Genomic DNA, 68176 nt, shown 5'->3' with positions numbered 1-68176 from the left:
AAGAGAGAAAGGTTTGTCTTTCCAAGTTCTTTGTGTTTGTCCCAGGGACTCGGGGGACATCCTGTCTTGTGTGTTTGAACTTCCAGCAGTTTTAATCAGCCTCCCAGGTGTCGAGCTCACAGGACAAAACTACCCATCTTTATGCTGGAGCAGACTGCCGCTGCAGCACAGCACCTGCTGAGCTGAGAGACATGCAGAGTAAACAAAAAAAAAAGAAAAAAAAAAAAAGAGACAACAGTCTCAAAAGTGAGAAGAAAACTAAGTTTGAAAATGGAAGGGCTGTCAGCACACCTTTAGTAGGTTTTATTTCCCTTGGTTTGTCCTTGTGCTCTTTATTGGGCAGCTGCTGTCCTTTCATGTTACCATTATGGTTGTTTGTGCGTGTGTGTGTGTGTGTGTGTGTGTGTGTGTGCGTGTGTGTGTGCGTGTGCGGGTGTGTGTGTGTATGCACACTCAAGGTGTTACTTGTGCTGTGGGGAAACAAACATCCAAAAACCAAGATCTCACAACAGAAATCATTTTATGATTTTAAGGTGCAGGCGTCTTTGTGGTTTGTGTATGACATATATATATATATATATATATATGTATATATATTATATACACACACACACACACACACACACACACACACACACACACACACACACACACACACACACACACACACACACACACACAGCTTCTGATTTTTAATAACAGTCATCACCTAGTACGCGCCTTACTATTTTTCAGTATACACTTGAGCCCCCGAAGCTAAACAACTTCAAAAGCTCTTGAAGTTTTAGCATAAACCACATAGGTTTTGTAGTTGCACAAAAATGGAGGCTTCTGAATGATTCAGTGTTTTTCAACAAGCTGTTGTGAAAACCATACAGAGGCATGGATAGATATTCCAGCTGTAAAAGCAGATTTATGCTGTGGAAAATGATTGTGGACATGTCTCAGGCTCTATGAAACATGATTATAGATGGATGGATGACTGAAGAGAGGGTTATTCATTCTCTGGAGGACAGAAATAAGTCTCCAGTGGACAGCCTTTCCCGTCACGTTACTGTGCGTACATCCTGCTGCTGGTCGCCTGAGAACTCTAAAAAATAACTAAGAAATATGCTGTTAGGGCTTTGGTGGAGTTTAAATTGTCAGCAGTGTACTGTGAAACCCATTTACCTTGGTGTACCATTACCGTTTATGTAGCTCAACTGTGCATGTTAAATGACCGAGTGTGTTACTTGTCTTCCCCACTCAGTGCAATATTGTCAAAGTTTAGTGGCAAAACTCATTTTCAACAAGAATTCCACCTGGGGCTCAAAATACCAGGATGGAGCCAAACAATTAGTAACGGATCCATTGGCCATGTATGTGAAAACATCACTTATGATGAAGACTCCAGAGAGAATGCTGTGCTGCATTTAAACATCTTTCAGATCATTGTTTTGGTCTTGGTAGCTTTATTTGTTAGATTAACTTTTACCACTTGTTTGCTTCCAACACCAGAAAGCAGCACTGACAAAGAATCATGTATGTTAACACCACCTATTAGCTTGGACACAGTCACATCTAACACTTTGTTTATTTTTAGCCTTGACTGATTCTGCCTTGTCACAACATGTGAACGTTAAGAAAATGGATGGATGGATAATTGTTTTGGGTTTTTTTTGTCCTCCACTTGTTCACTTTCCTCAAATATTTTGAAGGACACACTGCACACCATGTGCTATTGTCCGGGTGAGTCACGGTATGTTCTTGAGCAGCAGCTCTCCTCCTCTGGGTGGAGACGGGTTGCTCCTCCCTGGCTGGCCACTTGTGGGCAATTACTCCAGCAGTATATGAGATCTACGCGCTCAAGTAGTCCTCGCCAGAGTATCTGCTAACTAATGTTAGTCTGTGGCCTCACGTCTTTTTGATTAGGCTACAGTGTGAATACTTACCTATCTCTCTCTTTTCATAGCCTGTTCCTGGAGTTGACTTCTCATCACTGCCAAATTTGCTTACCTGGATCTTGGTCTTGGCTTCTTTTCAATCACTTTCATTCCCTGCACCTCAAAGTCACAGTGACTCCATAGCACCCATGATTGCCTAGTTTTTTCCAGTTTTAATTTCCTAGTTATCATCTCATGCTATCTAAGTTCAAAAGTCATAATTTAAATTCGAGTTTTGTATCCACCTTGTTGGAAAATAAACTTCTTTATTAAACTCGCTACACACCTCCGGTTTTGGAGTCTGCGTCTGTCTCCACCTCCTCCAAGCGCCTAAAGATACAATTTAAAATTAGGTCTGATATTTGTAGACACAACACTGCAACAACACAACACTTTACATCAGCTCTAAAATCTGTATCAATTTTAGAGCTGCTGCTGATGTAGGTCTCCCCTGTATCAACTTGAATTTCATTATCAGGATGCAGGAAAGTTTTGTGGTGGCACATGTCGCAGCAGGGACAAGTTTTGAGTGAAGATGTTGGTGTAGCCAAAAACTGCAGGCTCCTGGGAGCATTTTCATTTGTACCATGGATTAGTACAATTTACTGGAAAGAAGTTTGTAAATTGAACGACTCCATTTCTTACCATGGAGAAGCCACATACAGGAACCCTGGTTAAGATAATCGGCCGTGTGAAGTCTACAACTACAAGTCAAATGTCAGCTGTAAAACACCTGTTGGCACATTTTGGCACTAAGGCCATAACTGTTTCACTTTACAGCACCTTCCTTCCTTGATCATATACTCAGCAAAAGAATAAGCTATATTCTGTTATTATTCACAAGGGGTCACCACCATGGGTAGCTTTGCATTTTTGATTTTTACAGCAGATGCCTTTCCCGACACAACCTGAAAGAGATAAGTCTCCTCCCACGTGTTGGAACTATGGAACTATGGAACCGCTAAGCAACTGATCATTTCTCTTCAACTGGCTATTTTACATGACTTTACTTAACCTATTTTAACTTACAGTAATTTACCACCAACTAATTATAGTCAGTCAGGGATTGGGAAGATGAAGGTACTCCAGAAAATGAATCAGTGACACCAGAAAAATAGCGAGTGGGAGAACAGAGGGGGTATACACTTCCTTTCCCTTCATTACAAGAGAGCCATACTCATGTATTTACTATTAATAGCCTTCATGGTAATATATACAGATACAGATGTGTCAGTATTCACGTTGTGTGTGTTTCCTGGGCAGCTCTGTAAACACAGATGCAGCTCTGGCAGATATGGCAGAAAAGAACTGAAGTCACAATCAGAGACACGGTGTCATTGAGCACAGTGGTATCCAGTCATACATACCACATAAAAAACCCAAACAAGTAAAAAAGCAAGGAAACATCAACACCACACTTTACAGTTAGTGGTTTGGTCTATACATGAAGTTTTAATTTTCCATATTTTAAGATAAGAATTCTACACACTTCCATTACACTCTGAGTTAAGAGGTAGTATAAATGTTTTGGCCTCTTCATTGCCTGCAAACTCTTCTTTGATCTTTTGCTTTTTCACCACCGCATGCTCCTGCCTTGATTAAGAAACATTTGTACTTTTTTTTTTTTTTTTGGAAGTGACATCAGAAACAGCAGCATGTGACATCACGTGATGGCGGAGCTTCAGTTCATCCTTTGTCATCCTTTTTTTTTTTTTTTTTTTTTAATAGGACAGGGGGAAAGAATGAAAGAAAGAGGGGGAGAGGAAGAAAGAAAACCAAAGGGGAGAAGAGACGGTGAGAAGGGGGGGAAGAGAGAAAAAAACAAACAAAAAAAAAAACAACTCCTGGGTCACCTGTATGGAGAGAAAGAAAAACAAAAAAAACAGGGGAGACAGCAAACAACAAAGAGCAACATAATAATAATAAAAAAAAAGCACCATCACAATAAACTAGCTAGTCATAGATATCAATAGTTACTAAATAATAAACGATATTGTGCAGCACGCAAGATAGACAGCGCACAGTGTGCTTTGAGGCAGCAGCCAAGAAAGCTGTAGTCCGCATCTGTGAATACCCATGTGTACACCTGTGTGCATACCTGTGTGGATCAGCATGCTTGCATTCCAAAGGTTTCTCCATGTAATGATCTGCTAGAGAGTGTGGGGAGCCACAGCCCTGTCCTCTATGGTATCAAGCAGGTATGGAGGAGATCAAAACTCCAGACATCCAGAGGCCCCCAGAACACAAGACATTTGTACTTTTACTGTGTACCATGTGCATCGAGTACAGCATGCCATGACTTGTGGTTTGTGGACTTTCTGACTGCGCCCTTTCTGAAGCCCAGCTGACTCTATAAATACTGCTTGGAGCTTTACATAAGTGTGGCTGTCATTAATGTGGCAGGCTTTCCTTCTTTGCAGCACCAACACACACTCGACATTACTTACAAATAGCTGCTTCTCAGGTTACGGCCCATAGACCCAGCCCATCACTGTTACTAATCAGCAAGATTTTTTAGTTAAAGAAGCTCACTTACCTAAAATAAAATGCAGATAATATATGCAGACACACATGGCTGTGTTTAAGAGGCTAGAACATTTGCCACCAGTAATTCAGACCCATAAATTCATTTTTGTGCACTGTAGTACACATTTAGTTTTTGTTTGTATCTCTCATACGCTACATGCCACTGTGCTGAGTCCTGACGACTCAGTGTCCATATATACCTCTGCACGGAGGTAGCAGCCACTGCTCCAAACAAGGCCATTGTTAAAGCACGGGCTCTCTGTTTTCTCAGTGTCCTTCTTTCTCTAATTAATTTGTCAAAATTCTGTCGGTTATGACTGTGCAGAAATTGATAGACTGCTGCAACAACACCTACTAGCTCTGTAGCCGCCATTTTTACTTCAGTAAACAGAGCATGTTGTTTGTGACGTCTTCTTTTGCGCATGCGGGCCACTTTGAGGGCCATGAACCGTTCACACTAGAGTGCATTTGCTGTCACATTTTATTTGTAGTATGAACAACCAGACAAAAAAAATCGGATTTGATTAAAAAATCGGAATTGAGCATTAAGACCTGCAGTGTGAACGTAGCCTTTGAGAGGACAACAGTACCTTTAAAATGATGTCACATGTGTGGGGGTGTGGCCTTGCCAACGGTCTTTTTTCCACCTTTTCAAGCACATTTTATGGAGGAAAGAAAGGTAAGCATGATATTTACATTTAAAATGTTTTTTAAACTCAGATTTTGATTAATTTTCAAAAATCAACATCTAGTAAGTAATTTGAAGGGGTTTTCAGAACGAAGCTTATTTAGTTTCACAGAGGAAATGACTAATTTTTTAATGTGTACTCTAGTGGACGTCTGGACTTTGAACTTAAATTTATTTTGACAGAGGCAGAGAGAATTCTTAACAGAATCACTGAAGGAGATTCAGACATAGATCTTTCAGAAGATGAGAGTCATGCGAGCCAGATAGGAGAGGGTGAGAACCAAGGAGTCAGACGAAGAATATCAAGATGCAGGGGCAGATGTAATGGAGAAAGACACAGGGTCAGCTGAAATGTGCCGTCGTCCTATCTGGTCCAGAACCAACATGTAGGAGAATCTGGAATTTTTGATTTTGAGTAATAAAAAGTATGGGTAAATGTTTTCCAGTAAATTTCCAGTAAATTGATTTAACTTATAAAGATGGTGTAAAAGTGTTCAACATGAACTATATTGGATATTTGAGTATAGATCATTTTTCTGAATTTTGATTTGCTAAATAATTTTCCATTATCTTAGGTTCATGCCTTTGTTGAAAGAATGCAGAATTGGAGATGAAGGTACCCTAATGACACTTAATGATTGGAGCCTACAGCAGTATTTCCAGCAGTACATTGACTAAAAACTAATTCAGGACTTGTCCTTCTTCACCAACCAGCATATGGCGTATAGCGAGGTCATGAAACGAGCTGAAAAGAACTCCCAGTACCTGGAGTTCAAGCTCCTCTTGGCCGAGTAACTGATAAACAAGGGACAAACATGTGAACAAGACCTGAATAATACCAGTGATGAAGAGTTCTCTCCAGAAGTCAAGAAACGGATGCCCCAACTGGATGAGAGTGTAAGAAAATATGGTGCACTCCACTTGCCTGAAATGATTAATAGTCCAAAGCCTTTCAGTTGCAGAATGCTTGGGTGCAACAGTAAAACATATGTGAGATGTGTGAATTGGCAAATGTTAGCCTGTGTCTCCAGAAAAATCACAGTGCTTTCTCAGATATCATAAATGAATGGACTTTTGTGAAATAGAAAGCCCAGTGCAATCACTTGTTCCTAAACCAATGGCTTACAGCTAGTGAAATGTCAATGACTTGACCATTAATCTACTTTTTTATGATATTGTTATGTAAACATGTTTTAATATCCTGCTTACACAGAGTTCAGTGGATCATTTAATATTCTTAAATAGCGCTTGAATATTGTTAGCTTCACATTCGTGATCAATGAACTCCTCTTGTGCACTGAAGTGGACATGTTGTAAAATTTTAATTTTTAATTTAAATTTTTAATTGTTTTTGCAATGTGTTTTTTTTTTTTTTTTTTTTTTTTTTTTACCAACCCAATACTTGAAATACATACTTATATGAAAAAATCAAACTTTTTTTCCTGGGTCTCAGGAGGTTAAATAAATACGTATATTTAACATAAAAAATGGGACTCGAGTCTCTTACTCAAAAGTGTTTCCACCCAAATGTAGACTCAACAGGCCATTGTATTGCCTCAGAAGAGGTGCTAGTGTTGTAAGTGTGAAGACATTCATGTTATTTCTGCAAACAGCATCCTTTGAATTGAAGGTTGCCAATAATCAATTAATCATTTCATCTTGCGATTGTGCTTCTAAACATCTCACGTGATTTTATGTTTCCCACTCTTCAAAGGACACAACATCTGCTATTATTATAAAAAATAAATCCAAGTTAAGAGAAAAAATCCAGAAACTAAAAACAGAAAACTTTCTCTTCTTTCATTTTATTTCAGATGCATCAGCTGTCCTTGCTTGGAGAGATGTATATAAAGTAATTCCAAGTACTTCCACTTCTAGCAGTGGGACCAAACCAGCACTTTTACTGTGGTACTTGACTATGTCCTGCCAGTAACACTCATCTACTTTTACAATGTTCCTTTTTTCATTAAGCATGGAGTATTGGAGTAATTTTATATGCATTAGCATTAGCTTTATTGTTAATAAAAAAATAGGCTTGGTCAAACACAGCTTTAGGTCCAAATACTTAATCCCTGCTGAGTTCACAGTTCACCTTAAAAGACAGAAAGAAAGAAGAAGAAGAAGAAAGATCATGCAGGCCCCAGAGCAATATATGTTGTATACACATCATTTATACATATCATCTTACCATTGGCTACGGGCTGTCATGCACACATTCTCGATATGATTCATTTGGAAAAGACCAAAAATAAAAGAGAAAAGGGACAGCGTGGAGCACAGCAGGCAGGGAAGAGAAAATAGGAAGAAGAGAGGAAAGGCAAAGGGAAAAAGAAACGAGGAACATCAAAAGAAGAAGCAGACATGATGGAGCTGGCCTGGGGGAGAGCCAGTCAAACAACTCTCTCATACACACAAAGCCTGTGTGTCACTCATATGTCAGAGAGGAGGGCAAACCCCTGCTGGAGATTAATTACCCAGTGCCATTCACAGAGGGAATTTGGGGATTTTTTCCCCTCTTGTCCCATTTAACAGACACACACCTCTGCCTCAGGGATGCTCGACTTGGTAGGTGCAGCACTACCTAGAACCCTGCCTATACTTTTCACGATGGCTGTGGGCAAACGCTCACCATGTCTTTTTAAGTATCAATGTGAAGAGGTGAAAACAACAGGCTCAACCCTGCTGCTTTTCTCTTGTTTTTTTTTCTTCTTTTTTCTTCAGCTAATGTGAGGTCCATGAATAAAACTTGTTTTTTACTCAGTGAGGAGAGAAACAGGTCAAACAATAGACGTTTTTTAATACTTTGCAGTTATGCCAGAATTATTTAGTTCTTTTTTTTGTTTGATTTTTTTCATTCAGCATGACAAGAAGTTTTCAAACAGGGATTTCAGTTGTTTTGGAGATCACAGTGCTTTCAAAGTTCTTCTTGGCCAGAATCTGCCACACAGCAAGCCATAATAATGCTGTATAGAGCTAGTTCAGACGCTGATTCCTACTGCCACTGTCTGTTCTGACAATACAAAGGCACACAGGGAAAGAAAAAAATGGGCATTCTAAATATCACGCTAACCTTGAATTTCAGGCCAAATAAGATCCAACTTTCATAAAATATTTCTTATCTTAAAAACCATGATTACATTTCTGCTACTTTTGTTTGTATTGGCAGCATTTAGGAATGACACTGGCATAAGGAGGTGCAAAATATCACATTATAGTTTACCTACAAATATCATGTCACATTTGACCTTTGACCTTAATTTTAGATATGCTTCCCAAACAGGTTAAAAAATGATCTGACTACAAACTTCCTGAACCATGTTTAAAAAGGACAAAGAAAACTAAATGAATATATACAAAATGCTATGACTATGACTATACTGGCCAGAGAGTGAGCTGCTTTTCTGGAAGTTTGGGCTCTTGAAACTTCTTGTATTTGTCATATTACAAATTCTCCAAGGCCCCGTTATGTTTCTCAGTCTACAGGAATTCAACATTCAAATAAAGCATCAAATAAACATTTTTTAATTCTTTCCACCCCTTTCCCTGCTGAATTACACTGAGGATGAAAGTTCATATTTGTGGGATGACTTGTATTGGCAGTTTGAGCTGTAACATTGTTATCTAATAGCCTCCAAAGGCTTTCGGAGCGTTGTTTTATGAGATTTTTGTTTTGCTTTTGTCTAATAATTACAGTGGAAATGAGCTGTATCCTCTTTATGGTGATGATAGAACTATTATACAGAAATTGTACAGAAATTAAGGCTCTCTTTCAAATCCTCTTTTATTTTCTCCTCTGTTTTCATATCCGTCTTCTAGCTTTCCTCTTCTGTTTGGCGATCGTGGCTGATTGGGAGTTCGCCTTGTAATCAGAAGGTTGCCGGTTCGAGCCCCGGCTCAGACAGTCTCGGTCGTTGTGTCCTTGGGCAAGACACTTCACCCGTTGCCTACTGGTGGTGGTCAGAGGGCCCGGTGGCGCCAGTGTCCGGCAGCCTCGCCTCTGTCAGTGCGCCCCAGGGTGGCTGTGGCTACAATGTAGCTTGCCATCACCAGTGTGTGAATGTGTGTGTGAATGGGTGGATGACTGGATATGTAAAGCACTTTGGGGTCCTTAGGGACTAGAAAAGCGCTATATAAATACAGGCCATTTACCATTTTACCATTTAAACAAACACACTCAAGCAGGTAAAAATTTGATGTTTTGGACTTTCATGAACAGTACGAGCTGACAGGAATGAAGACACCAGGAGGGGAGAAAAAACAGCATGCCACACACACTGCACACACTGTGTAGCAGTCCCCCGGACCAAGGAAGAAATAGAGAGAGCCTCGACGGGTGCGGTAATTTTTACTTTGAGATTCATTCAGAATCTAACAGTGCGCCAGGTGCGCCAATGCACCGTGAAAACTAAACAGAAACACAAAATACATTTTCTTAGACGCTTATTACAAATATGAACTCAAATAAAGCAGAAAATACAACAAAATATCAATTAAGCAAAGAAATACAACTTAAAACATGTACCTCGCTCCGCATTCCAAGGGCTGCAAATTGTTCGTTTCGCTAGAGTCCGGTATCACGCTGCTTCACGCTTCATTGAGAGCTGCCTACTGGGAAATGTGCGCCACAAACCCGGTCTGAGCTGGAAGTGCAGCTTGCCGCTAACTAAACAACAGAGCCCTCTACTGGACACTACGCGTAGCTGTTCAGGCTTAGATCAATAAACAAAACTGGACCTTTACACTCCCACCAAATCATGTATAATAAACAACATTCTTTACATGATTTCCAGCTGTAACATATGGACATTACTACAAGAACGAACACAATTTCAAATACATCATCAATAAACTTTCGCAAATACGCCTGATGTGACAGTATTGATTGAAACATCAATTAGTTATTTTCTAATAGAACTACAAGCTTTTGAACAGGTCGCTCAACTACGTGAGGTTTGTGTGCTGTTCCCTGCTTCTTTATTAAGCCTCGATCGCCAACTTGAAGCTTGACTCTGCGGACCAAACCGTCATCTTCTTCTGGTGCTTCAACCACTCGAGCCAGTTGCCACTGATTTCTGGGAAGCATGTCTTCTTTGATAATGACTATGTCATTGACTTTAAGATTTCGACGTGGTAGGTGCCATTTCTGTCTCATAGATATGTTCAGAAGGTACTCTCTTTTCCATCTACTCCAAAACTGCTCAGTGAGATACTGGACTCTGCGCCAACGTTTCCTTGCATATAAGTCCTCTTTCACAAACTTTCCTGGTGGAGGCAGTGCAACCTTTGATTTCATCAATATGAGGTGATTTGGAGTTAGAGGTTCAGGAGATTTAGGATCATTGATTCCATCGACGCTCAGTGGTCGACCATTAACTATAAACATCGCCTCATAGAATAGAGTTCTTAGAGAGCTGTCATCCAGCCTGCCTTGGCATTGAGCAATGGTGGCATTGAGAACATTGCGGATGGTTCGAATCTGTCGTTCCCACACACCTCCGGCATGGCTAGCAGATGGGGCATTGAAGACGAACTCACACTGTTTATTGGCAAGGAATGCTTCTAAGGCATCCATGTCACATTGTTTAAGAGACTCTCTTAGCTCATTTTTGGCTCCAATAAAGTTTGTACCCTGGTCACTGTACAACTTACAAACAGCTCCTCTTAAGCTGATGAAACATCTCAGAGCGTTGATGAAAGAGTCAGTAGAAAGATCCTCAAGCATCTCAATGTGGACTGCACGTGAGGAAAGACATGTAAAGAGGAGTCCGTATCTTTTATGCTCTTTGCGACCTTGTTTTGTGACAAATGGTCCGAAACAGTCCATTCCACAATACATGAAAGGATCTGAGATTTCAACTAGTTCCTTTGGAAGTTCAGACATGCGTTGTTCTTCTGGTGAACGTCTTAGTTTTCGACATTGAACACATTTGCTTATTAGTTTTGCAACTTCCTTGCTCCCACCAATCACCCAAAACCCATTCGATCTGATTTCCATGAGAGTTTGGCTTCTACCTTGATGACAAATCTGTGCATGAAAATGAGCAATGATCAACTTTGTAATGTGATGGTCTTTTGGGAGGATGATGGGGTGCTTAAGTCCCTGACAGAGTGTTGACTTCTTCAGTCTTCCTCCAACACGGAGAAGTCCTTGATCTAGCACTGGATCTACTCTAAAGAGGGGACTTGAACTCGGAAGGTTATCTCCCACCTTCAACACTTCCATCTCTTGAGAAAAGGCCTGCTGCTGAAGGAGCTTTATTATTGTGTCAGCAGCTGTTCTCCGTTCATCTACTGTTACAAAGTTTCCATACTGGGCTTTGCTGGATCTCAATCCTTTTATCCTTGCAACCACTTTAAGGAGCATTGACCAGCTTGAAAACCTTGAAAAACGGCTGAGGATATTGTCTTGTTCACTTGTTTGAGTTGTGAGAGCTTTGACTGCTTTGACTTCTGGATCCCCTACTAACAACACAGCTGAGGGGCTGGGTACATATGAAATGTCATGTTCCCACTAGAGATGGCACGATACCACTTTTTTATGTCCGATACCGATACCGATATCATAAATTTGGATATCTGCCGATACCGATATGAATCCGATATAGTGTTTTTTAATCAACAAAACTGTTTTTTAAATATCTTGCTGCATTTTGTATAAGTTCATACTCAAGTTTAAAACAACAACTACACTAAAGCTATTCTGTTATACCTGTATGCAAAAAAAATGTTTCATAGTTCAGCAATACTGATCAATCTAATAAACTTAAACCTACACCATCCTCCCTATTCTGGTATTTTAAAGAGTACTTAGCATAAATATTAAGCAACCTAACTAATAGGGTTCCAACTCCCAGCAACAACAAAAATAAATAAATAAAAAATAGGGAACCACCCCTCACGCTCCACCTCATGATGCTTAATCGACGTAATCAACCTTAATTTGATGCAGTGTGAAAAAAATGCACAGAAATCAATTATTTTTCAAGAAATATTAAATAGATTCAACATCTTTCTTCAACAAAATTGCAGACTGCACAGATGGTACCTTCCCAAAGGAAAAAGTACTATAGCTTACTAGGGTATATATATTAGACTTAATAGTTACTATATACAGTAATGGACTTCTATTCATTTTGCATCAAATTAAAACTTTGGGTGTCAGATAATTATTTATTAAAAGCTAGACATTTTAAATGAGAATAAGAAAGAAAAGTATGTCTTTGTGCCCCCTTTTCCCTGTTAATGCCCTATCGGCCCCCCTGGCTAAACTTTGCTAGATCCGCCCCTGCACAGTTACCAGCGTCAGCTACGTAGAAAAAGATCCTCGAGTAGAAAGTAATATTAAATACATTCTAACAACAGCTGATCAAGCTTAAACGTGCTTCTGTTGTTCAGCCGCTGGTTTCCTCTTTCTGGTGCAAAGTGGGCCAAAAGCAAACTAGAGACACGGACTCACGACAGAAAAGCTGATCAGCTGATTGTTAAGCAGTTTCATGATTGAAGTAGCAGCAAGAAGAGGCAGTCGCTCCATATATCGTTTGTTAAGCTTAACGCAGGAATGCTTTACAAACATTCAGAGATGGACTTACACACTTGCTTTACTTCTCTCGGGGATAACTTTGTCGGAGATGAAATGCCGGGTTGCTAGCGAAGCTCCAAATGCTATCCAGAGCACCGACAGGTCCCGCATGCCACAGCCGCTCTATCACGTGAGGCATACTGCTCAGACGTGCTAACGTTCTGAGGTGAGTTACGGCGTGTTGCAAGTTTTGTGAGGTGCTTTCGTGATATTTAATGGATCGGATTACATTTTTTATTTTTCTCCGATATCCGATCCAGTAATTTAGGTCAGTATCGGACCGATACCGATACGTAATATCGGATCGGTCCATCTCTAGTTCCCACAGAAACTTTGGACCAGACAACCAACATGTTGACATGATTTCTGATGCACTGAGCCCTCTAGAGGCGTAATCTGCAGGATTCTGAGCTGTGTCAATGTAGTGCCACTGTCTGGGATCTGTAGTTTGCCTAATTAACTGAACACGGTTGGCAACGAAGACGTGGAACCGTCGTGCCTCATTGTTAATATAGGCTAAGACTACTTGGGAGTCAGTCCAAAAGAACTCTTCATTAATGCACATCTGAAGCTCTGCTTTTAGCATGCTGCTCATTCTAGCTGATGTGACTGCGGCTGAGAGTTCTAATCGCGGGATACTTGTGACCTTGGTAGGTGCGACTCTTGCCTTAGCCATAACAAGACTACAGTGGACCTTCTCGTTGCTGAGGTACCTAATATAGGAGCATGCACCATATCCTAAATCACTAGCATCACAAAAGTGGTGCAGTTCCACCTTTACAATGTCTGTTAGTTCTGGTGGGTGGTAACATCTAGGCACTGCAACCGATTTTAGTCTTTCCAACCCATCTTTCCAGTCCTCCCACCGTGAGCGTAAGTTGTCAGGAAGGGGGTCATCCCATTCAATGCCTCTGCGACACAGTTCCTGTAGGATACCTTTGCCTCTTAAGGTGAAGGGAGCTACGAACCCTAGTGGGTCGTACAGGGATGAGATCACTGACAGTATGCTCCGGCGAGTGGGAGGTTGGTCCTCAGTGTTTATTTTGAAACTGAAAGTGTCATTTTTGATTGACCACTGGATGCCGAGCACATGGCCTTCAGCTGTTGTGTCAGGTTTGAGATCGAGCGGTTCTGTGGTGTCTGCTCTGTCTGAGGGTTCCAGCTGGGAAAGCGCATCACTTTGGTTTGAGTTGAACTTGTGCAGATGTAGACCGCCAAGTCTACAAAGTGCTTGTGTTTCGGTGATGAGTTCTTGTGCCTCTTTAACTGATGGGACACTAGTTAGACCATCGTCTACATAAAAGTTCTGTTCAACAAACTCTGAGGCCTTAGGATAGTCTGCTCTGTACTGTTGTGCCAAATATTTCAGGCCGAAATTAGCACATCCAGGGGATGAACTGGCACCGAATAGATGTACAGCCATTCTGTATTCTCTGGGTTCTTTGTCTAATTGTCCATCCTGCCACCACAGAAATCTCAGATAGTTGCGCATGTCTGGACAAACAGAGAACTGGTGGAACATTCTCTCGATATCACAGATTATGGCTACATTTTCCTTTCTGAAACGACAGAGTACCCCCACCAATGAGTTGATCATATCTGGACCTGTGAGAAGAGTGTCGTTTAATGAGACACTGAGAAATTTTGCTGAACAGTCAAAGACAACTCTTAGCTTGGCTGGTTTTTTCGGGTGATATACCCCATGGTGTGGGATGTACCATGCAGTCTTGCCTTCAGACAAAGGAGGTGCTAATTCTGCATCACCACTGCTGATAATGTCTCTCATAAAGGAACAGTAATGTTCATGATACTGTTTATCAGCCTTTAGCCTTTTCTTCAGGTGTTGCAGTCGGACTGTGGCTAACTTCTTATTGTTGGGAAGCGCTGGTGGATCATTGCCCTTGAAGGGAAGCGGCATCTCATAGTGCCCATCTGATCTTTGTTTTATTGTATCACTGAGGATTTGTATGAAGCGAACATCATCCTGTGATACATACTTATCCTCATAGTTTCTCTCATTAAAGTCAGTCTCTAGGACTTTGAGTACTTCTGTGGCTGATGGTATGGGCATTTCTTTGACTGTGATCCTGTGCACATAACTCTGGTTACCTTCTCTGTCTAGGTGAGGATTACCAGAACCAATAATACTCCATCCTAGTAGGGTTCTTTGTGCGAAAGGTTCGTTTATTTTGCCTGTGACGATCTCTAGGGGGGCTAGTGCTGATGGGCAGTCATAACCAATCAATAGACCTACTTCACAGTTCTGCAATGGCTGTAACTTGTTAGCTAAGCCTTCAAGGTGTGGCCACTGAAGTGCAGTTTCCTTGGTAGGGATATGAGACTTGTCAACTGGGATAAAGTCACGAGAGTAGACGTGTTCTATTCGGACACGAGTCTCAGAATCAAACCCACGCACCTGTAAGTTGTTGGCAAGTTTACTTGCAACGACTGTGTCGACGGAAGTCATGGTGCTAAGCTTTAACTGCACTGGTTGGGCGTCTACATTTAGTTCTGAGGCCAAATCCTCTAAAATAAAGGATGAGTCACTCTGGGTGTCAAGCAGGGCATATGTAAGTATTTCTTTCTCAGGCTCAGATGCAACTGACACAAATACTGGTACTATGCTGGATGTGGAAGATAGTTTCCTTGTTAGTACATGAGTCATAACATTATGCACTTCCTTGTTTGCACCTTCATCTGGGGATTTAGAATCCTCAGTTTTCTTTTCTTTAGGTTCATTCACTCTTTCTGTGTGTAGACAGGTGGGGTGACGCCGACCACACTTACTACAGGAGTGACGTCCTCTGCATTCTTTGGATACATGACCCCTCCTCAAACACCCAAAGCAGAGACGATTTTCTTGAATGAAAACTTTCTTGTCATCACTAGTTTTCGCTGCAAAAGCAGGACACTTAGCTATGCCGTGCGATTCTTCTTTGCAAAACAAACATGGGGGTTTAGGTCTAGAAGTAGATACTGGGATTGGTGGAGACTTTGGTTGGATGGTAGTACTGAGTGCCTTCGCTCTTTTAACATGCTGCTCTTCTGATGCCCTTTCGTTTATTAGGAATGGTGAGGCAACAGGATTGCAAACTACTTTAGCTTCATTTTGTATGAACTTTGTAAAGCGAGCGAAGTTGGGGTAGTCTTGGCTTTTGTCTAGCTCCTCCACCACAATGCGGCTCCATCTCTGCACTATCCACTCAGGCAGTTTTCTTAGAAGCTTGTGATTTTCCTCACAATCATTAAGGATCCCTAGGCCTTTGACTTGAGGGATAGCCTCTGCACAGCTTTGGAGAAAATCTGCCAACTCCCTCAGTGCTTTAGGATCATTGGCAGCTATTTTAGGCCATTTTGTGAGTTTAGCCCTAAAGGCTCTTTGGATAACAAATGGGCTGCCATACCTTTCCTCTAAAACGCTCCAAATGCCTGCGTATGCCTGCTCACTGTTGCGGAAGAAATATCCCTCTACTGCCTTTCGTGCTTCACCTGCAAGATAGCTCTTTAGATACAACATTTTCTCACACACAGGTAAAGGTTTGTCACCAATTAGTGCCATAAAGGATACCTTCCAATCCATAAACTTTAGGGGGTCGCCACTAAAGATGGTGGGCTCAGGTACAGGAAGCCTGTTTAGGGTAAGAGAGCTGGCGAGGGCTTGAACTAAGCTAAGTTCTTCACGTTCTGGAGTAGTATTGTGAGGTCTAAATGTTGGTGCTTGTGGATTTAAAGAGAGCCGTGGTGCGCTGTTGGGGAGATTTGCGGAATTTTCTAAGTTGTAGCAGGACACTTGATCATGGCTTTCAATGTCATTTTGAGCGCTAAGGGCTCTTACTCGTGCAGCTGCTACTTTCACTTCGCTGTCTGCCTTTAACTGTTGAAGTTTAGTCTTTTCCTCCTCCAACTTTGCCTTTGTTTCCACTTCCTTTATTTTCCACTCATTTTCCATTTGGCTGATCTTGGTTTCCTGTGCCAATATTTCTTGTGTGGCCTTTGCTTGTTCCACTTTGGCTGCAAGTTCAGCTTCTGCTTCCACCTCACGACTGCCAGTAGAATCTGCCTTTGAGCGTGCAACTGAACCCTCTGGGAACGACGTTTCAGTTTTTGTATCACCAAACACAGAACCATAGTCCCTTAACATCACTCGTACTCTTTCCTTTTCAAGGCGATCGTTAAAGAGCTGATCGATATTTTCCTGTCGTTTAGCAACAACTTCACAAATGTCAGTTGTAAGCACTGCACAAGCATCCATTCGCTTAACAATGTCGGGCGTCATGGATTGGCTGCGGCGAATGGGTTCATAATGCTGTACTACAGCGTGCTTGTCTCTTATGTCATGACTGGCATTGTTTAGCTCTTCAGGTGAGCAGAAAGTTTTCAGCTTTGTTCTGATTTCTTTAGCTGCCTTCTTCCAAGTGTCATAAGCTTTGTTAAATGCCTTCTCATTTTTCTTTGCCTCATATTCCTGCATTTCTTTACCCTTTTCAGTTAAATGCCTTTCACGATTGCTGGATCTTACTCCTTGTTGCTCTGAGTCGTCGGCTTCTTCAGCAGCGTTCAACATTTTGTTACTGTAATGTGTATGTTGCTCTATGCGATAACGTCTGGACTTAAACTTACGTGAGTGTTACTTTTGGAAACAATGCTCACATCAGACGTTTACATCACATAAATAAACAGATTAGCACCCACATATTAGACAAAATGTAACTGTAAATACCGCTGATATACGTTACTTTCAAGAAGAATAAACCCATACAATTTAAAGATTGTAATTACTCAGTGCAATGCAGTATACCTTTAAGGCTGTAACCACAAAAATATTTAAGGCAAGTAATTCTGAATTAGAGTGCAGAGTCCTGTTATCAGCAAAGTCCTTAATGGGCATAATACCTGCACCTTCGTAAAGTGACCATCAGAGTTCAAAGGGGAGGTAGGCAACGAAGCAAAGATGATCTTGACTGGTGTAGAAATCTCTCACAGCTGACACACGGACCCAGCTCGTGGCACGGGCTGCACTCATCTGGCATGGGAGCTAGCAAGTAGCCTTCACTCAGCGATCGAGTTTTCACTGTAGCAGTCCCCCGGACCAAGGAAGAAATAGAGAGAGCCTCGACGGGTGCAGTAATTTTTACTTTGAGATTCATTCAGAATCTAACAGTGCGCCAGGTGCGCCAATGCACCGTGAAAACTAAACAGAAACACAAAATACATTTTCTTAGACGCTTATTACAAATATGAACTCAAATAAAGCAGAAAATACAACAAAATATCAATTAAGCAAAGAAATACAACTTAAAACATGTACCTCGCTCCGCATTCCAAGGGCTGCAAATTGTTCGTTTCGCTAGAGTCCGGTATCACGCTGCTTCACGCTTCATTGAGAGCTGCCTACTGGGAAATGTGCGCCACAAACCCGGTCTGAGCTGGAAGTGCAGCTTGCCGCTAACTAAACAACAGAGCCCTCTACTGGACACTACACGTAGCTGTTCAGGCTTAGATCAATAAACAAAACTGGACCTTTACACACTGACCTTGGTAAACACTGACTCCCCTTCAACCTTAGGTCACATAACATTGGAGCAGCACCATATCACATCCCCTTCATCCTCCTCCTCTCTTCTCCCCTTATCGTTTGAAGTTCACACCTTCTCTCTCTACAGCGGAGAATCATTTACAGGCAGTACTAAAACTGTCAGCCCATAACTCTACACAATGGAGGTGGCTCAAGGCCAACCGTGTGTCTTGGTGTGAACAATATGTGGTTATAGCTTATAAGGTAGGTAGCAGTAAGGATATGAGTCAGACCCAGTTCAGTACAATGGTGCTTTGTGAGCATGTCAGACAGGAATGTGTATGATGAGAAAGGATGAGCCATGCCAGAAGCTGTTCAGTGTTGGTGAACTTCGATTGCACAACTCTGTTTTTTCCTCTTTGTTGTTTTTTGTGTGTGCCTTCATCCAATTTTCTCCGCTTTTCTTCTTGAACTTTCCTTGTTACTTTTGAATTAACACTTCTCATTTTCCTGTTTCTCTCTTCACTTTGATTCCCGTCTTCCACCAGCAAGAAGGAATGTGACCTGTGGAGAACTGAAGCGATATGTTGCAGTATGATATTACAGCTTTGGCATACCCTCACAAGGGCATGGAAGGGTGCAGGGACCTGCTGTGTTTAAGACAACATGAGAGCATGTTTCATCAAAGTATAAAAAATCCCCCCAAATCCCAAATCTGCCCTTTCTTCCAGCAAACAAAGCTCCTACTGAAGTTAAAAAAGGAAACACAAATAACGACAGTAAACAACAGGTTTAGTTTTTAGCAGTTCTGTGAGTTATTTGTCTGTATACGTCATAGAATCTTAAGATATCGATGCTTGTATGTCTGAACAAATAAATACAAAAGCACTTGAATAATAACTATTCCACCAATACTTGCCTACCAGATTTTAACGACTCTTAAAATCCAAACTAGCAGCATTTGTGAATGCCGACTCGTCTGACTTGATCCTTACTTGAGTGCTCAATTACCTGCTAAGTCAGCAGGGGTAGATTTCTAACTGGTTTGTTAGAGCTCACTGGGATGTACTTGATTGGCAATCCTGTAAGCTGTGCAATTAGTACACTTTATTCTGATTGAATCAGTGTGATATCTGATATCCACTGGAGCAGAGTGTCAGTTTTTATGCCATGGCTTCGAAGCAGTGAGCTGGATTTTTTTCCTGTTGTTGTCTGCTCTGACTAGGAGACACCTTAAGAAGATAAGAAAGGCTGCAGATACATGGCATCCAGGGATATGCTAATATGACATAGTAAGAAAGGGTTAAAAAAAAAGGGCCCCTTTCCTAAATCACGGGCATGCAGTTGTATTGGCTCTACTTTCAGTTAAATTCTTAGGTTATCTTTGCTAAATTTCACTTAAGATATAAACACTTTATAATTGCAGTACTGTGCAAAAAGGTTTGGTAGTAAGAGTAAAAATATGATATGGTTCTTTTATGGACCGATCCACCAGGGCCTCGCTTCTGGCGGCCTCCCAATAAACATTGCACCCGACCCCTACGGCGGCTTCTGCGGGTGTTGGGCCCACAGGAGGATGGACTGATGTCCCTTTTTCAGGCTGTGCCCGGCCGGGCTCCATGGACTAAGGTCTGGCCACCAGACACTTGCCCTCGGGCACCATCCCTGGGCCTGGCTCCAGGGCGTGGTCCTGGTAACCCTATCACAGGCAGGGTGAACCGTTCCCTTCATCATATACTCATAGGGGGTCTTTCGAATTGCTCTTTGTCTGGTCCCGCACCCAGGACCGGTTAGCCATGGCTGACCCTACCGACATAGCCCCTGGGATCCCTAGGACACACAAACCCTCCACCATGTTAATGTAGTGATTTTTTCTCCCGAATGAGTGGAAGAAGATGGATGGATGGATTTTTTTCTTCTTTTTCAAATTATGCACTGACTATTTATTTATCAGTTTTCCAGGAAAGAAAATAAGCATGGGGCAGCCTGCAGCACCATGCAGTTTTATTAAAAACTTTTAAAATGGGATTTGGTCCAGACCTTCATTCATGCATATTGCCATACATGTTTTAGTTTTGTTAATATTTTTGTAGGCAGCCAGATCTTCAGGCTCAACACCTGCAAACCAAACTATACCAGAGACTGACGCAGGTGTGCATACACTTCTGTTATTATATTTACCATGATGTTTATGTGCCAGTGGGTTGTATAATTCCAGTTCACCTCCATATTTTCATAGGTGGGTCTCAACCTAGATGTCACCTCTTGTAAAACATGAGAGCAAAAATGATGTCAGCGTGTACCAACTTGAAACTGGTGCTTTGAAAAACCCAGACTGTGAAAGACATTAACAGGCTTGCTGGTGAAAAAACAATTCACACCATTGATTCAGTGGGAGTGTTTGATTACTGTGCAGCTTAAACAAACAAGCGACAGGTTTTCCACCTTTCAGTGACCTTCGCTCAGGTGGCTGTTTTTGTCCTACTAAACGAACACTTTATGTTAGGACTTTGAAAGGCATTGTCACTCAAAGCCCCCATTGTATCAGTAACTACTCAAATCGACTCTCCACGGATCTCCACAACTTGACTCGGATTGACTGGTTTTCCACTACAATCCAGTAGTACCTAACTGTGTGGTTGTCGTCATAGAAGCGCGTCATAGTGTCCTGTTATGTAATTAATATGCGACACAAAAACTACAAAAAAGGTGGACATCGAAGCAAGAATATACCTGCTGCTCAGTCTGTGCTTTTCGTTGGACTCTGGGATCCCAACTGTGTTTTTTCTAGCCATTTTCCTTGTTAAAGAAATTGAAGTTGTAACTTTTGTGAACAAGACACTCTCATGAATCACTGAGTGACACTACTGACCAGCCAATCGGCGGCATGCAGTCTGATAATGGCACATTTTAGGACCTGCTCGGATTGTTTGGAACCCCAGGCGAGCAGGTACTAAAAAAGTACCTCGTACCAGGTACTATGACCTAATGGAAAATCCTGGCGAACCATCCTGAGTCGATCCGAATAGGTACTTATGGAAAAAGGGCTTAAGTCCTGGATGACTGCATTTGGGGTACAAAATGTGTTTACATATGTAAACAGAGGAATGTGTAACACCCCTTTCAATAGTTGAGATACAGATTTTAATGTTTAAATGGATACTGTTAGATTCGACTGCTAGACAAAAGTGGATGACTATTAAAAACGCTCAGAGAACTTGGTTTGATGAACTTGAATTCATTTGTATTTTTTCCAACACAACCTATCAGTCTCAACATGAAAAATCAGTTACATATATAAGAAAAAACAATAGCAGTACATGAAAGGGAAAATGGGCCCAAATCATGGAAAACAATAAACAAAATACACCTGGGGAAATTGACTTAACCTCTCTAGTGTCAGCCCACACCTTTAAGTGAGAGTCATAAATAAAATCTCTCTTTGTGGAATGTGCAAAGGCACAATGAAGTGCAATTCTGTCCTACCACTTAAGTAGAATTGGAAGTTCAAGGCTCGTCTAAAGAATTTAATTTCCTTCTTAGACCAATCATCTCAACTAATCCTGGAGGGGTGGCTTGCCATTTTTGGCCTGGGTCATCAATGAATCATACATCCAAAAACCTGACCAAAGTAAACAACAAAACAGGCACTTCTGAAGCCAGTGTGTCATTGTACCACAACCAAAAGAATGACACCAATAACAAAACTCTTGTCCAATTAACAACAGTTGCCTGACAATTTGTTTCCTCAGCAAAATCTGACTAAAGAAGGCAACCACATTTCTCACTTGGAAGAATGACTTTTTTCTCTTCCCTTCCTGATCTACGTAGTTACTTTGCAGTGAATGGGAGGAGACTCTGATCCCACCCTGTATACTTCACAGACAATCTGAACATCATAGACACTTGCTTTTTAATTATTTCTCATCACAATAATTTTACTTAATAAAACTTGATAATGAACACAACATTTCAACTTCACTCATAATACACTGCAACCCTTAGTAACTCTCTAGGATTACCCATGCCATATAAAAGAAAAGTAAAATTTTATTAAAATAGCACCTTTTAAAATAAAAATTGCAAAGCGCTTCACAACAGAAATACTAAAAACATAAAGACCAAAAGTAAGCAAGTTTGAAATGATTCATTTTTAGCAGCTTTAAAACAAATCATTGAGTCCACAGATCTTAAGATCAGAGGTGGAGAAGTCCAGATTCCAGGGGCCACTCTTGCAAAAGCTCTGTCCCGTAGTTGTCAACCTGTCAACCCACAGGCAGTAGGCCCTGATCCCTGATGAGATCTGCTGGGGATGTATGGATGTAAAAGTTCACTGATGCATGGTGGTGCTCCCAAAGTCAAAACCAGAATCTTGATTTGGACTTGTGGAAGCCGTCTTGTGTCATCTGAATACTTAGAAGATCTTGTCAGAAACCTTACAGCAGCAGTTCTGAACACTGCTGATGTTCCAAAGAACAAGCAAATAATGAATTACAACACTCAAGATTGTGATGAAATAAATGTATGAATAACAATTTCCAATTCAGAGTATGAAACTGGAAGTCAGCTTGCCAATATTACTCTTAAAGCAAGAACGAACCAGAGATTTAACATAAGGATCCAATGTGAAAGCAGAGTCAAACTTTATCGGTAACACTTTATAATAAGTGCACACTATTAAGCATTAGTTAATCATCTGTTAAGCATTAGTTAATGGTTACTTAATTCTCTCTACAGCATCTACAAAGTATTTCTCCTAATCAGTTAATAGTTTTAAAGCACTGCTTTAAACATTTTATTCATGATGAATAAGCTAATGTACAACACTTTTTTGTTAATTATGTTTTCATGTTCTAAAACTCATTGATTAATCATTTATAAACACTACTCTGCATCAGTTACAAACCAGTCATTTCAGGATGTTCAATGGTATACAAAATCATTGGTAAAAGGTAAATAGATGGTTAACATACCCTATATAATACTATAAACTCTACATGTACTACACATAGTAGTTTCATATTAGATGTTTTATAAACACTGAATATCAGGGTTACATCAGTCAGCTGCTATAGCTTAACAGATGTCTTACAATACATTTATAACTGTCACTTAAAGGCTGCCAATGCTGTAACTCTATGCTGTAACTCACTATCGACCAACTTCTTTTTCGATAGAGTATCTATAAATACTCATAGATACCTTAATAAACTTATTTAGGAAGTTACAAACCATTTGCTACTTGTTAGTAAAGTATCTTGAGTGAGCCCATCTAAAGTATATACCTTAAAATCTAATTAATACATGTGGAAGTATTTAAAATACATTGTAACAAAAAATAAATCACAACACACAGGGTAGATCCAGAACGCACTGTATTTTTAAGATGCCAATCACAGAAATATCAGAACAATGCTGACAGATTGGACACACAAATGTTGATACAAAAATAAAAAGTGTCATAAACTATCAGCCAATATTTGAGGTAATACAGAACACGGCTGGATGCAAACTATATGACCTGTAGCTCTTTACATAAACTTTTCAAATAACATTTTTGAAAAGAAAAAAAAATAGCAGTAGCAACATTAACTTTTAGAATTATCTGTATTTTTTGGAAATGTCATATATCAGTCACCCCAATGTACCATTTTTGCGCTTTTTTGCGAGCCACTCGTTCCACTCAATAACTGTAAGGTGTTCTGACAGTAGTCTATCATTTCTGTTACCCCTGAGTCTCCAGATTTGCTAATTAATAAAAAGTGTTGTACATTAGCTTATTCATCATGAATAAAGTGTTTAAAGCAGTGCTTGAAAACTATTAACTGATTATGAGAAATACTTTGTAGATGCTGTAGAGAGAATTAAGTAAGCATTAACTAATGCTTAACAGATGATTAACTAATGCTTAATAGTGTGCACTTATTATAAAGTGTTACCAATTTATCCCAAGTGATAGAAGATTTAGCAACACCTGCAAGGGAACTTCAAGTTTCCATTACCTTTGTCATAAATGTGTCTGGGGCACAAAAGACTTTTGTTTTCCTTATAATTAACTTGAGGAAACAAAAAATTCACACCTAAGCAAGATCTGTATGGAAAAAGTTCATCTTGTTCTTGGTATAGTGCCTGTTTTTGTTGAAGATAAATTAGTTTACTACTTAATTTTGACTTTCTGGCTTGGTCAGAAATCCAAAGTAGTCCAGTTGTTGATTCTTTATACTTAGAGCACTGAGGTCGCACAAAACAAGAAAGGAAAAGAGAACCAAACTTCAAGGCAAAAGCCTGTATTTAACTTTTTCTTAACACAAGAACTTATCTTTAAAACCACATATGGGAAAGTTCTTTATTTCCCTATTTGTACTGTGTCATTCCCAGAGACACACACTGCACACACACATGTACACTTCACACAGGCATTAAGCTGAGGATTTATTGTGATGCTGTTGCTAGAAGAATTTACAAGAAAATGCTTTCTGCTCTGTAATCCATGGAATCTTTGGACACATCCTCCACCTCCTGCTATAATTCTCATTCCAGCATCTGAAGTCATACACTGTACTTAGCTCAGTGTACCATTAGTGTAAAGCAGTACACACTTTGATGAAGATTGCTTTGCACAGTATGTTAAACCTAATTGTGTCTGTGTGCGAGTTTTTTAATGACAAAATGCTCTTTCTTCATCTATAGTTTCTGTTAAAATACTAAAATAAAATTACAATATTTTAGTCACCTTTCATACGTTTGAACTAACAATCAACTAACATGGTCACCAAGTGTACTGTTTGATGAAAAGAGGCAAAACAGAAAGTTAGAAAAAACACAATGGAAAACTACATTTCATAGTAAGACAGGAAGTGTCACGGTTCTGGGTCGGTTCAACCCAGCATTTTGAGTTCTCTTGTTTTGGTTTATTTGAATGATCGTTTTTTTGTTCTCTGGTGCTTTGTTGATTATTATTATTATTATTTATCTATTGTTTCTGTGATTCTGGTTTTGGTTTTTACTCTCAGGTTTCGTGTTCTCATGTTTGGTGTGGGTTTTGATCTGTGTCCAGTCTGCGTCTTTGTGTAGTGATTTCTTGTTTCCTGTTTTATTGTGAAGGTCTGCGTCTCATGTGAGTGTATTCAGTTTTACCTCCCTTGTCTCGTCTCGTTAATTACTCCAGCTGTGTCCCCCACCTGTGTGTAATCTCCCTGTGTTTCTCTGAGTGTATTTAAGTCGTGTCTTCTGTTGTAGTAGTCGCTGGTCCGTCTGTGTATCTACCATGTTCCAGTCGTGTGTTCTCCCTGCTGTCCGTCGTCATTTACCTCTGCCCATCCTCCTTCATGTTCGTGTTCTAATTCGTGTTTAGTTGTTCTCAGTTTAGATAGTCTGCAGTCCCGTTTGCCGTTTTTCTATTTGTGTTTTGTGTTCAATAAACCACCTTCACACCTTTACAAGTGCCTGCGATTGGATCCTCCTTTATCATCTTCACACGTCTCACTCCACTTGCACACAAACACACACATGCACACGCACACACATGTAATTTGTTAGTATATCTGTTAGTATACTTGTTAGTATGTTAATTCAATCATTTTCAGGTATATAAATTTTTGGGGCAAAAGTTAATATTTTCATATATAATCTTCACATATAAGTCAAACATCAGAAGTCTACAATCATAGTTTGTTTGTTTAACCTGACCTCTTCTTTTGACTCTGATTTTTAATTCTTAAAAGCAGACAACACATGGAGTGTTATGTGGCCCCCCAACCTGAGGCTCAACTGTTTCTATTTGTAGCACAAATGAAGACACAAACAATTTGTGCTGTGAGCTGTGTTTCTTGTTTGAGCGCAACCATTTGAAACAAGGTCATGTTTCATGTTTTTGTTTCTGCAGATTATGAGCGCCACAACAGAGAACTTTGTGGGCTTTATTAAAAATGCACAGTATGCACTGATGTGCTCTGCAAACACACACACACACACACACACACACACACACACACACACACACACACACACACACGCAATGTTCAGGTAAAGCTTGATGAAGAGGAATTTGAGGAACTTGTCCAGTAAACAGTAATCATCCAGTAAACATCCAAATCAAACAGATATCATCATGTAGTGGTCATTACATGAATTATTTATTATTTATTTGATTACATGACCTATTGTCCAGCTTGGTGCTGCTTCAGCATAATGATTGTAAGTTTGGTTATTAGTCAGATCCAGTAAAAATTCTATATTTAAAGAATTCTGTCAAACCTCAAAAAATAAAGCGCATTTTATATATTTTTAAAAAGCTTTTCTGTCAGTTTAGGTGGCTTAATAACTCTGCTGTAAATTTAACATGATGTTTTTTTTTCTTTCGAAGGATAAAAGAATGAGCTCAAACCTTTTAAATGAACTATATAGCTAAGAGCAGTATAATCTCTGCATTTTCTTATATTCTTTCTTTGTTTCTTATATACTTCTAAGTCTCTGTTGGTATTGTTATGACAGCAGTCATCTTGCATTTCCCTTTGTGTGGGAAATAGTTTGTGCTTCTTCTCCCTTTTATTGTTGTGATTTGAGCTCCACCTTGTGGTGACAGGTTTTATTTAAAAGGGATTTATAAAAGATCTAGCCCCTCTCAATTTGTCCATTAGTCCAAATAGAAAATTTTATCCTTTCATTGATAAATATGTATAAGTCAGTGTCTGAAATCTTTTAACTTGAATTCATCTTCATTTGGCACGGACACTACAGAGGGTAGAGTAAGGACTGTTCTGATTACTGCCCCTTCCTTGCTTGTTTGTATTTGATAGGATGACTGCCAAGGTGGCTGGGTAAACTGATGTGCCAGATGGTGGCAGCCTATGAATAATACATCATTATCCACAGCAGGACAGGTCTAAGGTGATCTGAGGTCAGCAGAATGACACAGGTTTGGTCCAAGATAAGTATTGGGGTGTGTGGTTCAGGGGTGAGATTGTGAATATGCTGAAATACACTATTTCATTTTCATGTAGGTTCCACAATAACTTGTAAGTCTTAACATGTTTAGTCATTTGACACGTACGCAAGAGTTAAACAGACTTCCTCTACAGATTTTAGAGGGACCACAAATCCTGTTGGCTAGATTAGAAGATCATATTTATTAGTAATGTCTCGTATTACTGAATCCAGCTTTCTCTCTGTGTTTACTAAGTTGATATGGGAAAACTTTTTTACATCATCCCCCAAATACAGCACACACTTATCTTGAGGGCCAGACATTTAATTACAGTTCCCTGAGAAGGTCTAATATGCGGAAAAGATGTACAATTTTTTAACTGCAAGTCTCAGTTTTTCTACATAATAAATGTGTAAAAAAGAAAAAAAAAGTTCTGGTAGTTCATTGACTAGACAAATGTTTGAATAAATATTTCTATAGTAGGTAGTGGAAAAATGGAAACTTTGATTGTTATATCCCTGGGGAAGGATTAATCTGGTCTTAATGGGAAATATGACCCTCCACTCCAACTCCATCCAATAAAAGAGACAAAATTCTGAGCAACTGCTATACAGCTGTTTATTGACTTCAGCACTGAGCTATGCCAAAATAACGAACAAAAGATCTCTAAAGGTCCCTAATGTTGCCAAGTCAAAATGAAAGTCAAACAAAAGAAAATTTGCTTGCCTAAATTCCTACTGTGGAAAATAAGATAAAATGGGTTTTGTTGGGTTTATCTAGGCACAAACCCCGCTGGAACACAAGACCATCACCTGCACAGTGTTTTGTGGTGCCAGTCTAGCCAAAGTTGAGGAAAAGATTCCTTCATCTGAACTCGGCCAACTTTGACTGACTCCCTTGTCACTGCCATTTTTATTGTCACATACATGAATATGCAATTACAAATACACGTGACAGTCTTAAGCAGGCATATCTGAGCAACATCAATGTCTGTATTCTCTGTGTGTGGGTGTGCATGTGTGTCTGTGTGTTTTCAGCCATACCATACATAGACATACCATCTTTCAATGAACTTAACTTGTGTGTATGAGGTATGGTCAAAGCAGAAGTAAGCGTCTTGCTAACCTATAAAAACAGGAACTTGCAATAGGTCATATCTCAAATGAACAGTTAAAGGTGTGAAGTCTTGCACCTTAAAAGAACAGAACATGGTACTTTCCAAATGTGTAACATAGCTAATCTCTGCACTAAGCTGCATTCTAAATAAAGAAAGCACATTTTGTCAGCACAGACACAGATACTGGAAATGTTAGAAGGTTGAAAATAAATCCTCTGACTGTCTGGCTCTTTCTTCATAATGATAGCCATATTAGGACACATAAAGGCAACGATTCTATAGCTATATATCTTAGCACAAATGATAATATAAAAAATACCAATTCCAACAGGTTTCAACAGAAAATGGCTTCTCACTCCAAAGGGCTCATATACCATTAAAAAAACAAAAGCACACACATTGATTTATGCTCATTAAGAAAAGTTTGTCTAAGGTTTTCACATAGAAACACTCAAAGCTACCATCAGAAACACAGGCCGTTTGCTTGGTGGTGGAGGAGACTGGTGCTCGAGGTGGCTGTCCTTTGGTGCACTGCTTGGTGAATGTGTAAACCAATAAACATAAAAAGAAACCAATATAAAATCAACAACAAGCTTGCACTTCTGTCACAAAAGGATTCTAATTTTAATTTCCTGTCCAGTCTACCCACTACGAAGTGTGTCATAATGTTTTGGTGCCCACACTAGGCGGGTGACAAGTATATCACGCTTGTCCCAAATGCTCTGGTCCCAGCAGTACTCTGGAGACAGCAGCCTGCTTGGTTTATGAATCCAAAAGTACTTGTTTAGATGGCTCTCATCATGCCACAGAGCTTCCACATTATTTATTTTATCCTCCATAATACCCAGATAACAGGCATCTACCAAATGCTTTACATTTTGCCACAGTCCTCCAAAGATAGCAGCATGTGTCAGGGTTCAAATATTGAGGAAGGAGAGTACAAACAACCATGGTCCAGAAGAGCTTGGTCAAACAATTGATTTTAATGAAATACACACGTGGGAAGACCAGCGCCTGTTCACAGACAGCGCTGATCTCCAATTAACCAGAATAAGAATCAGAATCAGAATCTGAATGGGTTTTATTGCCAAATGTTGAGCAGGTTTACAACATTAGGAAATTGCTGCCGTGCTTCAGTGCAAACATACTGTCATAAATTACGCTTAAATAAACATGAAAATAAAAATAAGAATAAGAATAAGAATTAAAAGTGCTAAGTAGATAGATATATACATGATATATACATGAGTGCAGGTGGTGATCAGTGCCAAACATGGAATGATGCAGTGAACACAGCGTAGGGTCATGTGTTAGTGGTGGGAACAGTCATACGGTTATTGTTCATGTGTCCAACAGCAGAGGGGAAGAAACTGTTCTTATGGCGAGAGGTTCTGGTGCGAATGGACCGGAGCCTCCTGCCTGAGGGGAGCAGGTCAAACAGACTGTGTCCAGGGTGAGAAGGGTCAGCTGAGATCCGAGCTGCATGCCCCAGTGTCCTGGAGGTGTACAGGTCCTGCAGAGATGGGAGTCTGCAGCCAATCACCTTCTCAGCAGAGCGCACAACACGCTGCAGTCTCTGTTTGTCCCTGATAGTGGCTCCAGCGTACCACACGGTGATGGAGGAGGTGAGGATGGACTCGATGATTGCTGTGTAGAATTGCATCATCGTCCGTGTTGGCAGGTTGAATTTCTTCAGCTGCCTCAGGAAGTACATCCTTTGCTGGGCTTTCTTAATGACAGAGGTGATGGTGGGCTCCCACTTCAGGTCCTGGGTGATGGTGGTACCCAGGAAGCGGAATGAGTCCACAGAGGTGATGGGGGTGTCAGTCAGGATGATGGGGGGGAGTGGAGCTGTGTGCTTCCTGAAGTCCACAATAATCTCCACTGTCTTCTGGGCATTCAGCACCAGGTTGTTGTGGCTGCACCAGGACATCAGACGTTCAACCTCCCTCCTGTAGGCAGACTCATCCCCGTCCGAGATGAGTCCAATAACGGTGGTGTCATCTGCAAACTTGATTAGCTTGACAGACTGGTGGTTGGAGGTACAGGGAGAAGAGCAGGGGTGAAAGAACACAGCCCTGAGAGGAGCCGGTGCTAATGGTCCGGGAGTCCGAGACATTCTTTCCCAGCCTCACATGCTGCTTCCTGTCCGTCAGGAAGTCAGTGATCCACCGGCAGATGGGATCAGGCACATTCATCTGGGAAAGCTTGCCTTGGAGATGGTCTGGAAGGATGGTGTTGAAGGCAGAGCTGAAGTCCACAAACAGGATCCTGGCGTAAGTTCCTGGGGAGTCCAGATGCTGCAGGATGAAGTGTAGGGCCATATTGATGGCGTCATCTACAGACCTGTTGTCTCTGTATGCAAACTGCAGGGGGTCCAGGAGGGGGGCCGTGAGGGTCTTGAGATAGGAGAGAACCAGCCGCTCAAATGACTTCATGACCACAGATGTCAGAGCCATGGGTCTGTAGTCATTTAGTCCAGTGATCCTAGGTTTCTTGGGGACAGGGATTATGGTAGAGGACTTGAAGAAGGCAGGCACATGACATGCCTGCAGTGAGGAGTTGAAAATACCAGAAAACACTGGGGCCAGCTCGTTTGCACAGTGTCTGAGGGTGGCAGGAGACACACCGTCTGGGCCGGGAGCTTTTCGAGCATTCAGACTCTTAAACTGCTTCCTCACACCTGCTTCATGAATATGAAGAGTTGTGGTGGGAGGAGGTGGTGTGAAATCCTCTTTTGTGTGGGGTGAGGAGGGGGGTGTTGTAGGTGAAGTGTTTGAAGGTGGTGATGGCTCTATGGAGGGGGGAGAGGTGGGGGAATGAGTGTCCAAAGTGTCTCTATTGTTGGGGCCGTTGGAGGTGTGAAGGCTGCCTGATGACTCGTCAAAACGGCAGTAAAAGTCGTTGAGGGTGTTGGCCAAGAGCAAGTCATCAGTGGAGTGGGGGGTTTTAGGCTTGTAGTTGGTGATATTCCTAAAACCTTTACACACAGAGGCCGAGTCATTCTTTGAGATCTGCTGCTGCATCTTCTCAGAGTGCTGGTGTTTAGCAACGTCCACTTCTTTAGTGAACCTGTACTTGGCCTCTCTGTAGCAGTCCCTGTCTCCGCTTCTGAACGCCTTTCTCTTTTCCAGCCACAGCTTTTTGAGTTTAGGAGTAAACCAGGGTTTGTCCATAGGAAAATAGTTCTTCATGCTTTTGAACTGGATCGAATCGCTACAATCCTTTTAGACAGGGACTTACAACCTGATCAGGTCCCCACAGGTAGCTTTCTCCTCAGCCAGTTGTAATCTGGAAAGCCCACCTTATATTTGCTCTTCCCGAGAATTTGTCAGCGCTGTTATTCACTGTTCCAGGCCTGCTTAGAACAAACATGAGAAAAAGAGCAGAACCTCTACTAAAAACTTAATAAAAGAACATAAAAGTATAAAAGACAATTTGAACAACCTAGTTATTCAAATAGCCTCGTCTAACCAGCCTCAACCAACCAGTCCTCAGAATAACCTGCACTTAGACCCTGCTTTCGGTTTCACTTCTGCAAAAGCACACTCTGCAAGCCTGCAACTTCCTGTCAGCCTGCAACTTAGTCTTTCTGAAAGACACACACACTGTTTAAACATCTGAATGCAATATCAATGCTATATATTATATTATTAATGCAATGGTAATGATGCTGATTATTAACAATAGCAGTAAAATAATTTCCCTGATCCACACTCCCTCTCTTGACCCTCTTTTGCTAAAAAGGAAACAAAACACCTTTTCCTATGCCTCCCTAACTTATCATGTTTGGGACTCTTTAATCAAGAGCATGATCCTAATTATGTTCTTCACTTATTGACTTGTATTTATATATATTCCTCAACGTTACTCATCATTTTAAAACTCTTAAAACGCTGCTTTCACGTCCCTGCCTACGTTTCCTGTCGCTCGCTCTATTCTCCCTTATCTGATCATCAACATCCTGTACACAGAACTCTTGCTACTGCAAGTCAACTTTCACAATAGATCACAAGAGAATCATTATAAGCGCCTATTCTACTAAAAGCTCCAAGAGAAAACAACCATTTTAATCAATTAAGTTTAAACATATAAGCAATTACTCATGCATACATTTCATCATAGCTAAACGCTGCCTTGAAACAACTCCTGTGTGTTAACACTAACTTCATTTTAAAACTCACATTTCCTATGTTATAACCTGTTTTTGATATAGCCTTTTTATTTCATTTTGCTCCTTTTAATGTAACAATACCTTCTAATTCTAGTTTATCAGACTTAACCAAAATATATGCTTTCCTTCCTTTGGTCCTTCTCTAAAGCAAGAAACTCCTACTCAGTTCCTCTTTTCTGTCACTTGTTACAGGGCCAGCTCAAGTTCAGTTAAACGCGAAATGAATTTGAGGCCTTTTGCCTGGAATCAATACTGTCATGTGTGTTTATGGACTCTATGTGTCTGTAAGCGTGTGCAATCCTTCAATAACTCATATCATCCTCACAGTATATTGGCTAATCATAGCGCTAGCCAAAGGCTCGTGACACTCAAGAGACGAATTGAGCCACAACTCCTTTAAAGGCACAAAATGCAATATGTATAAAAAAATCATTTCTACGTATAAGCTCTCCCCTTTATCCTAAAAATAAATCTATAATATCTGTATGTGTAAGCCTACATTATAACCACTTCTTCTAGATATCAAAAAGAAATCAAACCTTTTCTACTCCTACAACCTTCACTAGTTTTCCCCAAAGCGTATCTTTTTGCCAACGTGTCCCACAATTTCCCTCTAAGATTTGTATACAGCTTTAAAAACACCGGCATTGTATCTTCTAAATAGAATTCAGTTTACTTTAATCCTTTAACCTTGGCATAAAAATAACAATCTCTGCTTCAGTTTCACAAATTCCCCCTTTTTTGACACATTTCATGTGTCAAAACTAAACATGCTCAGTTTTCCCCACTCATGATCCAATCTATGTCATAAAAATAAACTTAAAACAAAACAGTTATCAGTCATGTGTTTCTTCAGTTAATGGTAACATGAGTTCTATCAAAAAATGTTTCCCCTTTAGCATTTGGCATTCTCCCAACAATATACTATAATACCATAATCTAACCCCAATCAATAAAACAGAAATTTTCTCAAAGCAAACATCAGCAACCCAAGAATTAAGCCTTCCACTCCTCCTGCTTATGGGAAAAGCAAAGCAAAGCAAAGTATACCCTTCTCTTTCTGGCAAATTGTTTGTCCACATTTATTCGTCCCCACCTTCATCCAGTCACACACATTCACTCACATGCATTCACACCATATTTTTGCTAATAGTGGAGCCTCCCGCGCAAGTAATCAGATTCTCCACCCTCAGCAAAATGAGCTCATTTATTTGTTCTATTTCCATAGGAAAATAGTTCTTCATGCTTTTGGACTGGATCGAATCGCTACAATCCTTTTAGACAGGGACTTACGACCTCATCAGTCCCCACAGGTAGCTTTCTCCTCAGCCAGTTGTAATCTGGAAAGCCCACCTTATATTTGCTCTTCCCGAGAATTTGTCAGCGCTGTTATTCACTGTTCCAGGCCTGCTTAGAACAAACATGAGAAAAAGAGCTGATTATTAGCTCATCAAAACACAAAACGAAATCACCTGACAGGTTTTCTCTAAGTGCACTGTTACAAAAATAATGGGCCCCCACATGTCCATGTTTACTAAAACTCCCTCTATTAAAAACAAAAAACAAAAACAACCCGAACCTCACTGACAGAATCAACCCATCACCACAACAACCTCAAAAATCTTAAGCACACAAACGTTTTGCCACCCTTCCAGGTCAACTCACATAATTTCACCTCCTCAATAGGGGCGATCGTGGCTCAAGAGTTGGGAGTTCGCCTTGTAATCGGAAGGTTGCCGGTTTGAGCCCCGGCTTGGACAGTCTCGGTCGTTGTGTCCATGGGCAAGACACTTCACCCGTTGCCTACTGGTGGTGGTCAGAGGGCCCGGTGGCGCCAGTGTCCGGCAGCCTCGCCTCTGTCAGTGCGCCCCAGGGTGGCTAGTGGCTACAATGTAGCTTGCCATCACCAGTGTGTGAATGTGTGTGTGAATGGGTGGATGACAGGTTGTGTAAAGCGCTTTGGGGTCCTTAGGGACTAGAAAAGCGCTATACAAATACAGGCCATTTACCATTTACCATTCAATACACCGAAAGTCTTGTTACAACCACACAATTTGCACACAACCATCGCCCCCTTTATGCACTTTAACATACTTAGATTCAGCATAAGATATAACCCCATTATGACAACATATCATCACTAAACTATAAATTTATTATCCAAATCTGCACTTCTGAACAGTCTGCTATGCTTCCTCTCCTGAAAGCCTCAGTCACACACACACAGGAAGCTTCTGCGTCACCACTCACTCCAGCTAATTTGCATACTGAGTCATATCTCAACAAGTTGCCGTAACAAGAGAAATACATGTTTAAACATTACCACCTTATTAAATTATTTTATTTCTTTCTACAGTGATCACTGGTTTTGATCACTCAGTACGAGAGCACTCCTAAATCACTCTTTTAAAACTACTTTAATCACTTTTCTTTTTTTCCATAACTCACTCCCTCTGTCATATAGCTTCTTTTGAGTTATTCCTCAACTTCAAGCCCTGAGTGTATTTTATTAAACATTCACACCATTCTATCACTCATACAAATAGCGAGCTGATTTTCATTGCGTATGTTTGTGTTCTTAGCCAGGTTTATCAATGTCTATGCATTAATCTTCATGAGCTTGTCCTTGTAAGGTTAATGCGTTTTCTGCTTGTGTATGTGATTTTGCATATGTTGCTTTTGCAGTGTTTCAGACTCCTTCACAATTCTCCACTTAAGCCGTCAGTTTTCTCTTTCCCAAAATTTGATAAACCAAATTTTAAGTTCCCACCTTAAATAACAGCATTCCTGGTCCTCAGACATAGGTCGGAGTTTGCTTGTTAGGTTCAGCGACACATGGCGCTGTAAACAATTCAACCAGAAACTTGCCTTAACATGTCCAGTCATGTTAACCTATAAGTTTCTTCCGACCGCTGCATGTGGAGAATTGGTCCAGGTCTACTTCGCCCCTGAATATAACACAACTAAGACATTTTCATTATTATCATGAGTACTTAAACTACCCGTTTCTCTCTCTCTGGTCAGAAATACCAACTTATGTCATGTGTATAAGTGTAAGCATGTCTTCATTGCGGTTTCTATGTATGTTAATATTCAGTGAGTGTAAGCTGCTTTCTTCATTGCCTCTGTATGTTATAATCAGGTTTAATCCATGCATCTTTTCACTAATTTCTTAATTCGAACCATCTCCCTTCTGATTCTTTCCAAAAATAATTTCACATGTAACAATTTGTGTATGTGTGTTTTCTATTTTTGTTTACCTCTTTAGTTTTCTCTGGTGGACATCTCTAAACCATCCATGAGTTCAGGCTTCAATTTCAACCCAATTATACCCTCCAGTCACTCGAACTCCTCTGGACTTCACCTTCCCACTGGCCCCTGTGCTCTTCTCACAGTGTCCTTTGTTGTCTTGAAATCTCCAGCAAAGACAGTCTGTTTCTTCTCTGTTTCTTTTCAGTATTTTCCTTTTAGATTAGGTCCCAGCCTGGTAAAATATCACATTCAGTGCCTTTAAACAGTTATGTCACACTGTTCTTACCAGCCTGCAGTCCACCGTGCATGCTTCATCACTTGGTTTCTTCTTCTCTGCTCATCCTTTCAGTCGTCTCTTTCAAGATTACTCCAAGCATGGCAGATCTGAAAATCAGTGTCCAGTGCTTTCCCACAGCTCATTATCCCACTGTTCAACTGTCCAGCCTGTAATTTACAGTACATGTTGCATCGTGTGCTTTTCTTACATGCTGCTGCTGGTGTCGTCAGTGTGGTTTCAGTTGCACTGCCTTCTGCCTGCTGTTAATTCTTCAAGTCCACGATGTTCTGTCGGTCTTCATCAGGAGATTAACTGACCTTTGAGCTTCTTCTCAGGATGGGGGCCAAGTGGGAGGTCAAGCTGTAAAATTTTAAGCCAAAATCTGGCCTGTTTTTCCCAATTCTGTTAATCTATGGTTTTGCCTCTTAAAATTCCAGGTTGAGAAAAGTCCACCTTTATTTATTTGTAACCTGTATTAACACACTAAAGCATAAAATTAATATCCTTTTCATTTCTTTTCTTAAAACCTCCATTTGCTTCGTCTGGCTAGAGTCTATTTCCCTCTGGGTGCTCACTTGTGACAGTGAGTATCCTTTTATGGGCATGCACAGTTCCTGTCACACAAACGCTTCCTGTTACTCACACAGCACTCAGAGCCATATTTCCTGTTTCTACAGTCTAATCAAACTCTTTTTGTTTTGTATTTACAATCTACAAACCCTCTGTAATTCTACTAACTTTTGATCTAAAATGTAGCATCATTCACACAATCATTTCATACTCCTCTCACACACACTGCCTTTTAAATAGACTAAACTCTTTGCATTTGTCAGCATTCACATCACCGTCTTTTCTCTCACACTTCTACTTCTGCACTCACTCTACTATCAACTTTTGTTAATATTACGTATTTATTATTTTGTACAAATCACACCCAATCACTCAAAACCTACTACTCACAGCATTCACACACTTAAACTGTGGCAGGAGTTGAGGAATATAACTCAAAATACGCTTTCCTAAGAACATTTTAGACATGCTTTTCATAATCAGAAAGAGCAAGTCAAAAAACAAAAAAACCCAAAAACAATTCAAACCTCTATTAATTCTCTCAGCACACACAAGAAATTGAAAAAATAAAACACACCAGCAATTATTGCTGGAGAGAGGTTACTACTGAAAGTGATATGTTAATCTTAAGTATCTACAATGCACTGAATATATTTATATATCTACATCCAAACTCAGTCAATTACTATACATCCACTACGGCAACTCAAAACTTTATTTAGAGCCCTCTAATAAACATAAACAGCGTCTTAAACACACATTCAACAATGTTTGCAGCAGTATTTGTTTTTTTTTTTGTTTTTTTTTTGTTTTTTTTGGCCTGTCCCGTTTGGCTCTTTTGCCATCAGAATTGTTGTCTAAAGGCAAAGAAAGATTACCCAACGGATTTACTTTACCAAACTGACCATCCCAGCCTTGCCGTAATGGTCCATTTGATTCACCTTTTATTGTTTATTTTATTTTCACTTACTGAATACGGTACAGACTTGACTGGGGGAAAGAAGGGGAGAAAGAAAGAGGGAAAGAGAAACAGCTGAGAAGAGGGACGGGGGAGAAGGGCAAAAGACAAAAACCAACAGAACGGGCAGAGAAAAAAAAATGCATATATCAATCACCTGGATCACCTGCTGAGAAAGAAAAAAGAAAGCAAGCAGAAGAGAACAAGAGTAATAGAATAAACAACATCACAATGATATATGGGAATATGACAGTAAATACTAAATGTTAAACATTATTGTGCAGCACATAAGATCAACAGAACACAGTGTGCTTTGAGGTAGGAGCCAAAAAGGGTGTAGTTTGTGGGTGTGATCACCCGTGTGTACACCTGTGAGCATGGACGCGCTTGTTTTTTGTTTTTTTAAAAGGTTCCTTCATGTAATAATCTGCTAGAGGGTGTGGGGGGGCCACAGCCCCGTCCTCCAGGGCGTGAAGCAGGTGTGGAGGAGATCAAAACTCCAGACATCCAGAGGCCCCCAGAACACAAGAGACCAAGGAAGACCAACAGAGGGGCAGCTGCGCCACTGTCCCGGAAAGAGCTGAGGAGAGTCCCAGATGAGGGCTCACTCAGCAGCCGCGGAGCAGAAGCCAGGGGGAGTTGCAGTGACGCGCCCGTGAGCTCCGCCGGCAGCCAGCTGCGCCTGAGTGACCGAGCCCCAGGCCGAGAGGCCGGGGGCACCCCACCTCCGAAGTGGCCCGAGCGAGCCCCAGGCTCCAGGCCCCGATAAGCGGCCGCCAAGGAGTGAGCCGGTGTGTACCTGGACGCCCATCCCCGGACACAAAGAACCACCAACGCACCGATGTCTGAGGGGGTCCGCCACTGGCAGGGGAAGTGGTGGTAGGGGGAGATAGGCCTCCAAACCTTGGAGGGCCTGAGATGTCCCCAGAGAGGTGGCGCCTGACACCCAACCTGACATATAGACACAGACATACAGGCACACACAGATACAAACATCCATTCCCACCCTCATGCTCTCATATGCACTTACTCCACACTCAACCAACGTGGAGACAGACATAAAGAGACGTTGTACACACGATCACACTCCCCAAGCGTACTCTACAAACCGGGTCTAGGTGCCCCCGCCCCTGGAGGGGGGAACTGCACCCAGACCCAGGTGGTGTTTCCCTTTTCCCTGCGGTGGGGGGAGGCAGACCGCCCCGACTCCGCAGCAGCAGGAAGGCTCCACACTCCAGACCGCAGTCGGACGGCCAACTCCTCCTCCTAGTCCTAGCCCCCCTGCTCCAGCAGGTCGCAGAAAACGGGGGTGAGAGAAGACTCCGAACCTCCCTCCACCAGCTCATTGTAATGTTGATGCATGTGTGTTCTAAGGTGCATTTAAAACCCAGGAGGGCTTGGAGCTACCTGCCAGAGAGCAGGTAAGCGCATGGTCCCTCCTGCTAGCCCTCAATGTCTACGTGTATTTAAAATTGAGAGGTGGGCAACGATGCCAGGGGTGGGGTGTACACCCTGATGGTACTTTGGACTCCGTGTATCGTGCCCACCCCCAAGATCCTATATGTATGTGTAATGAGAGTGTGAGTAATGTGAATGTCTAAGTTGTGGGATAAAATTGAGGCAGAGGCAGCCAGAAGGGGACAGGGGGGGGGGGGGGTAGCCTCCTCTGCACCCTGGTGACATACCCCTACTCCAAGGCCCTGCATGTGTGGGTGGTTGTGGTGGAGCGGGAAGAGGGAGGCAGCTGGAGATGGGGAGGGAAGGAAGGGAGGGGCAAGTGACCCCTCCCTGGGGCCAGCTCCCCCGCTGACCCCAGTAGGCACCCCCATACTCCGCGACCCGCCAGGGAAAGGGGGCCCAGGCCCATCCAGACCGGGCCCAGTGTAGCAGCGCCGCCCGGCCCCACAGAGCCCGGGACAGTCCACCCAACCCCACCACAGAGAAAACTGCACCCACCCCACCATCCACTCATCTTCCAGACTACATAAGACAATAAACACCCAGGCTGAGATCTTCCTCCACCTCTCCTGTATCTCCCCCTCCTGCAGAGGCAGCTCCTGAGGAGAGGAAAGCTCCTGCAAGATGTGACAATCTCCCCCACCAGTTGAAGAGCCCCCCAGGTGGCTCGACGCACCGGCGGCACCCTGCTCCAGGGCTGGGCCCCCATGCACCCACCCGCCCACAACCCCGGCAACACACCAACCAGGACCCAAGCCCCCGAGGCCCGGTCCGGGTCCCAGCCCAGAGACGGAGCGCCCCCAGAACCTCACGCCCATCCCGGACCCACCCAGGGGCAGCCAGGCTACCAGGTCAGTAACCCACGCCCGTCAGCACAGACCCTCCCCTAGCCCCGCTGCACGCAGCCGCGAGGAAACAGTCACCGGAGAGCCAACAGAGCCCCTAACCGGACATGACCGCTACCCCGGGTTGAGCCCCCCAAGGAAGATGCCTCCGGGGAACCCCCCGACGCCCTAAGCCTGTCCCTACCCCCACACCAATCACAACAGTGAAGGCGGGACCAAACTATGACCCCCCACCCCCACTAGGTGATGGAGCTGATCAAAGGAGCCCAGAGCAATTGATCTGATGTGGTGGCAGAGGCTGTATCAAGACTAATGTAATCTAATAGATAATTTCTATATTGGTTAGAATTAAGATTATTTTTATTTTTCCAGTTCATGAGGACTGTTTTCTTGGCTATGCATAGGGCAGTGAAAACCATATGGGCGATATTCTTTTCTGAAGTTACATTATCTAAGCTGCCCAACAAACACACTAAGGGGGAAGTTGGAATGTTACATTTCAGACACTTCGATAAGTCTTCACATATCTCGCGCCAAAACTTCTGAACTGGTGGACAGAACCAAAGAGCGTGGATATAATTGTCCGGTGAATTGGTTTGGCAGTGTGAGCAGTTGTTGGTAGACGTAAAGCCCATCTTGAACATCCGATGACCTGTATAGTGCACTCTATGTAATATTTTGTATTGAATTAATTGAAGACTGGGATTTCTAATTAGATGAAAGGTTTTTAAGCAAATCTGAGACCAGAAGTTTAGGTCTAAGTTAACTGATAAATCCGCTTCCCATTTTGCAATAGGAAGTGATATTGATTCATCTGTTTTAGAAAGCATTCTGTATATTTTGGATAGTAATTTGGGGGGTTTAAGAGTAAGAAATTGAACCACACTTGGTGGTGTTTGTAGTTCAACTTGACCCGGTTTAAATTTCTTTTTTACTATGGATTTAATTTGTTGATATTCTAAAAATCTTTTCTTGTTGAGCCCATATTGTGTAACTAGTCCGTCAAATGAAATAAATTCTGTTCCTTCTAGTATATGTTCTAAATATTTGATTCCTTTATCACTCCAATCTGAAAAGTTTATCATATTATTGTTTTGTAATATGTCAGGGTTGTTCCAGATAGGTGTACGTTTGCATGGGATTAATGAAGACGCCGTCAATTTTAGAAACTCCCACCATGCTGTCAGAGAAGAGCTGATGTTGATGCTTTTAAAGCATTCATGTCGTTGGATGTTTGAGCTGATAAATGGTAGGTCTGAGATCTCTAGATTATTGCAGAGTGCTTGTTCTACATCTAGCTAAGGTTCATCTAAGAGGGTGTGTTTTAGCCATCCTGAGATAAACTGAAGCCTGTTGGCTAAGAAGTATTGCTGAAAGTTAGGCAGTTCTAGTCCTCCTTTATCCTTGGTCTTTTGTAGTGTTTTTAAGCTTATACGTGGGGGTTTATTTTTCCAAAGGAATTTGGACATACATGAATCTAGAGATCTGAACCAATCTTGTGGCGGTTTAGTTGGGATCATTGAGAATAAATAATTTATTTTTCGTAAGACCATCATTTTTATAGCGGCAACCCTTCCCATGAGTGATATGGGTAGACATTTCCATCTAGCCAGATCATCTTCTACCTTCTTTAAAAGTGGGATATGGTTTAATTTAGTTAGATCTGCAAGCTTGGGAGAAACATTAATACCTAAATATTTTATATTTCCCGATTGCAGTGGTGTAGAAGAGGAATTATGGAAGGAGCAATTAATCGGTAGGACTGTAGATTTTGACCAGTTAATTGAGTAATCTGATATTCTTGCAAAAGAGTTTATCAATTCAATCACCCCAGAGATATTGGTTTGTGAATTTTGGAGAAAGAGTAACACATCATCCGCATAAAGGCTGATTTTATGTTCCACGTTCTTGCATTTTATGCCCTTAATTACTGAATTCTGTCTAAATGCTGCTGCTAGTGGTTCAATAAAAATTGCAAATAGTGAAGGGGAGAGTGGGCATCCCTGCCTGGTGCCCCTCAAGAGACAGAAGCTGGAGGATGTCTGGTCATTTGTTCTAACACAAGCTGTTGGGGAATTATATAATATTTTTAACCAGTTTATGAAAGAGGATCCAAAACCAAATTTGTGTAAAGTTGCAAATAGAAATTTCCAGTTAACTCTGTCAAATGCTTTTTCTGCGTCTAAAGAGAATATTGTAGTTTCTAGGTTTTTACTGTATGAGTAGTCTATCAAATTAAGTAATCTACGTGTATTTGTTGATGAGTGCCTACCTTTTATGAAACCAGTTTGGTCAGGATGAATTAAGAGGGGGGTTATTTTCTCCAGTCTCTTTGAGAGAGCTTTGCAGATTATTTTAAGGTCTACATTTATAAGGGATATTGGACGATAGCTTGAGGGATATACAGGGTCTTTGCCTGGTTTTAGCAGGAGATTAATGTTTGCAGAATTCATATTTGATGGAAGTCTGCCCTTTTCTTTAATTTCCAACAACGTTCTGTAGAAAACTGGTGCTAGAATCGACCAGAATTCTTTGTAGAATTCTGCAGGAAAGCCATCTGGACCTGGAGCCTTATTATTGTGCATACTTATCAGGGCTTCCTGGAGTTCACCTGGTGTCAGTGGTGAATCCAGTGCCATTGCTTGAGTGTCCAATAATTTTGGAAGAGTTATGTTGTCCAAAAACTGATCAATTTCTTTTTTAGATGGGTTTATTTGTGGTGAATACAACGTTTTATAGAAATCCCTGAAAATGTTGTTTATTTGTATCGGATCATATATTGTGTTCCCAGATGAATCTTGAACAGCACATATAGTTGTTTTTTCTTTATTTATTTTTAGCTGGTTTGCTAGAAATTGACCGGATTTATTACCATGTTCATAATTTTGTAGGCGTAGTCTTTGTACTAAGAATTTTGTTTTTTTATCAATTATCTCATTTAATTCTAGTTTTGTTTTGCGTATTTTGTTCAATGTTTCCTGATCTTGGTGGGACGCGTAGGCTTCTTCTAGTGATTTGATGTTTTTTTCTAATTCCTGAATATTTTTGTTTTCTTTTTTCTTTTTATGTGATGAGAAAGAAATTATTTTACCTCTCATCACAGCTTTCCCTGCTTCCCATAGAACAGAAGCTGATGTTTCGGGAGTGTCATTATAGTTCAAATATGAAGTCCACTCTTTTTTAAAATATTTAATAAAGTCTTCATCTTTAAGTAGTGATATATTAAATCTCCAGTTTTTTCTTGGCGTAGTATTATTCTTGTGCATTAGTGTTAAAGATACAGGACCATGATCGCTGACAGCTATAGGATGAATCTCAGTGTCTGAAATGTCGTTCAGCAGTGAGCTGCTGACCAAAAAATAATCCAGACGAGAGTAGGAGTGATGGACATGTGAGAAAAAAGTATATTCCTTACTGGTGGGGTGAAGGGAGCGCCATGCATCGCAAAGACCAAAGTCGCTCATATACTGTTTGATTATATTTGTGGACTGCCAATTACGCTGAGTTCCCGCTGTATTGAGCCTATCCATGTCTTCATTTAGTCCAAGGTTGAGGTCACCTCCAAGAACAAGTGTGCCATCTAAGTGTTCAGAGAGTGCACTGAAAAAACCGTGAAAGAATGAGGGATCATCAACATTTGGACCATATACACTTGCAATACATAGCTTTTTATCACATATAGATAGTTTAATGATTAAGAATCTGCCCTCTGGATCTATAACTGTATCGAGTACTGTGAAATTAATATTTTTATGTATTAAAATTGCTACTCCCCTTTGTCTAGAATTATAACAAGCTGAGAACACATTAGGAAACTCAGGTGTTTTAAGTTCATTCGAACCTCTAAGAGGTCTGTGGGTCTCTTGTAATAGGACAACATCTGCCTGTAGTTTTTTGAGTTGGTTAAATATTTTTAACCTCTTTTCTCTGGAGCCAGCTCCATTTATATTCCATGTAATGAACCTCAGTGTACCCATAGATGTTTGTGTATAACTAGGGATGTATGCTGTGTGCGTTGCTTAGACAGGTGGAGAGAATACGTCACTTGTTCATAAATAAAGAGAAGGAGAGAGAGAAAAAATGTGTGGCGAGATGCTCCCTGAGTCTGACTTTGTGTATGCATAGTTACTAATATGAGTAGGCTTGGCTTAAGTGTGTGTGTATCTTATATGACTGTGTGCGCTGTCTGACTGATGTAAATGTGCTGCCGTTGAGCGCATGGTGCGTATGTGTCGAAATAAAGGATGTTTGTGGATGAGTGTCGAAGCAGGTGATCGAGGCAGTGAAAGGAATAAAGAAAGAAACCAAGGACAGGGGTGAGCAGCATAAAACCAAGAGGGGGAAAAGAGAGGAGGAAAAAAAAAAAAAAAAACGAGAAGAAAAAAAAAAACAGAAACAAAACATAAACATTCCAATTAAATCACTGACGGAGAGTGACGGTGTTAATTCTGCTATGAAATCACACTTTAAGATGCGATTTGATACTGGTAAGTTAAACAGATGTTAATGCAAGTTAGTGTGAGTGGATAGGGAAATGGTGTAGCTGATTCTTATCTGGTGTGAGGTTAATACAGCCACGGAGTGATGTTGGGGTTGCGGTGGAGCTGTCCGTCCACGTACAGCCGGTCCACAGCGATGACAGCGCGGGAGCCCTTCTGGATGAAGCCGCGTCGGATTGGGAAGAGGACCCTGCGTCGTTCCAAGATCTCTTTGGGGAACTGGTCATTCACGCTGAAGTCCGTTCCTTTTAATTCCCTGCCGCGGCTTTTCACATGTTGCTTTTGTTTGAAGTGGCCGAATTTGGCCACGATAGGACGTGGTCTCCCGGCCGTAGCCCGAATGGGGCCGAGGCGATGTACCCGATCGAAGACGATGTTCTTCACAGTGTCCTCCGGCAGCTTCAGGTGGGTTTTGATGAAGCTTTTTACCGTGGTCTCCGCGTCCTCTCCAGCGGCTTCTGGAATACCAGAAAATACCAGATTATCACGCATGCTACGAGCTTGTAGATCGATAACTGTTTCTTTTATTTTTTTATTTTCTCTATTGAGCTGGGTAACATTATCTGTGAGACATTTCACCGACTCCCTTAGCGTGGCATTTTCAGCAGCAAGCGTTTCCACCTGCTGCTGGCTGTACTCCAGGGATTCTCGCAAGCATTTAAATTCTCGGTGAAGAATCTCCACCAAGGACAGCCTTGCGTCGAAACTGGACAATCGCTTGTCGATTGACTCCAATATGTCGGCAATATCTTTGCCGGCTGGCGATGTTGAGCCGGGGGAATCTGCCGGGCGTTGTCTTTTCGACGACGGCGTCTCAGCTTTGGCCGGGGAAGCTGCACACGGGGTCTTCTTCATCACGAGATCCTGAAAGCACTGATCGATGTAATCTTGGAGAGTCTCTAAACTCTCCTCGTTGTTCTCCAGGGTGTTGGAGATTATTTAGACAAATAGTGTTAGTTATAAGACAATTGATAAGTGTATTTGGTAATGCTGAAGCTTAAATGAATTTGTTCAAATCTAAACTACCATTTGCTTTAATTTTCCGCCAAAATCTCTGGCGTCTGACGTCAGTTACAACATGAGTCGCTTACCTTGTCCGTCACTTCCGTCACTTACTCACCTGCCCGTCACTTACTCACTGAAGGAGTCACCTTAATGCTTTTCATAATCAGAAAGAGCAAGTCAAAAAACAAAAAAACCCCAAAACAATTGAAACCTCTATTAATTCTCTCAGCACACACAAGAAATTGAAAAAAATAAAACACACCAGCAATTATTGCTGGAGAGAGGTTACTACTGAAAGTGATATGTTAGTCTTAAGTATCTACAATGCACTGAATATATTTATATATCTACATCCAAACTCAGTCAATTACTATACATCCACTACGGCAACTCAAAACTTTATTTAGAGCCCTCTAATAAACATAAACAGCGTCTTAAACACACATTCAACAATGTTTGCAGCAGTATTTGTAAAACCAACGGTGGTTTTAAGCATTTCACTACTTACTAATTTGCATCTTCACACACACTGTCTAAAAATATCAGCAGGCAGTCAGTGCATTGCTGACTCGACACACAGCCTCCTCTCACACCAAACTCTCTTATTTTATATTACAAATACGTCTTATATTTACAACCACTGTCAGGCCCAACAGCTTTAGCGCCTAACCAATTTCGACAAATTTAAGTTAACGGTCCAACTGATAAAGTCCAACTTTTTTGTGATCAATTAACCAGTATCTGTCCAACAGTTTCTGGCCTCATCTCTAAAATCCCTAACTCAATTTAAGAGTGTCCAACACCCAAGGTCCAACCTTTGCTGCCCAAAAAAGCGCAGATTACCGTTCCAAACGGTAAAGTAGTCCAACCACTAGCTTATTCCAGGATGCCCTGTACCCCACAGTTAAGCCACACTGAACTAACCCTCTTCGCCGAGAGGTCAATGTCGCACGTCCACGACAAGGAGGGAGCGTAAACTCCAGGCTATGCGCTTCCCACCAGTCCAACTGGCGTTCTTCAATAATTTATAATACTTTGGAACAACAGTAAAACACCCAAAAAAGTGTTAGACTGTAGCAGGTCCAACCTTATAACCAATAGGGGCTCCAACCCCAAACAATAACCAAATTCCCTAATATACTAAAATCACTCAGCAGTCCAACTGCTTTACACGGTCCAACCGTATTAAATCCTTTAGCGGTCCAACCGCATTCAATCATTTTTAGCAGTCCAACTGCATTAAATCCTCAGTACTGTCATGAGATTCTCATCAAAATCAAAGCAGACATTCACCAGTAATTTCAGTGAGTAGACTTTAATTTGTAATGTCCAATTTGGCACACTTTGGAAATAATTCAACAGGTAGTGCCTTACCTTAAGATAAGCCGGCTTATGCCCACTCATTTCAACCACTGGCACTCGTGTTTGCCCGTCTGACCACCTTGGACCCCGGATTTCTCCGTCTACACCTCCAACTCTCTCCCTCCTCAACCACCGGACGAAGCCCCCAAATGTTAGGGTTCAAATACTGAGGAAGGAGAGTACAAACAACCATGGTCCAGAAGAGCTTGGTCAAACAATTGATTTTAATGAAATACACGCGTGGGAAGACCAGTGCCTGTTCACAGACAGCACTGATCTCCGATTAACCAAAGCATAAGTAGATATTTTATACCATCAGGGTTTGAATTTAATGACGGCCCTTCATGCGTCACCAAACAGAATACATGCATACGTCAAATCAAAACCACAATGACTTTTAACACAGTTTAAAAAGAACATTGTCAACCTTTTTGACTAGCGCTTCTCCAAAACCGCAGACACTTCTGCAAGAAACTGTTCCTCTTTTTGCAGAGACAACAAGAAACTGTTCCTCTTTTTGCAGAGACAACAAAAAACTGTTCCTCTTTTGCAGAGACAAACATGACTAACCTCTCACCTATAAATGCATCTATCTACTGTGTATGTGTGTGTGTGTGTGTGTGTGTGTGTGTATGTGTCGACCTTATATGCTCTCTCATTTCACCCGTTGCACTTCTGACCTTTCACCAGAACAAAGGCTCATCCTTATGTGTAATAACCTAACTGAAACTATATGTACTATGTTGAATAAATGTTATAATCAAGAACCTCTACTAAAAGCTTAATAAAAGAACATAAAAGCATAAAAGACAATTTGAATAACCTAGTTATTCAAATTGTATTATTTTTTATTGCTATTTGAATAACCTAGTTATTCAAATAGCCTTGTCTAACCAGCTCCTCAGAATAACCTGCACTTAGACTCTGCTTTCGGTTTCACTTCTGCAGAAGCATGCTCTGCAAGCCTGCAACTTCCTGTCAGCCTGCAACTTAGTCTTTCTGAAAGACACACACACTGTTTAAACATCTGAATGCAATATCAATGCTATATATTATATTATTAATGCAATGGTAATGATGCTGATTATTAACAATAGCAGTAAAATAATTTCCCTGATCCACACATGGTAGTAGAAATCTCCAGTTTCCATGAAGGCTTTAGATTTGGGTGTGGAGCAATGCCACAGAATCACCCAGTGCCTCAGACCCAAATCTGCCCTTAAACTCCTGATCCACATCAAAACAGAAGACATAATGAAATTTGTGACGAATCTCTGATCCTATTGTTTCTGATATTGTTCTGATTCGCATCATAGAGATGTCTTGCCGCCTGGCATGCTTTTCCACTTAAATAACCTTTATGTTTCGCTCAGAAGCAAGTGTGATGTTTGGTACTTTTTCTGGTGAATCTGTGAACACATAAGTGGTAATCAGTGGTAATCCCAACATAAAATGTTGTTCTGCTGAGGTGAGGAAAGTCTTGAGGTAGGCATCCAGGTACCTTAATTAGAGACAGAGAAAAAGATGGAGGTGTTTTTAAAAAGAATACATAAAACAGTTTATTTCTGAGTAAAGTGGAAGAGCGAGTGATTTATTTTTTTTGAACTGAAGCATTTTTTAACACAATCCTCTCATTTCAGGGGTTCAAAAGTAAATTGACAGATGCCCCAGAAGCGCTAGCCATTTCACTTCCAGGAGACACCAGAGAGATTCCTGCCAACGCCTGAACTGTTTTCGGGTAAGTTAGAAAAGACCACCAGCTCTCTCACTCAGTGTTCACTCGTGTTTTGGCAACAACCCAGAACATACGAATCAAAAACAGCTTATTTTGTCCAGCTACTCTGCGGTCAGGCTCTGAAGCAGGCCCAGGCTGTGTTGAAAGAAAATTCTGAAATTACCTTTTTTAATTTCCAAACCAAGTTTTGGGCTGTTTTCGATAAGGGTTCAAATCCCAGTGCCCACTCTTTGATGTCTTTGAAGCAGGGGAGACAAAGTGTTGCAGACTTCTCTGAGGATTTCTGGATTAGGCACTCTGCGAAGGCATTCTGAGAAGCATTTTTACATACTCTTAGCGACGGATTGAAAGGTGAGGTTGCCTCAAAAGATCTACCATCGTTACTTGGAGAAGAAGATTCTCCATAAATGAGTGCCGTTATTGTGGTCAGAGGCAACGCTTTATTAACACCTGTCACTCGCAACCGAAAAGGTTGCACCCGTCAGTAACGGTGGGGATACTGACCCCGGGGAAACAGCCAGGCTCATGCTATTTGCTAAAATCAACTCAAATACTCACACTCTAAAGGCATTAGCAAATAACAAAAAGTGTGAACATGTGGTCGGCTCTGTCGTGCATCATTTACAGCGGTACCGAAACCCAGGATTGAGTCATGAGAGAATTTATGGTTCTCTCTCTGAAGCACAGCTTTCGCCATCTCCCTCCCCATAGAGCAGGGGTCACCAATCCCAGTCCACAAGGGCCAGTGTCCCTGCAGGTTTTAGAACTCACCCTGGGTCAACACACCTGAATCACATGATTAGTTCATTACCAGGCCTCTGGAGAACTTCAAGACATGTTGAGAAGGTAATTTATCAATCAGCTGTGATGGATCAAGGACACATCTAAAACCTGCAGGGACACCGGCCCTCGTGGACTGGGATTGGGGACCCCTGCCATAGAGAAATGTTAAAACAGTTCCCAAATGTCAGTTGAAAATTAGATTTTGAGGTTGTCTTCTCTTGGTTAGCATTTGTTTTCTACGGAAGAGGATTAGGGCCACTGGAAAAAAAAAAAAAGAATTCTGACTTTAATCTCAGAATTCTGACTTTTTTCTCAGAATTGTGAGATTAAAATCAGAGAAAAAAGTCAGAATTCTGAGATTAAAGTCAGAATTCTGACTTTAATCTGTCCTTTGCCTTATGTCTTTGACCTTTTTTCTCCTAATTACCGTGGCCACCAGGGTTGAAGTATATTACAAAATGCTGGATTTTAATTGTCAGAGATTTACAGTTAACAAACAGTCAGGTGAATAAACAACACTGAGACACTTGATACTGATAACGTGCGGCACGGGTGAAACTCAGAGAGTAAATCACACCGAGCTGCAGTATTCGTTTATTTTTATAGGTTACATCGTCAATATGCAAATATAATCACATTTCCTGTTACGCAGGTCCCGATGCTGTCTGTGTGTAAGCTGTGTGTGTGTGTGTGTATGTCACGAGGTGTGTGTGCTACAAGTCAATTTCAAAGAATAAGATAATGCGAGGCAACTTCTGAGGATGTGTATTTCTGTGCTGATCTCTTGCGGTAAATGTCACCGGGTCAGTTTCCTGGTTCTTCAGAAAGCTGTGTCTGGTGAAATATGTGAACATAAGTATAACATAACATTTGAAGCATAATCATATAAATCAGTAAAAATTCCATAACATTAATGTTGGTGTAAATTGGTTGATAACAACAATTTTTGTTCTTAACTAAGACAACAACAATAACAACAATATTATTAAAGTGTTAATAATAACTAAAGTTGGATAACAGTAAGGATATCTTGAAATAAGCTGACCATTGTTATTTTCCAGCTAGCTTTTGATTAAAATTCATGCATGTCTATTAAATTTGTAGCATTTAATTGTAAATATTAAGAGATTCATGTTTTTGTAACAGGTGGTTTAGCATCTTGCACAATCAGTTAATATGACCACGGTATCAAATTCCTGCTTGTTACACAGGAACTGCCAGGGGTGTTTACTGGTAGTCATCACTGTTCTTTAAGGTTTTTAAAAAAAAAGTTGTTAATAATAATAATAATAATAATAATAATAATAATAACAATGACAACAACAACAACAATATTATTATTATTATTATTATTATTATTATTATTATTATTATTATTATTATTATATTAATATGTTATTAAATAGATGTAAAGGAAAATAATTTTAATTAACAAATGGTGAGTCAATTTTCTTACCCAAAATTAAGTGTGTCATCCAAATTTATATTATGTCTTTCTTCCAGTTTACTAGTCATTGGGAGTTTTGGCATTACGGTAGTGCTCCTTAAACATCTGATGCTGCAAAAATAAGTTGTTTGGAAGATTGTTATGTACAATCACGAGCAACTTCATTAGATACACTTACACTAATATAGCCTTTGTTGCACACCTTGAATATAAGGAAGTAAAACCAACAATAACCAGCAGCAGGTAGCAGAAGATTTCAGAATACCTTGCCCTGTGTATTAAAAAGCATGTTAATTAAACAATGTATTCCTCATCCTGTGTATTAAAAAGATATCTTTTCATTTATGTTTAAACAACAAAAACAACAAGTACTCTTACCTCATAGATGGGGGGAAGCCCTCTCATTTTCCTGCTAAAGAAATTATTGAACAAGGAAGTTCAGTAGTTGGTAGACACTCAAACCTTAAAGAACAGAAATATGTTTTAATTAACCAGAAAGCCTCCCTTTGGTCGAAATAGGGGTTGTTTGGGTGCACACACACACACACACACACACACACACACACACACACACACACAGAGAGAGAGAGGGAGATCATTAATGCAAAGGATTGGAGCCGTTTTTGGATTTTCACTTGTTGGCTTTAATATGAACAGTCACATAAAATTCATTCCATTTTTTTGCCTTTGCTTTAATTAAGATGTTTCTTTAAATCTACAACAGCTTCCTTTTCAAAAAGTTTACTGACATAGTAAGGAAGTAGCTAGGGAACTCAGTAAGTTTGAGCAACAATAGCTTAGGGACAGTTTCTACAATAAAGAGGAATTCATCATCATCTGCAGTTCAGCAAAAAAAGTGCCATTAAAAACAATTCAGCAGATCCTCAAGGTATGGATACAGACTGTTTTCAGCTGTAGAGGAAAAGGTACGCTTCATGTACTTATCAACATACAGTTTAGAGGCTTGCATTAGAGTGCTTTGGTGCTTGGGCCTCTTTTATTTAGCACGGTTATACCATTGTGAATTTAGCTATATAAATATGCTCAAGAGTCTATCGTATGTTTGTCATGCAATTAAAAATTCAAAAATATAATTTTTAAATCAGTAACTTTGCAAATTTAGAGGAAACAATTTTGGATAACATATGTGTCACATTTTAAACAGGGTTTGAATAATCAGCGCTAACACAGAGACATTTATGCGCTGGGTATAACAGACATGCTTACTGTGTGAAAGGCCCTCGGATTTCTTGGAGCAGAGAAACACGCTTTACTGTTGCTTTTCTCTACTGTATAAGCAGCACCCGAATGGCAGAAACGCTCTGTGCGGGTAGCAAAGTCGGCTCGAACGCACATCCAGGAATCCGTGTGAAAAAAAAAGGTGTCACTGCAGCTAGGCTCTTAGGATAGTCAGGCTTTTATTTATATTTGCATTCTGGTGTGTTAAAACTAGCAGCCTCTGTGTCCCGCTTGGATCCTCATTCCGAAAATTCAGATATTTAAATAAAATGGTGAATTGGCTAGTGATGAGGAGCCACTTAGATCCGTAAAATGAGGTTTGATTAAACGCTAAGTTAAAACGCTATACCTTGCGGCAGTTGTGAAGTGCTGAGGAAAATACTGTGTCTGATGGGGTGTTTTTTATATAGGTGGACTTGGTTTCAGTTGGCCTCTGACATGATAAGATAAAGGAAACTGTTTGTAATGGAACTACAGTTGGGATGTGTGCTGGGATGCTCTTGATAAGGGAGCCTCTTTTATTGTTTTATGACTTGTTTTGCTGACTGTTGGGGGCCTAACTGTAACCCCCTCTGTCTAACTGTTGCAGAGTTAAGAATCTGTAGATTTTAGAAGTAACACAAGAAAAGTTTATTTCTAAAGGAATACCTGTTGTTTGTGGTGCTCTATTTAAAACTATTGGCCTCTGTGTCTTTTCGGAGCGCTGAAGAAAAAAGTAGTTAAATCATCTATGTGTAATCAACAAGTCTTACTGTTGCAGTGTGTTTGTGACTAGTAGATAATTATAGGGCTAGTTGCATTAAAGGAACCTTGGGGTTGATACAGTGCTAGTGTGGCTAGGTGTGAATATGTGCTTTTAGAAGTATCACAGTTTATTTCTAAAGGGATACATCTTGTTTGTGGTATTCTGTTTAAAACATTTAGCCTGTGAAACTATTAGAAAAGTGAAATCTTCCTAAACTAGTTAAATTAAATGCTGTGTGGGAATACACGGTTTTTAGAAGTATCACTGTTTATTTCTAAAGGGATACCTGTTATTTGTGGCACTCTGTTTGAAACTATTAACCTCTGTGTGTTTCAGAGCACTAAAGAAAAAGCTAGTTAAAATACCCCTAAATTAGTTAAATTAAATCACCTATGTCTAAATAACAGAGCTCTGAGACCTATACAATCCTTTAAAAAGAGTTTAATTAAAACACAAAAAAAAGTGCAGGTATATTACTACTCATGGCCATCATCCAGTGTTTTGTCAGTCCAACCATTTGGTGTTGAGCACATCTCAGTGTTCTTTCTCTAAGTTACTTTATTACAATTGTCACATTTATTCAACATAATTTCACTTCAGTTTGCATAACATTAGCCTGATTTCTTATCATCTTCTTATCATCTTGATTAGAAATACATTGCTCTTTGTACTTCACATACAGTTTTCAATTCTGATTACTTCATTGTAACTTAGAATTTGCTTTCTCTCCTTATATCAGTAAATATGTGAACTTCAGTATTTATCAATCACAATACACCCAAAAATTACTTCTTCTGATTGCCCATTCATAATAAAATCACTTCGTTTTTAAATTATTACCTCTTGATCATATTTTTGATTAGATTCATGATTTGATTAAAGCAAAAATAACTATCAGCAAAAGCACATGCATAAATCTCTGTCAATGCACTCTTTGTTACATTACACCCATGAAAGTTGGATTTTAGGCCTTTTAATTCACTTCTGTCTGTCTTCTTGACACCCTAAATATTCCACAAAAACCTACTGGTCAGAGGATATGCTTCTCTTTATGGTATTTTAAGATTTTAGTACATAAGCAGAATTTTCACCTTTGTTAGCCACCAAACTATAATTAAAGTCTCCAGATTTAGTCACAACCTAAAATATTTACAAAATAATATATAATATTGCAACATAATTACAAAAAAGAACAACAGTCCTCCAAGCCTAAGCATTTAGATTTACCTAGCTGGATTAGATGAGTTTTCAGAAAAGGAAGACGAGCTATTCTACTAGCACACTTAATAATCCAACATAAAATAAGCTAGCCCCTTGCTTATAAAATAATTCCAACTTTGATTTTCAATCTAGCCAGTACGAAGTGTGTCATAATGTTTTGGTGCCCACACTAGGCGGGTGACAAGTATATCCTGCTTGGCCCAAATGCTCTGGTCCCAGCAGTACTCTGGAGACAGCAGCCTACTTGGTTTATGAACCCAAAAGTACTTGTTTAGATGGCTCTCATCATGCCACAGAGCCTCCACATCATTTATTTTATCCTCCATGATAGCCAGATAACAGGCATCTACCAAATGCTTTACATTTTGCCACGTTCCTCCAAAGATAGCAGCATGGTAGTAGAAATCTCCAGTTTCCATGAAGGCTTTAGATTTGGGGTTTCTGTCGTAGGTAAACCGGGCTTTTGGTAATTTATAATAGTGGGCATGGAGCAAAGCCACAGAATCACCCAGTGCCTCAGACCCAAATCTCCCCTTAAACTCCTGATCCACATCAAAACAGAAGACATAATGAAATCTGTGACGGATCTCTGACTGTATAGCTTCTGATATTGTCCTCATTCGCATCATAGAAATGTCTTGCCACCTGGTGTGCTTTCCCACCTGGATAACCTTTATGTTTCTGTGAGAAGCAAGTGTGATGTTTGGTACTTTGTCTGGTAAGTCTGTAAACACATAATACGTCACTGGTAATCCCAACATAAAATGTTGTTCTGCTGAGATGAGGAAAGTCTTGAGGTAGGCATCCAGGTACCTTAATGAGAGACAGAGAAAAACAAATGATTTTTTTATTTGTAAATTATTGCAAAACAATACAAAACCCATCCTGTTTGTATATTTCTTCACTATCTTTGATGCACAAAAAGTAATTATTTCAATCTGAGCCAAGGTTCAATCGTCCGCACCCAACAAACAGCAAGGCAAGCTGGTGTTTATTGGTTATGGGTCATAAAGGCCAACTACTCCAGATACTAATTACCAATTACATTTTTAAAAGCTAAAAAAAAAAAAAAAAAGCAACAAAGAAGGCAACATGCAAGAAAGCAAGAAAAGACCTAGACATGACTATAATGCTAATGCTAATAATAATAATAATAATAATAATAATAACAATAATAATAACCGTAGATGTATGTGCACAAATTTATTCAGGTTTAGATGTCTGGATTTCAAAACAGTTTGGTCAAATTTCTTTGTATTTGAGCATGAATTGGAGCACATATTTGTGACTCCTCAAAAGTTACACAGAAATCCATGTACACATTTGTAAGCATTTGTTTGTGCTTGTGGATCTTATCATATGCATTTGCAACCCTTTTGCAGGGGTATAAGGCACATTTCCCCCCATAAACTAAAACTAGAGTCACCACCTCATGATTACTTATGTGGGCTAGAGAATTTACAGTTTAAATTCGCCATATTGAACTGATTCAGGCATAGGTATGCCTACATTTCTTATTCATTCTATTCAATTCTATTAACTAGAAGGCACCACTGTATAATAGCCAAGGAATACAGTTTTTATGGAGGAACCGACCGTCCCACAGCAAACACAGTAAGGGCCACTGATGACTTTTCTCCTATGTGCTTTTGATCAAAAAGATTTGGATCAAACATTCCCTCCCAGATGATAGGAGCATTCCAAGATGTTGATGTCTGAACTGCTGGTCTGGCCCTGGATTAAAAGAACAAAACAAACTAGAAAGCGAAAATTTCAGAAGAAATTTTAAGTGTGCCTATGCCGCTGCCAATGAGTGTAGTTTGCCATTCATACGGCTACAAAAAAAAATCCAAATAAGGGTAGACAGGCCGTACTACTGCTGGCATACCACTAGAGTGAGCCAACACACCACAAATTAAGTGAGTGAGCCAACACACCACAAAGTAAGTTTCACTTTCGTTTCAAGTTAAGTTTCACTTTCCTTCCCATTCATTTCAATGGGCAAAAACTAGCATTAAAATATTCATATTTAAAAAACTATAGAAGTAATAAACACCAAAAGTCATAGCACACCATTCCTGATCCAGCTGCACAAAAAGGAAAATAATAATAATAAGAATAAATAGTAATAAGTGTGCCTTTTGGCATAGGCACACTTAATAAATCCGAGAAATAGTAATAACTGTGCCTTTTGGCATAGGCACACTTAATAATAATAAGAATAATAAATCGGAGAAATAGTATTAAGTGTGCCTTTTGGCATAGGCACACTTAATTAAAACACAATCTATATATTCTTGTTTAAATTAATTCAGGAACATGTCCCTATATATGTGATAATGAATATGAGGAACTAAAAACAACTTGAATTTACAGTTCACCAGAGATGTTAATTCATTTGTAACAGTACAGCTGTTATCAGTGTTTTGACTGTTTTTAATCATGAAACTCTCTAAAGACTGTTCTTCCAGTGTTTCTTTTGCTTTTTTGTCCTTTATTGAGAGTGAAAAAATCTTACTTATGAACACTCCCAAGCAGGTTATTTTATTCTATAGTTAGTTTGTGTTTTATTGTGTAAATGCTTCTTTAATCATGTTGCTCTGGTTTTTCTTTCTTCCTTTTTTTTAAACACACTTTCAAATTTGGTTACTGTCTGCTTGTCACAAGTGCTATTGTAACATTAACCTCCAAAAATATTTTATTTTAACTGTACTTTGATGCAGAAGTTTCCTAAATTGTGTGCACAAGCTGCATGTGTTTATTCTACTAAAAACAACATCTTAAAAATCAAATACAAGTATGGGACATTATAATTACCAGACAATGGTGTCCAAATTTTGAATATCTCTTACCCAAAGTTAAGTGTGTCATCCAAATTAATGCTGTGGCTTGGTTCTTGTTCAGGATATAATTTTATCATTAGGATAGTGTTCCTTAAATATCTGATACCGGAAAAATAAGCACCACAAGACATAACAAAATAAATTGTTTGAAAAGGTTGCTACATCATATAGATATTACATATCAATATGCTTTTGAAAATAGTGCCTTAATACATACCTTGTATATAAGGAAGTAGAACCGAGGATGATCAACAGCAGACAGCAGAGGATTCCATCATTTTTACTTAGAGAAATTAATAAAAAATAATAATATTAAAAATAATACTAAATAAATCAAATAAAGTTTGGGCCTCACTTCATTGTTTTTCCTTTGACAGGTATACCAATATTTAGCATCAATTAACAGATAAATGTCTTTACATAGGTAATTCATGAAGATTGCTAAAGCCTGAGTCATGCAGGCTTACAATGCTGTTGGTGAATATTTTGGGAACCATCATTCAATGGGGGAAAATGTGTATTCCGCTATTGCTTGCAATGCTAAAAGCCACTATAGTGAAACTAGTCAAAAAGCTGTATATGGTACTGCACTGAAAACCTCCTTGCAATTGGTTAGGTCACTAGTGGGCTAGAAGGTAGTAATAATAATGTCTGGCTCCAAAACACTGACATGGTGGCAGCCAAAATGTTGTCCAGAAAGTCCAAAATCAATTGGGGACATTATGGTTATTTTTATGTGTTTTATTCCTACAGATAAAAAAAAAACAAGGTAAGAAAAACAATAAGTTAGAAAGATTTCTAGAAATGCTCTCTCCTTCACTTGATACAAGTTTGTATAAAATAGAATCAGGAAAAGTGAAATCAATCCTCTTCTGATTACAATGGAAGAGTCTCGTTTGTTGTCAACTCACAATTCAAAATCCAGTTTCTGTAATAATAATGCCCCCCCCCCCCACACACACACACACAGACACACACTCCAACCAACAGCACCACCATCTTGGCCCACGCTCCTACCTCATTGTTAGGGAAAACAGCCCTGTCATTTTCCTCTTAAGCAGCGTTCTGATGGAGGAGAAAGGGATGGCTGGTTGACAGGATTTGACCTTTTTGAAAAAAAAAAAAATCGTGAGCCCAACCTTGGGATAAATAAAGTAAAGTAATAAAGTATCTTATTTCATGTAAGATATTTTCATTATCTTACATTCATTTCCTGCATAACCTGCCATATCCATAAATTATAAACTGCTCAAAACTGTTTTAGACCAACAAAGTCTATTGCTCATTTTTACAATTAAGATCAATTGATGTAAATCCGTGAATGTGAAAGCTTGATTCATTTTATCCAAAGTCTAAGCTACATCTGCAACTCCTCCTATACTATCCTATACTTTGACCCAAACATCAAAATGATCTAGTGGCATCTAGGATTAATTTCTCCAATCTATAGCTTAAAGAATGTTTTTACCATTGAAACTTAAACCAATATGTCATAAAATTGTGCCTATCTTAATTAAGGCAGATGGACATTGGTGGGAAGTAGCTTTAGAACTGAGTGACAGTATAGTGTAGCATACAGAAGGTGACATGAGTATTGAACACATCACCAATTTTCTAAGTAAAAGTATTTCTAAAGGTGCTACTGGCATGTTGGTAGCAACCCATCGAATCAACACATTCAAATAAATCAACCCATAGCGGTCCATAAAAATTGCGTAATAATGAAAACTGAAAGACCAGTCAAGTATCGAATATGTTTACAGAAATGTATTTAATATTTCATACAAAATCCTTTGCTGGTGATGACAGCTTCAACACACCTCCTGTATGGAGAAACTAGTCGCATGCATCAAGTGTGATTTTAACTGATTCTTCTACACAAACAGTTTTCAAATCCTGAAGGTTCAGTTGGCCTCTTCTATGAACTTTCCATAGATTTGATCATGTCTGTGGGTTCTCAAGAAATTTCATCGACATGTTCAAAACAAAATGTTTTTCCAATTAATAAAAAGAAAAAAGACAGGGAGCACAAAATGGAGTGTCTTAAACTGGTACAACCTGTATGGGGAACATACATATGTATATTTTTTTTACATTATCTCCGGTGCCATTGTTTAAGTCAGTTGAATGCACAAGTCCAGTAAAACCAGTTTTATTTGTACCTCTTGAGAGACAGCAACCATTTACCATTAGATTCCTGGCCACAAACCTGTGTTAGTGTTAATGATGAGAATAACAAGAAATTTGTTAAAAATGAAATGAAAAAAAAAAAGTACTGTAGTCTAAATCTTCCATGTTTAAAATTTAAACAAAATTCATACATGGTTGCCAGTTGAACCGCACTCAGTATTTATAGTGCATAAAATGGAAAAATTCACAGAAGGATTGTGAAGGGTCATTATTTAAATTGGACTTCATCTCCAGAGGGCCCCAAACTATAAAAACTACAGTATCACAAGTGTTGTTTCCACTACATGAAGAACAGGATGAAATACCTACTATCTGCTGTGAACTAAATAATAATACATCCTATTAATTCATTTTACATTTTCTACATTTTTTCCACAGAAAAAGATAGATTACCTCATTTTTCTTTGCAGGAAAATAGCCAACAAAAACAAAAACATAATGGCATACATACTAAAAAATGCTGGGTTATTTTCATAACTCAACTTCTTGGTAGTTTGACCAATTTCTGAACCTATAAGCCTTATTGTTGGGTCTAAACACAGACCAACGCTGTATCAAGGACTTATTCCCATGAAAGAAAAACAAGGCAACAGCGATCGATCAATTTACTTGCAAGGAGGCCTCGTCGGGATCTCAGTGTCAATAGAAAAATTGTACTTAGTAGTCAGTATAATCTTTTAATGATATAAGTTTGCATATGGTAGAATACTGCATGTTGACCTTTTGATGACTTAGGCTGTTGTTCACTACAAGACTTTGTGTGAATTCCAGAGTGCTCTGGCACATCCTTGGAGCATGGGAGAGATCGTATCTTCTCTTTGTTTCATGGTAGGAAAAACGTAACTATGTCAGTTTTAGTCTAGGTGCCTTTTGTTTAGATGAACTTCTGGACTTCCAGACCAGCAGGTTTAGAGAAGTCTTTATGGGGTCACACTCTGAACCCCCCCCCACACACACACACACACACACACACACACACAATCCTGTGCTGCTTACAGGCAACAGACTTACGAGGGGAGTATTTTACTGAACAACAGGTCATTGTTAACAGAAAAGAAAACTGGTTTGACTGGACTTCTCTTTTCCTTTAAAAGTACAATTTAAAGATCATCTTGTTATATAGTCAGCATTTGTGATCCGTATGTGTTTTCTACCAAACTGTAATAACTTTATTTCATATATACTACTCAGTGGCAGTAGGTTTTGTTGTGCTCATGGGCAACAGATTTGGGGAGAGTATTTTTCTGAACAAATAAAAGCTGTTGACACATCCTGTTTCGTTTCTGTAGGGAAAGGTCGTTATGCTCAGTTTGACAATCACAACTAGGCTTACAGCATATAGCATACAGCCCCTGCTGAGACAGAGGTGACTTAGCAAAAAGAGAGAAGCAGTGTCCCAAAGACCTTAAACTTGTATACTTAAAAATATGACCCTGTGGATGGCTGCTGTGCTGAAACTACAGTGCATTTGATGGCTGTTACTGAGTGTTTTTCTTCTTGTTTTTCCTTAAGGATTGTTTTGAGTCGACTGTGTGGGAGGTGATCTGTGACGACCAGTGTTGGTCAAGTTACTTGAAAAAAGTAACTAATTACTGATTACTTCCCCCAAAAAGTAATCCAGTTATTTTACTGATTACTTATTTTCAAAAGTAATTAATTACTTAGCTACTTAGTTACTTTTTAAAAATACGATTTACAACCTGAAGAGGTGATAAAGCGATAGATCTTTCAGCCCAATTCTACTTTTTCTGCATAATCCATCATACAAAATGTAATCAAATGGAAAAGTCTCTGTTTAAAACTTGTTTTATTAGTTTTAATCTTTTAACTTTATGCATCAAGCAAAAATGTAATTATATGCACCATTCCCTGACTGGAAGAAATTAGTTTAACATTTAAACCTATTTTCTGCACATTCCAGCACATGAAATAATTTTTTGTGTGTGTTTACACTCACTCTTTCAAATAGATGCAAGTAAAACACAGCAGAAAATAAATAAAATTCAAAGACTAGCGGTCCTGTTGCTCTATTTTCACCTGTAAAGCAGGAGTGGGTTAGGCGGAGGTTTACTCTGGTGCAGGTGTGCGCAGCGGTCAGTGGAAGAATCCGCGAGTTTCTCTGTGAGTTTCCCGTTATGTCATAGTGCACTCGTTGTTTGCTTGGAAGTTTAGGGTTTTTTTTCGCTGTAAAAAGAAGTTTTCTTCCCACGCATAACGGACACTAATGTTTTTGTCACTTTTTATGGAATCAAACTCAAAGTAAGGTCAGTACTTCCACGCTTTAAACGCTGCACGCTCATACTCCCGCACTCGATATGTTATCCACTGTCGATCTGCACACAGCTGTTGTCACGAATGTCACACTCGCTTACATCACTGTCATGAGACATTCTCGCAAAAAAAATCATGGTTTTAGTAACGCGGTAACGCAGCGTTCCTACGGGAAAGTAACGGTAATCTAATTACACCGTTTTTGCAATAGTAATCCCTTACTTTACTCGTTACTTGAAAAAGTAATTGGATTACTGCCCATCTCTGGTGACGACCACGGAGAGGACATCGACAGCCTTACTACATGCATCACTGACTATATTAATTTCTGTGTGGATAACACCGTACCTACCAGGACTATACGGTGTTTCTCCAACAACAAACCTTGGATTACCCCAGAAATTAAAGCTGTCCTTCAGCAGAAGAGGAGGGCCTTCAAATCCAAAGAGGAGTTGAAAAGGGTGCAGAGTGAGTTGAGGGGACTGATAAGGAATGGAAAGGATAGCTACAGGCAAAAGATGGAGAACCAGCTTCAGCAAAACAACGTTGGTGAAGTCTGGAGAGGCCTCAGAACCATCTCAGGCCACAAACATCAGAACTCTCTGCCTGGGAGGGATGTGAGGTGGGCAAATGAACTGAATCATTTTTTCAACAAATTTGATTCAGCCATGAGGCAGTCTCCAACATCGGCTGCAGACTCACCCACCCCTACTGCTGCTGTTCCACCTCTGACACCTCAGACACTTCACACCTCCTCTATTCATCCTGCTCACTCCTCCCCACCCCCAACAACAGCATCCAATACACACTCAACACAAGGCTCCAGCCGGTCTCTCTCAACCACCCAGGTTAGGAGGGAACTGAGGAGGATTAATGGCAAGAAGGCAGCGGGCCCAGATGGCATCAGCTCGAGGGTCGTCAGGTCCTGCGCGGACCAACTGTGTGGTGTGATGGAGCACCTCCTCAACCTGAGCCTGAGGCTGGGAAGAGTCCCACAGCTCTGGAAAACCTGCTGCGTTGTACCAGTGCCAAAGACTTCACGCCCCAAGGACCTCAACAGCTACAGGCCGGTGGCTCTGACATCCCACCTGATGAAGACCCTGGAGCGATTGGTCCTGGCTCAGCTTCGGCGCCTGGTGAGCTCATCACTGGACCCACTTCAGTTTGCCTACCAGCCTGGCATTGGAGCGGATGATGCCATCATTCACCTCCTACATCATTCCCTCGCTCACCTAGAGACCGCTGGAAGCACTGTGAGAATCATGTTCTTTGATTTTTCCAGTGCCTTCAACACTATTCTTCCCTCGGTTCTGAAGGACAAGCTGGAGAACTCTGGAGTGGACCATCACCTCACTACCTGGATCCTGGACTACCTCACCGACCGACCACAGTATGTGAGGACTCAGGGCTGTGTGTCGGACAGGGTCGTCTGCAGTACGAGGGCCCCACAGGGAACGGTTCTGGCTCTGTTCCTCTTCACCATCTACACTGCAGACTTCTCCCACAACTCCACCTAGTGCTTCCTGCAGAAGTTCTCTGATGACTCTGCAATAGTCGGCCTCATCACTGATGGAGACGACAAGGAGTACAGAGGACTGACTCAAGACTTTGTGGACTGGTGCCAGCTGAACTACCTCCAGATCAACGCCAGTAAAACCAAGGAGCTGGTTGTAGACTTCCGCAGGCACAAACATCCTCCACTGCAACCACTGAACATTCAAGCTTTGGACATTGAGGCTGTGGACAGCTACAGGTACCTTGGTGTTCATCCGAACAACAGACTGGACTGGACTCATAACTCAGACGCCCTCTACAGGAAAGGGCAGAGCAGGCTGTACCTGCTGCGGAGACTCAGGTCGTTTGGAGTGGAGGGCCCACTCCTGAAGACCTTCTATGACTCTGTGGTGGCCTCAGCCATCTTTTATGGTGTGGTCTGCTGGGCGGCAGCATCTCTGCTGGTTACAGGAAGAGACTGAACAGGCTGATCCGAAGGGCCAGCTCTGTTCTAGGATGCCCTCTGGACCCAGTGGAGGTGGTGAGTGACAGGAGAATGGCAGCTAAGCTGTCATCCCTGTTGGACAACATCTCCCACCCCATGCAGGACACTCTGACAGCACTGAGCAGCTCCTTCAGTGGGAGACTGCGGCACCCACGGTGTGGGACGGAGAGATTTCGCAGGTCTTTCCTCCCCACTGCTGTCAGGCTCCACAACAAAGACTTTAACTGATCAAACACACACATCCACAAATGTGCAATAACACTAATGTGCAATAATCTTTTCTGGCATCGTTGTATTTTTACTCAGTTGTATATAGCATTTGTATTCTATTTTTATCTTATTGTATATTTTATTCTATTTTATTCTACTGTATATAGTATTTTATTTTATTCTATTCTGTACAGTGGTGTACTGTATTTATTCTTATTGTATTCTAATTTTTGCTTCATAACTTTTGCAATGTCCACTTCCTGCTGTGACAAAACAATTTCCCACGGTGTGGGACTAATAAAGGTTATCTTATCTTATCTTATCTTATCTTATCTTATCTTATGACATCGTCTGTGGAACGATTAGTCCGGTATGCAAACTGAAGTGGGTCGATGGTGGCAGGTAGTGAAGAAGGGATGTGATCTCTCATCAGTCTTTCAAAACACTTCATCACAATTGAAGTCAGTGCTAGTTGGCGGTAATCATTGTGGCAAGCGGGCTGTTGTTTATTTGGGACAGGGAAAATGATGGACTCTTTGAAGCATGTGGGAATCACTGCTTGGGCCAGGGAGAGGTTGAAGATCTCCGTGAACACCAGTGCTAGCTGGTCAGCGCAGGCTCTCAGAACTCGACCAGGGATTGCATCTAGTCCTGCTGCCCTCATGGTGTTCACTCTCCTGAAAGCTTTCCTCACAGCATGCTCTGTGATGATGAAGGCATCGTTTTCACTGGTGCACTCCGTGCATGTGCAGACTTTTGTTGTTTTAATTGCTGCAGCGTCGAAGCGAGCATAAAACGTGTACAGCTCAACAGCCAGTGAAGCGTCGGCATTCTTCATTGAAGAAGCTGGTTGTTTGTAGTCCGTTATTGTCTGCAGTCCCTTCCACAGGCTCCTAGAGTTGCACTGTTGTAGACGTGACTCTAGTTTTTCCCTGTAACTCTGCTTTGCCTTTCTGACCGCGCTGCACACATTCTAAGACGCAGCCGTGTATAGGTCCATATTACCGGAGACAAGCCCTTCATTGTAGGCAGCGATGCGCGATCTCAGAGTGCCGAAACACGTCCCAGTCTGCGTCATCCAGTGCAGTCACCGAGTGGTCCGCCTAGTGTGCGACCTCCCTTCTGATTGGTGCTTGCTGCTTTAGCCTTTGTTTGTAAGCAGGCATAAGGACGATGGCGGCAAGGTCCGATTTTCCCAATGCCAGCAGAAGCCTAATCTTGCAGCAGTCTTTGAGCGGAGTGTAGCAGTGGTCTAATGTCCTCGTGCCCCTGGTGGGGCAGAGGACGTGCTGGTGAAGGTTGTGAAATGTGCGTTTGAGATTAAATCTGTTAAAATCTCCCATAACACAGAGCGCGGCATCCTGGTGAAGTGCTTGTTGTTGTGTAAGAGCCTCAAGTAGGCAGTGTCCAAATCCCCGTAAGGCAGAATATAAAAATTTGTGTTTTCCATGATGCCCAAGTGAGTTTAAGGCAGATAGAGCAGAAAGTAACAGTTTCAGTTCCCCTCTGATGTGCCAAGATAAGCAGTAGGTTGTAAAGAAGAATAGTACAGCAGGAGACTACAGAGGGACAGTTGTGGAGTGTACCTTTCCATGTGAACGTTAGGGGGTTCTGTCCTTGGGTGTGCTTGATAAGGAAACAACATATACTCTTTTTATGACTTGTTTTGCTGATGGTAGTGAGCACGAGGGTGGGCTCACCTGTAGCCCCCCGTGACTAAGTATGTAATCTAAAGGTTGCAAGATGCTTGCTTACAAAAAAAGAGCAAAAAGAAAAGACAAGAAGCAAAAATAATAAATCCAAAGTAGTAAAGTATAGCCCAGAGAAGCAGTAGCAGCCTCAACATAAATGTATCAGCCGCCCACTCAGACCCACAATTCCTGTAATGCATCATACAATCAGCATTCACAGCAAAACACAATAATAGCAGTGTTACGTCCCCACATGAAAGTTAAGCGAAGAGGGTGGGGGACAGTAACAGTTGGATCCGGGTTGGAAAGGAAAAGAACGCCAGGCAGAGGTAGTTAATAGGGGTGCAACGATATTCGTATTGATATTGAACCGTTCGATATAGTGCTTTCGGTTCGGTACGCATATGTATCGAACAATACAAATTTTTTAATTTATTTTATCAACTTTCCTTCTGACGATGCTGTCTGTGTTGAGCGCTCAGTGGATCTGCGCTCGACAGTGCAGCCTAGGCGGAGTAGTCGAACGCAGATTCACTGAGCGCAGGGCAAGCTAGCCAGACAGAAGTTAAGCTCTCCTTGCAACATGGCAAATTGAACCTCCCCTACCCTCATTCAGATGTGGCGTTAGGAACTATTTTGGTTTTCATGTGACATATGACCCTGAAGGTAAGCGCGTCATGGACAAAAGTAAAACAGTATGTCGGATGTGCCACGCAATGCTCAATTACATGGGTGGGAACTAGTGCGTTAGCGCAGTTAAGATAAGATAAGATAAGATAAGATAAGATAGAACTTTATTAATCCCTCGGGTGGGTTCCTCTGGGAAATTCGATTTCCAAAAAAAGCACAGCAACGACCGAAGTTACAGAATTGAGATATATATATATATATATATATATATATATAGATATATATAGATATAGATATATACACACACACACACACACACACACACACACACACACACACACACACACACACATATATAAATACAGAAACAAATATAAATAAAATATACAAAGGGGATAAATAGAATAAATAGGAATAAAAAATAAAAATACAAGTGAATTGCACATTTCAAGTATTGAGTTAGCTCGTTAACGTGTTGGCCGTCCAGCCCCACACACGGAGCGTAGCTCGTTGACGGAGATTTGCCGTGTTGTGGCGTTAACATCATTTCAGATTAACGCTGACAGCACTAGTGGGAACACAACGAATATGACTGCACATTTACTCCGACATCATCCTAGTGCACAGACAAGTGGAAGCAGACAAAAACAACAAGCACGCATGCTACAAACTTTACCCTTAGACAGCCGTTAGCACATGATTCTCCTTATGGGGACCTGATATGTTTAATATGCTGCTGAGAATATAGCCCAGAAGAAGCGTATAGTATAGTATAGTATAGTATATAGTATTTTATTTTGGAAAGAGCCATTTTTCTGTAATAAACTCTTTTCCAAAGATGAGTGATTTCTCGATCAAATAGATTTATTTTTTTTATTACTTTGTTGTTTCAGCAACATTAAATTTAAAAACTGTACTTTTGAGTTAAAATATATATTTATAATTTTAATAAATGACAAATTAAAAAGGCATGAACATTTTTTTTGTATCGAAAAAATATCGAACCGTGACACCAAAGTATCGAACCGAACCGTGAATTTTGTGTATTGTTGCACCCCTAGTAGTTAACACAAAATATATCTTTATTATAATCAATTAACTCAATATTCATACAAACAGTAACAACAAAAAGAGACAGCAACGCTGCTTTAATGATAAATCAGACAGGCCAACCCAAAGAGATGGTGACCACTTCAACAAAGAAAACAACTATAAGGCTTCAACAGAAAAAGACAGCAACACTGCTCTTAGCAATAACCAGGCAGGCCAAACAAAATAATGGAGGCCGCCGTCACTTAAGCAAAACCACTGCTCAGTTAAGAGCTACTCACAAAGAGCCACGCATGGTGAGGCTGGTCACACACACAGCAGGCCTTTTCCCCACCTAGACCAGACTCACACACTGACCAGACTCACACACTGACCAGCACAGATGAAATCCACCAGAAGCCTCTCCCACATCCACACTGCTCTTCTCCAGCTTATATTACCTCTGAGGGTAATTGGTGGTAAACAAGGCCAGATGAGCAGCAGGTGTGTCCTAAAAGAGAAGGCAGGGGCAGAGAGAGGAGGAGGCAGAGAAAAGACACCACACCCACACAAGGGCAGTTTCAGGAGGCCCAGATAGGGCCGTAACAGCAGTAAGGCTAAGATTGTAACAAATCAAAGTTATGTACAGTTCAAACAGCATCATCAATTTGTTAACAAAGAGGCCAATAGGAGGCTTCTGCAGCTATAACCTATAAACTCACTTGTTTACTACCAAGTAAAATAATAAATACACAACACAAAATAAAAACATACCAGCAATTGATGGAAGGCTTCATGGAAATAATCCAGAGGTGATCTCTACAAAAAAATGAGTAAGACCAATCAACAAAAGTGTAGCCAGTTCAGGCTGAGGCATCAGCAACATGTACGCAAGTCCGATCTGTAACAGCTAGGGAAGTCAGGTGACCGAAATCCTGGATGCACATGGCAACAGGTGAGCAAGTTAGGAATACTCAGAGGGCAGCTACTATTTATAGCTTTGCTTTCTGTGTATGACACTGCACGTCACCAGCTGCTGTTTGCCTCATAATGCAAATTTTATACTGATAATGTAAAGGAGCAAATGCAAAATCTTTCATGTAAATCTAAGAAATCTAAGAAATCAATTAAAAACATGTGGAAGCAGGTAAAAGACAACCAGTGAAGAAACAAACATTTGAATCTTAAATACTAGGAAATAATTTTACATAGCTGAGTTCAGTTTCATTGCCACACCAAAGTCTGATTACAGCCAGAACTGTTGAATCAAGAAATCACATAAATAGGATCTGTATAACAAATGGACGCAGGCTAAGAGATCTCAAATGGCAACACAGCATGCAACGATTCAAAAAACAGCTGAGAACCAAAATCACTGACATCGATCAGTCTGGAAAGGGTTACAAAGCCATAACTAAGGCTTTGGGACTCCAGTCACAGATATCTGTGTCATCCTGGATTCAAACCCTA

The 68176-nt window shown here is 40.6% G+C and overlaps 1 protein-coding gene and 1 pseudogene across 1 annotated transcript; both read right to left on the bottom strand.

The window, feature by feature from the left end:
* Positions 1 to 28914: 28914 nt before the first annotated feature.
* On the bottom strand, positions 28915 to 48935 carry LOC146583678 (N-acetyllactosaminide alpha-1,3-galactosyltransferase pseudogene; annotated as a pseudogene).
* Positions 48936 to 53971: 5036 nt separating this feature from the next.
* On the bottom strand, positions 53972 to 57732 carry LOC146583677 (N-acetyllactosaminide alpha-1,3-galactosyltransferase-like). The gene is made up of 5 exons (XM_085281102.1): positions 57704 to 57732; positions 56904 to 56969; positions 56696 to 56785; positions 55440 to 55577; positions 53972 to 54656 (listed from the first exon to the last, which is right to left on the bottom strand). Exons 1-5 carry the CDS (start codon positions 57730 to 57732, stop codon positions 53972 to 53974), a joined length of 1008 nt encoding a protein of 335 aa, XP_085137228.1.
* Positions 57733 to 68176: the final 10444 nt, after the last annotated feature.

This window comes from Mchenga conophoros, linkage group LG1 (assembly GCF_057382185.1).
Source record: "Mchenga conophoros isolate Kocher_MC1m ecotype Shallow Benthic linkage group LG1, M_conophoros_male_GT1.1, whole genome shotgun sequence".
Lineage (NCBI taxonomy): Eukaryota > Metazoa > Chordata > Actinopteri > Cichliformes > Cichlidae > Mchenga > Mchenga conophoros.
This window is presented reverse-complemented; position numbering and strand designations above follow the sequence as displayed.

What these genes read in the sequence shown, in the direction of transcription:
- LOC146583677 (XM_085281102.1), bottom strand. Translation starts at nt 57,732, where the DNA reads ATGACAGGGCTGTTTTCCCTAACAATGAG. An exon ending in TCTACTTCCTTATATACAAG is followed by an intron (nt 56,786 to 56,903) that starts GTATGTATTAAG and finishes TTCCGGTATCAG; the next exon opens with ATATTTAAGGAACACTATCC. An exon ending in GATGACACACTTAACTTTGG is followed by an intron (nt 55,578 to 56,695) that starts GTAAGAGATATT and finishes CTTTTAATCCAG; the next exon opens with GGCCAGACCAGCAGTTCAGA.